This window comes from Micromys minutus (genome assembly GCF_963924665.1).
Source record: "Micromys minutus genome assembly, chromosome: 16".
In the NCBI taxonomy this organism is placed as follows: domain Eukaryota; kingdom Metazoa; phylum Chordata; class Mammalia; order Rodentia; family Muridae; genus Micromys; species Micromys minutus.
In genome coordinates, this window is record NC_137985.1 from 25,869,321 (window position 1) to 25,941,409 (window position 72,089).

The window sequence follows — 72,089 nt, forward strand, 5'->3', positions numbered from 1 at the left end:
GGGAATCAACTCCTCAGCATTGTCTCTGAGCTTCACATATGCACCACAGCACACCCATGCCATGGAAAAAGTATGACCATACTCACTATAATAATTAATAAATTTAAGGAAGAGAAAAATTCTAGAACACTCCAATCCCATCAAAAACCAATAGGACCTGACTGGCCGCTGTGCACCGTTCTGCCCACAGAGGAGAATCAGTGTCCTCCGTGCCTACAGAGCATCAGCCGTAAGATGGGCCCTGTTCTGGGCTGTAAAACAAACCTCAAAACGTTTTCACTGAAATCACACTGGATCCCCAACAACAATGGAATCAAACTAGAAATCAATAGCAGAAAGTTATGAGAAAACAATCAATTTTTTAAAAATACCTTTTCAGGGTTGTGACTCACATTTAACAATTCCAACCCTTGAAAGGCTGAGAAAGGAAAATAAAAAGTTCAAGATGACACCTGGGCTATATAATGAGGTAGTGTGTGTATGTGTGTGTGTGTGTTGTGTGTGTGTGTGTGTGTGTGTGTGTGTGTGTGTGCGTGCGCGTGTGCATATGTGTATTTGAATTGATAGTCTAGGCTCTTACTTTAGAAACCTAAGAGAAAAAAATAATTAAAATTTTAAGAAACAAGAAAATAACCCAAAATGAAAAAGGATATGTGAGTCTGCCTTTTGTATCAAAGGACCTGGAGACAATAACCTTATAAGCAAAAAAAAAAAAAAAAAAAAAAAAAAAAAAAAAAACTTAATTTGGTTCATGGCTTAGAGGTTATGGTGTGGCAAGTAATTGCTTTGAGCCTGGGGTAAGCCAGCCTATGATGTCAGGGAACACTTAGTGAAGCAATCCCTCACACATAGGCAGTGGCAAGGCAGGCAGGCAGGTGTGGGGGAGGGGGAGCATGAAAGAGGAATAGAGAGAGAACAAGAAACTGGTATCCCATGATCCTTTGGAAGTGCACACCCTTCACATGACCTGAAATCTCCAACTGGACCACAGTAAGTCTCACCACTTCCTACAGCACCAAGCTGAAAACTGTTTCAGTGCAAGAGCCACTTGAGGACATCACAGATCCAACTTGTAAGAAGGGAGAAAATAAGGTCAAGAACATAAATCCGTGGAATTGATGAAATTAATGAAGCAAAAAGCCAGTTCTTCAGCAAACCCACAAAGCTGCACATTAAGACTGGCACATTAAAAAGAGTGAAAGCACAAATCACTGACATCAGGAAAGCGACCCAGAGCGCCACAACTGTCTGCCTCACACAACTCCACCTGCACACATCTGGTGATTTAGATGAAGAGGCCCAGTTCCTGGAAAGACCAAAGCTGTCATAATTTACCCAACACAAACATCTAATTTGAATAATTCTATTGCTATTAAGGAATTTGTGGTTTTAATGTTCTGGAAAGACAAATCTTCAGCCCCAGAAGATTTCAGTTGAGAATCCCATAGGACAGTTAAGAAGCGGTCACACTCACGACATCTGTTCTGGTCCAGAAGTAGTAAGACATTAAAACTACTGCTCAGTTCCCCAGCATTGAGGAGGCAGAGACCGAAAAATCAAAGTCGGGTTGGTGGCTTTAGTGAGAAAAACTCTTACCTGCTCTAGCATCTCTGCCACCCTAAAGAGAAAGAGATGTTCAGAGCTATACACTGATGTCGCTCGTGAATATAAATATCAATCCCCAGTGAAATATTAACAAAAAGAATTAAGCAATATAGGCCAAGCATGGTAGCAACTTAGGAAAGGGGTGTCCCAACACTGGGGTGAAGGAAGAAAGATAACAAGTTTGAGGCAAGGCTGGGTTACATACCAAGATCCTTTCTCAAGAAAATAACAAAGCAAAACAAAAACAAACATTATTCAGCAATACTTTAAGAAATGATACATCTGACTAGCAGGGTTTATTCCAAATACAAAAGGATCTGATGCTCTCTTCTTTCCTCCACGGTACCTACACTCACATATGCACAGACATGCACATATACACACATTTAAAAATAAATCTTTTTTAAAAAAAAAACACAAAAGGCAAAAAATGAATAAAGACAAAAATACAATTTAAAAAATTAAGGGCAGTGAATACAAAATAGTAGAAAATATAGTAAATTTAAATCCAACCATACCAAGAATTTCTTTATTCATCAGTGAATGACCTCCATACAATAATTAAAAGACAAAGATTGCCTTTAAAGACCCAACTAAATATTGTCCACAAGAATCCCACTGGAAAGATAGTGAACCATGTCTGTTAAAAAAAAAAATTTTTTTTTAAATGAATGGGCTAAGGGTGTGGCTCCATGGTAAAGCTCTTGGCTAGCATGAATGAGGCTCTGGCTTCAATCCTCAGTACCACCATGAAAAAAAAAATAGTAAAATTTTAAAAATGAAGAAAAATATGTTAGCATCAATCAGTGCCCTAATGTATCGAAGTATGTCAAATATATGATACAAATATCTGTTAGATTTCAGTAATGAAAGATTAGTTGATCTCATTATTGAAGACTTGAACATCCCTACATCAGAAATAGGTAGATTCAGGACACAGAACACAATGGGACATAGTTGACTTCAGTAGCCCAACAGTCAATGGGACCTAACTGTCATCTATGGAATAGTTCACCCAGCAACAGTAAGATACAAATTCTTCAAATACACAGAGCATTCAGTGAAGTAGGTCACCTTCTGAGTCATAAAACAAACCTTTAAAATTTAAAAGAACAGTCTTTACAAATCTAAAGGAACAGACCTTAGAACATGCTTTCAGCCCAGGGTGGAATTAAACAGAAAAGAAGCTGGTAAATCTCACAATACTTAGGGATCAGATAATACACTTCACAATAACACACAGGCCAAAACAAGAAACCTCAAAAGGACATTTGGGATATTTGGAAACCAATTAAAATGAATATGCATCTTACCAAACCGTACAGCAGTTGGCAAAAGCAGCTCTTAGGTGGGACTTGACAGCATTTAACAAAACACTGTAAGAGCCAATGGGGTTGATGACTTGAAAGAAGTACCCTCCCTGACATAGGAGGGCAGATGCACATAAATTCACAGAGACTGGCGGCATGCGCAGACAGGGTCCCAGCACTGAGAGAGGACATGAACACAAGCAACTGACAATTGCTTAGCAAGAGAAAAACTTAGTTATCTCCAGTGGAAGAACACATGGGTAAGCCTGCAGTCAACGGCCAACCAAAATGCACTTAATGGAATTTTGGGACATTGTTTTGGTTTTGGCCTCATTTTGCTTTATTTGGCGATTTTTTTTTAAAACCTTACTCATCTTTTGCTTGTCTGTGTATTTATTTGTAGCTTTGTGTTTTTAATGGGGTTTTGTTTTTGTTTTGTTGTAATTGTTATTGTTCTGGTGTGTGTGTATGTTCATGTGTGTGTCTGTCTGCGTCTGTGTCTGTCTGTGTTTCTTAAGATTTACTTTGTTTTGGTTTATTTTAAGTCTGATTCATGTGTTTTATTGTTTGTTTTAGTTTTTAAATTTTCCTGTTTGTTTTCTGAAGACAGAGAGAAAGAAGGCATAGAGTTGAATGAGTAGGAAGGTGGGGAGAATCTGGGAGCAGATGAGGGAGGAAAAACCACAATCAGAATACATCATATGAAAAAATATATTTTCAATAAATAAATAAGTATAGAAAAAGAAAGTCAATAAGCATAATAAAATACAGTAAACTAAGCTTCTTCCTGGGAGAATTAAAAAAAAATAAGAGCAAAGAGAAATAATAAAAATTAGAGACAAAAATCAATGGAATGGAAAACATAAAATCAGTAGATGGTTTTTTAAAAGGTGGTTATTTGAAAAAGCTAATAAAGTCAATAATTACAGTGAGACATCCTTTAAGAGAGAGGAGGGGAGAGAAGGGGCACACTTTACAGTATCAAGACTGGAAAGAGGGCATCGGTACCGATCCCATGAACATCCAGTGGGTAATAGTCCTGAGCCAGGCATGTGGTGCATATCTGTAATGTCTGCAAGCTCTGCACACACAGCCCTCAGAATGCTGAGGCAGAAGGATCTTCAGTTCAAAGCCAACATGAAGCACTTAAAAAAATTTGGCCTCAAAAGAATGATTTTTTAATATTTATTTTTATTTTATGTGTATGAGTGTTTGTCTGCATGTATGTTTGTGCAACGCTTATGTGCTGGTACCCATAAAGGCCAGAAGAGGGTACTGGGTTCCCTAGATTTGGAGTTACAGATGGTTGTGAACTACCTTGTGGGTACTGAGAATCAAACCTGGGTCATCTGGGAGAATAGCCAATTCTCTTAACCACTGAACTCTGTCTCTAGCATCCTCAAAATAACACATTTTACAAAGTAATACTATACCCAACCCATGAATTTCCTCAGTGAAATGAACTACCTCCTTTAAAGGAGAAATAAAAAATTAATTCTAATATACCCATATTTATTAAATAAATGGAATTAATAGTGAATAGCATTCTAAAACATGTAATAATTCCCCTAAGTTCCCTGATGAACTTTCTCAAACACCCAGTGAAGAAGTGATGCCAATAACAGCATCTTTTCCAGGAGACATAAGCAGGAATATCTTCTAATTTATTTACAATGCCAGACAAGCCCTGAAAGAAAAGAAAATTACAGGCCAATACTTTTAAACACACGTGCAGAAACAATCAACAAAATCCAATCTGACATTGAATTTTAAAAAAAAAAAAAAAAACAAGAAGAAGAATGTACGGTACAACCAAGTGGGAGGTGCCAGAGGGATGCAAGCGAGTCTCAGACGTTCATTATCCATATGCTCTGCTTATGTGTCTATCAGCCATTGAATCCATGGGAGCAGAACTTGCAAATTTGAATGACCACCTGTACTTGCCCCTTCTGAATAAAGGAGTCCAACCTCCAGATGCTGTGGGATCGGTCTCCAACACAGGCGGGGCTGTAACAGGAATAACTTTTAACTGGGTTGTGTGAGAAGCTTCTGAACTGATTGATTGTATCCTCTGTAGAATGAAGAAAGCAGTAGACAAAAGGTTCATATATCCATACCCCCTCCCACCTCTTTTCAGAACGCCTGTCCTGTCACCTCTCAGAAACGGATCTGCGGAAGAGGGGAAGTGAGGGGGATCTCAGTCATGGGGAGGGGAAAACTGTAGCCAGGAGGAGAGAAGAATCCATTTTCAATGAAAATAAAAAAATTTAAAGCAACTTTTAGATGCCAGTCATCTCTTAAAAATCCATTCTCAGACTTTGTTTCTGTTAAGTTCTTCCTCCTCTCAACACAATAAATGTTTTATCAAAAACACTCCCACATTTCTTATCTTACATTATAATCAGATGAACACGTCTGGTATTCAACAGTAAACTATAAATTCTCTACAGATAAATGTTTGTCTACCTTTATTGGTCCACCTACAGCACCTCGTATATAAAGTGGAAGTGAGTGTTATGTTGAAATAATAAATCAAGAACAAATTGAATCAGGATTCAAGGAAGCTCTTTCAAAGGCTTAAATCATACATGATGAAGCATGAATGCTCTGCACACTTGAGAGCTCTGATAATCCTGCTTTTGCCCACTATTAATCTTGGGCTGGTACTTTAGACCCATTGAGTCTCCAGCAAACAACACTCTATATAGAGTCTGCAGGAAAGGCCCTGTCCAATTCTGTTTGCTTTTGTTTTTCCTTTCTACCACTCCTAACTTTAAGAGATGAAAATGAAGTCCTGGAACAATAAAACCTCCATGCCCCAGCATTATAAAGATAAGAGGGAAATCGGAAATCATACAGAGGAAATCTGCTGAGATAAGTTCACTACAATCATAGGTGAAACAGTCACTCTAACGAGCCCTTAGTTCAGAAGAAATCTTCCTGGTAGTCAAGGCAAAAAGCAAAACACAGTGATGTTATTAAAAAAAAAAAAAAAAAAGTCAGTTATCAAGGAAGACAAAGCTTTGCTGGCACTGTCTTCTACTAGGAATTACAACTTCATTCCTTTTCAAAGGCCACTAGGTAACTTCTAGAAAGCATCCTTGATTAAAACCATTGGCAAATTAGCAAGGCTGGGGAAGGGCTCCTAGTATACATGGGGCCCTACTTTAGTGGAGGATTAGAGAAGGCTGGGAGTAAGGAACTGGTCCTTGGCTGGCATCCAACACCTAGCAGCTGCCGAAATTGGCCAATCTCATCATCGTTTACTGTTGTCTTACTGAAAGCAGAAAGAACTCGGCTGGCACAGCTCTTCTCAGCTCATCATCAGGTGGGCCTGTTCATTCTTACCATGACTGGCTACTGGATTCAGATTCTTAGTAAAACAGAGACTGTGGCTCCTGAGTCTAAAACGTGAGCCATCGGAATGCACCACAATAATAGTTAGCGGTGACTTCCTGTCTACTGCGGCAAAAGGGGGACGTGCCAATTTCACCCAAAGAGTCGTGGCAGTTTGAGAGTTAAGAGGACACCATTGCCCAGATCTAAGAAGGAATGGGTAAGAGAGGGAGAGAGGCTGAGACTCTGGATTCTGGTAGTAAGTTCTTAAACTCTCCTTACAGCATCTCTGTTTTTGTGTATTTTTAAATACCCATCACAGAAAAAGAATGTTTTTCAACACTGCATCATACTATGTAGCTCAAGCTGACCTCAAACTCACAAATGTACTGTCTCCACCACCTGGAGCCTAAGAATACAGGATATTCACCATATTCAACAATAAAAGTATTTTATGCAAGTCAAAACTACAGTGAAATACCATCTAACTCCATTTAGAATGGCTATTATCAAAAAAGCAAAGCTCAGCAAATCTAGAAAGATGTGGGGTTAGTGACAAGTCTTAAACTTCATGGCTTGGAAGGTAAATCAGCACAGTCATCATGGACAACAGTAAGGGGTGGTGGGGTTTTGTTTTGTTTTGTTTAGAAAAATGTAAAACAGGTCTACATATCTTTGATCTACTTCGAGGTGAATGACCAAAGGAAATGGGTTTGGTACCCAAGAAGATTACTGTACTTTCAAGTCTACTACCACACTGCTCTCACCAACTAAACACGGAACCAGTCTAGGTAGCAGTCAACAGATGAATGGATAATGAAGGTGTATTGAGTATGCACCAAGAAATGCTATTCATTAGTAAAGAATAAAATCCTGCATCTGCAGAGAAATGGATGAGACTGGAGAACTTCATGTTTAGTGCAATGAGACAGACACCATTGGTCAAAGTATTATGTTCTTCCTCCTATATGTGGAAGGGAAGAAGGGGGGAGGGTTGAATAAGAGAAGAGAAGGGAGGGGAGGGAAGGGCAGGGCATGGGAGGGGAGGGGAGAGGAAAGAACAGGAGGGGAGGGAAGAGAAAGGAGAAGTCAACCAGAAAGTAGAATACAGACTCATAATTACAAGAGATTAGAAGGCACGAAGGTAGAGGAACAAAGGTGGATAATTTGACCAATGTATGCAAGGTATATGCATGTATGGAAATATCACACTGGGTCCAATTGATGAATGCATCTAATACATGAAATGTATTACCTTACTGGAAAGGTAATCCATAAAAATGAATTAAAGTATTTTACACATTTCATAAGCAATGTTCTAGTTATGAAAAGCAATGTGAACACCATAAAGTACTATCCAGGGAATAATATGGTCACAGATGCTCTGAGTCAACAGATCACAACTCAGCACAGATTTTCAGAGTTCACTATTAAGCCTTGCCTTATTTAATTATGGCTGAGGTCACCCAGGGACCTAGTATTAGCTGAGTGCACCTAGAAGCATCTCAGACAATGAACAGATTGCTCCTGGTACTGGCCCCAGGAACGGGAAGAGGGGAAGAGAAGAGAGAAGGTATAAATGGACAGACGTGGAGTGTGGCATTCCAGGAGAGCCAGGAACAGATGGGACTGCAAACACGGTAGAGAAGAAGTGGTCTGAACAATAGCATGGCTTGGGTCCCAGAATGCTGACTGGGGCCATTATGGGAATGAAGAAAGTACAGACACACAGACACACATAAAGGAAAATCTAAGATCAGGTACATTCAGCTACCTCCAGCCACGAACCTCAGGTGTTTACTAAGTAAAGCACAGGAGAGGTAGTTGGCTAGTCTTGGTAGGAGGTCTCCAAAGGCAAGAAGTCTCAGGTTGTAAACATCTGGGAGGAGGAACCTGCAGTAGCCACACTGCACACACTGTCACTCGTTCATAAACACTCATACTGGGACATCCCCCACCTCCAAGGATACCTTTGCCAACCTTCTTGAGCCTACACTGGTGACAGCTTTGCCAGTTTCTCTTTGTCCAAAGATTTAGAGTCCTGGATGTGGTCATGCCCAGGTCAACAAAACACCTTCACTGATGACATCACTCACTTGGGGGCTTCCTCTGTTCCCTGTGCTTCAGGGGTGCTGGAGATGAAAGATGGCAGCTGAGAAGTCAGGGGAGCCATCGAAGTTGTTAAGCTTCTTATCTCACTGGGTCCAACTAATAGATAAAACTAATCCAGGAAATTAAAATATTTTAAACATTTCATAAGCAACGTTCTAGATATGAAAAGCAATGTGAGCCCCATAAACTCTAGGCAATATGCCCGTTCAGAGCCAAACTCAGAGGCCGCACCATTCAGAGCCTTGTCTCTGAAGTTACTAATGCTAGTCTAATAATTCCACAAAGACAGCCTGAGAAAGTGCTAGAACTTGACCAGAAGCAAAGAAGCTGAAACAGAAGCTCTGCTGTGACCACTGCACCCGTAACCCGCAGTCCCCTCTCCTCTTGCAGTGGCCAGCATCATTCTCCCCTTTCCTTTGAAGAGAACAGAAAAAGAACATGCTTTGGTTTTCTTCAAACAAACACTGGGCTGAGTAGAGAGATAAGGCCAGCCTGGGTTCAGGCTTCTCTGAGCAAGGGAAGTCACACTTCATATTTCCAACGTGAATGTCCAAAAAGAGCCAGGATTTGTTCACCAGTGAAAGCTAAAGAGGCTGCAGGCCCTCAGTTCCAGGAAGGAGCCTGCCCAGGGACAGCTCTTACTGTGTCACAGTCCCCTGCTTTCTGTCCCTGCATGTCCACAGCTGAAAAGGATTCACAGGGAACGAGTCAGATCTGGACAGAAGAAACCATGTGGCTGAGGGTCAGGGATGTGTTACCTCCCAAAGTGACCTTAACAGGTCCCTTTGACCTTTTCCATGAAGATTCTTCCCACATAGCACAAGACCTGGAGAGGTTTGGAAGCTACAGAAGGCCTTCTCCATTTTTCCTTTCCACTGGTGCTCATGAGCTCCTGTCTGTTCAACACCCTAGAGCAATAGCAGTCAGCCAGGCACTCAGTGTTCTGAGCACCTTCCCTAGGTTATCTTGCTTAATCGCCTAAGGGCAGACACAATGTTTACAGATAAGGAAGCCAAACACAGGGTGGGGAACACACAAAGTCACCTGAAGTTCATAGCAAGGGAGACTGAATTAAGTCCTACACCTCCACCCTCCCTCTCACTTACAGCTGCCTAGCTTCCCACAGACCCACCACACCCTACATCGTGGGGTGTTCCTGCCTGCAGGCTTCTCACCTGAGTTCTGGGTCACCTCGCTCTGCCCAGTACTATCAGTAAGGTGTCTTTTTTTTTTTTTTTCCATTCTGGGTACAATTCAACCAATTGTTACAGGAGAGGTCCCATAAGATTAAAATGGTGCTGAAAACTCTTAATCACCTAGTAAGGTCACAGCTACCCTAACACCATAGCACCAAGCATTACCCAAGTACAGAAATCCCAGAGGAACAATATGTAGCACCTACAATTCTGAGCAGTACTTAAGACTCAGTGGGTGATAATAGAGAGGTGTGTGACTGACTGATGTGTCCACTATTCAGAGCTATTATTATTTTGGAATGTTCTCTCCATTTGTTACAAATACAAGTTTACTATAAAGCAGTGCTCAGGGCTAACAGAACAGCTTCTGTTCACCCTTCATCTTCCCCCACGCTGTGCTCACACTTATCCGTTCACCTTTGCTTTAGAGAGGACAGGCTCTGCTGTGAACACACATCATAGAGGCCAGGCGTGTAGGATGATAAAGCATGTAGGTTCTCGTAAATGCCCACAGTGAGGTTTGCACAGCTACAGGAATGTTTGACACCCTTCAGAGAAAAGCCACCATCATGCATGTAGAAATATCATTCCTCCTCCCTCATCTCATTCACTTAAAACACCAGTCCCACACAACTTCCCCCAAAGGAAAAATGCAAACACAGACTAAGTATTCCCCTATGTCTGGCCCAAGTCCTCTTCAGTTTTGTCTGGCTGGGCTCGCTAAACCAGTCTCTTAGGAATAAGCTGAGAACTTTGACTCAATCGGCAACACACAGGCCATGAGCAGATATGGTCAAGATGCACTCCAGGCATGTTGTTAAGAACCTGGGGCCAATTCATGAGCCCAGAGCAAAGTCTTGGGAGCAGAACCCCACTATCATCACTCCGGAGGATGGCTATGGCAGAGAGATGGTCAAGGACTGGTTGACTAGAGCCTACAAGTTAAGGTTCTTCAAGACATAGGCATGAGGATCTGTAGTGTGTGGGGAAGGGGAAGAAAAAGAAACCAACAGCTGTGTCTAGACAAGGACCTCAGAGCTGTAACTTGTCTCTCTTCTAATACTGTAGCTAAAGATGCTCTTGGTCATCAGAAAGGAGCAATGAAGAGATATTCTGTCAAATCCCCAGGGATGAAACCAACACCCTGACCTCCACATCACAGCTGCAATCCCTCCACATCTGCACGCTCTGGATCTAAAGAACTAACCAACCATGTATTTTATAAAAATCGGGAAGAAAAATGTTACATATGAATTCAGCATGTTCAGTCTTTTTTTTCCTTTGATTTTCTAAGCAATATAGCATAAACGACTATTTGCGTATTTTTACATTATATTCGGTATAAGCAACCTAGAAATTATTTTTATTTAATTTTTAAGTATGTGTGTGCTCATGCATTGGTGTGTGAGGTTTGCATGAGTGCATCAATGTATGATTTAAAGTACAGAAATTACTGAGAGCTGCACTTAATGAAATCTCAACAATATGGTCGCCTAAACAAGACTTTGACAATTACATCAGTAAACATAGCAGTCTGGGTGGAGGGTGTGATACCTTCAGTGAGAATGGCACCCCAGGCTCTTATCCTTTAGGAAGGATTAGAAGTTGTGGCCTTGGAGGAGGATGGGCTTTGCATTTTCAAAAGGTCCTGACCTGTTCTCTTTCTGCTTCCTGACTGTGGATGGGGATGTAAGCTCTCAGCAACTGTTCTGCAGCCCTGCCTTCCTACCTGCAGTCTGACTTCCTGTCATAATGCTCAGGATCTGTCTCTCTGAAACTATAAGCCCCAATTAAATGCTTCCTGTTATAAGTTGCCTTGGTCATGGAGTCTCTTCAAAACAATAGAACATTAACTAAGACAGAGGAAATCTCCCAAGTCCCCATGCCTAGATGAAGAGCTAGAGCTAATTAATGGCTTCTGAAAGAGGAAGAATCAATCTCCAGGATCAAGCCCATCCCCCACAGGTTATCCAGTCCCAGTGGTTACCCTAAACATATATATATATATATATATATATATATATATATATATATATATATATATATATCCAACATTAGATGGACTCAGTAGAAAGTATCTATATTATATAAATGTATATAAATTAATAAGAGGTCATGATTTTGGGGGTGGGGCATATTGAAGGGAGAGCAAGAGGAGTATAAATAATATAAAGACAGGAGTCTTTTATAAAATTCTCAAAATGTAATAAAATAACTAATGAAAAAAGGTACAAAGGAAGGTATATGCACATTATAGGCAAATACACCATTCTGTACAAGGGACTTGAGCATCTATGGTCTTTGATCACCATTCCTATCTGTTTCTAGAGATAACTGGAATGGCTAGACTCTGAATACTTTGGTGGCATTTTCTGTAATATTCCTAAATCTATATTTCCTGAGCTGCCCTCTACATTTATTTCCCAGATATGTTTTTTTATAAAAGAAAACAAGTAATACTATTTTTTGTCATGTATTGAGTTCTATGTGCCTCATTTCCTCGTTAAACAGCCATGATACTGCTGTGATTATATATGTGTGAATAGATGAACTCAGGCTTCACTCCTCTGTAGATGTTAGCAGGGTGTATCACATGTATGATAGGCTCTCTATTATTTCATCAGTTAATCTGCACAGTATTACATTGACAATTAAAAACATCATGCCTCTTTAAAACCCTAACATTAAGACCTAACCTTGCAAATGAGAATTTTTCTTTTTGACTATTATAGTGATGAAAATAGTTACCACTTGTTAATTTTATTGGGTGCTGCCTTAGGGTTACTATTGCTATGATGAAACACTATGACCCAAGCAACTTGGTGAAGAAAGGATTTATTCAGTTTACGATTCCACAATACTGTTCATCATCAAAGGAAGTTGGGAAAGGAACTCAAGCAGGGCAGGAACCTGGAGGCAGGAGCGAAGCCATGATCATGTGGTAGTTACTGGCTTGATTCCCATAGCTGGCTCAGCATGCTTTCTTATCAAACTCAGGATCACTAACCCGGGAATGATACCACAAGCAATTGGCTGGATAGTCCCCATCAATCAATAGTTAAGGAAATGCCCTACAAGCTTGCCTGCAGCCCAGTCTTATGAAGGCATTTTCTCAGCTGAGGCTCTTTCCTCTGATGACTCTAGTTAGTGTCAAGTTGACATAAAACTGGCTAGTACAGGTACCAAGCATTGAGCCTAATGTATTACTGTTGTTATCTAATTGACTATCACAAGAAGTCTTATTTTTCTAATTGCAAATGTAACTGAATTGTTTAGAGAAGCCATTAGCAAATGGAATTGCATTGTTTGCACATGTGTGTGTCTGTGTGTGTGTGTGTGTGTGTGTGTGTGTTTGCATCCATTCCCTCTGATCTTTCTCCTCTTATAATGGAACTGTGATTCAATAATGTGCTCTGCTATGGACTCTGGTAAAGTTATCTAACCAAATTACTTATCAGGGGCCCCCACCTCTAAACAGCATAGTCAGCTTACATTTCTGAAGAGAGAACTGTGGTCAAGCCATAGCAGCATATCTGTCTACCCAGGAAAAGCAATGCAATGAGAGAGGGAGATGGAAATAAATAAGATACAGGCACACACATAGTGTAGACCAAGTGAAGTGGGGCTCAGAAGTAACCAAGCCTGCTGACACCTTGATCTTGGACTTGTAGCCCCCAGAATTGTAAAAAAACCCTGTCCCTTTGTTTAAGCTTCCAGACAGCTAAATTAAACAAATATACAGCTTTACCAGATTTCGTTTTTTTTAATGAGATACTCTCTGTATTTACATTTTAAATGTTACCCCCGTTCCCCACCCCACTCCCATCCTTCTTCCCCCTCCACTTGTCTTCAGGAAGGTGCACTCCCTCCTAATCACCCTCTCCAACCCAGTGCCTTGGCATTCCCCTACATTGGAAAAAAGTGCCCTCCCTGGACCAAAGGCTTCTTCTCACATTGATGCCAAACACTGCTATCTTCAGGTACATATGCAACTGAATCTATAGGTCTCTCAATGTGTGCACAAAGGTTGGTGTTTTAGTTCATGGGAGTTTTGGAGAGTTTGGTTGGTTGACCAGATTTCTTTTTAACTGTTACATAGGATTCTACTTTATGAAAGAACCACAATTTATTTAAATAACTACCTTTTGTATTAGATGTTTAATCTCTCTCCCTTTTAGATTATAAAAATTACTAAAATAAAAGGGAGGTTGTTTTGCTGAATGTTTCTGTATTTCAGATTTATCATGAAAGGGTTTCATGTTGAATGAGAAGCCTGTCTTATACTTATTTCCCGGAATTTTCAGTTTTCACTTGCACTGTCTGTTAAATAATCCATCAAGGTCTTTCCCAGAAGTTATGTATCTTCTCACCTTACTTTTTAGGTTACCCATTTTATTTCTTAGACTGCATTTGACCTTGTTGGAGGGCAGCTTTCAAAAAAGAAGGTTTAAAAAAAAAGTCATTCACACACTTAGCCCCAGAAAAGGAGGGAACTACCAGCCCGGTGGCCACTGTGATGTGGTCTGGGGTCAGGTTGAGTCTCTAGATTTGGGGCAGGTGCATCATCTCATCAGCTCCCTCAAATTCCTTAAACTTCCAGGGCCCCTTATAAAGGACCTAAGAAGCAATGTGATGCTAGCGGTCAATATGGCTGGCAGTGCTAAATATGTCCCTGCTGTTCCTCTGAATCCCTCCAGGAATAGTTCTGGGTGGAGACAGGCTGTGGCGTGACAGTGTGGGGGCTGTCTCTAAAGCTGGTTTCAAAGAGTTTGACACATTTAATGCAGGCTCATTTCTGGCACAAAGCATAATCCTCTCTCCTCCCCTAATTTCTCTTACTTAAAAAAGTCACTGTCTCATGCTTTCAGAATGCTGTCCCCTTGTTGAGAAACCCAGATCTCCACTGTTATGATGGTTTAGCACCAATTTTGCACATGCCACAATCTAACTCTGCTCTGCTCCCACCCCAACACCTCTCAGGCCCATGGCCTTCCACCAGACACAGTCCTCACCATAGGCCTCAGAAGATGCCCCTCCACGCTTTTGCATATGGTCTCACCATTGGACTGTCTTGGTTTCATACTCTGAATATAGAGCGATAATCACATTGAAAAGGAAGAGGGGAACAGGAACAAATAAGGGCATTGCCCCAGATTCAAGATCACCCTTCTTAGTCTCCCTTTTCCCCAAAACCACTGGCCATCTCCCGTCTTTTTTAAACCTCCAAACTTGACCTATAATTATCTCTCCTTCTTCTTCCACGAAACTACTGGACAACCCTGAACTATTTATTCACTTTCTAATATACATAAGCACAGGTCCCTGATCTGGACCACACACCCTTTAAGGATGAGTGCCATGTTTTGCCTCTGAGCACACACTGCCACATGCAGTTATAAAATGGACTGAAAATACCTCTACCACCGAATCCACATGAGCAGCCAAGTCAGAAACTCAGCTGTTGAGAAATCTCTGTGGGATTCGAAGTCCAGGAGAAACCAGGCCATGGTTCCTAGCCCTAAGCCCTACAGCATGTCTGTCACTTATCAAGTCTTACAAAAGTCCGTTTTCTTATCTGCAAAATGGGGTTAATTATATAATGGACTTTCTTAAATTGTTATGAAGGCAAATCATATGTAGTTTACAGAGCTTACAATCTATAAAACACGTTAAATGTATGTGAGTAGAAAACTCTTGTTAGCAAGGCAACAGCTATATTATAGACTTCCTAAAGGAGCCTGGATGTGGCTCCTAGAGGCTGAAACAGAGAAACCACTAGACCACAACACCGAGTTCAAAGTAGACCCCTTTGTTAAATATGGGAGAGAGAATGATAAATTAGTTAACACAAGTATCATTTTCCTGGTCCTTGACTTCAAAAACTTTTTATATTATTGAGGAAGCTAAGGAAATCCCAGAGGTAGTAGCAACCCTACTGCTGAGATTTCCCAATGATTTGTTCTCCTGCAGAAGGACAGCCCACAGATGGAAAACGGGTAGACATGCCTTAGGCAAGGAACTTCCAAACGGGAGTGGAGAAACATGGAAGTTTCCAAAGTACAAAATCAAATGACACATCTCCTTTTGTTTGAGACACAGGAGACAAGAGCTTCTGAGAAATCCCCTTGGAGATGCTATTTAGAATGCAAGGAATCAACGGGTCTGTGCGGGTCTATGCTTGGGAGGGAGACTGTAAGGACAATGAAAGCCTGTGCCTCATCTAGTAGCTGAGAAAGTGGAACCCTCAAAGAGCAAGTCCTTTCCACAAGGTTTCTGGCTGCCAGAGCTGTGGTTTATACCGAAGATAACTTGCCGAAGAGAACCAATTTAAAGGAGGATGGGTCTGTTTAGACAGGTAGTTTCAAAGATTTCCATCTGGGGTCAGTTGGCTCTTTGTTTCTGGGTCTTGATGAAACAAAACATGGCAGTGGGAGTGTGTGAGATTATTCACCTCATGGCAGCCAGAAAGAGAGAAAGATTATACAGACAGACAGACAGACAAAGGAAACAAAGAGTAGGACTTGCTGCTTTCTGCTTTCCCTTTTACTCTACCCAGGCCCTTGAAGGTATGCACCCACACACACACACACCATCACAGATGCACCCAAGAGTGTGCTTCACTAATTTTTTGGTCACCACTCAATCCAATCTAATCAATAATCAAGATTGACCATCAGAGTAGTCACTCGGGCCACTGGACCCATCTCCAAATAGGTGGGTTATGAAGAAGGAAGAACAAAGCAAACACAGTTCCCCAGACTTATGGGAACCAGGAAAACATTCCATTCAGCAATAAGGTATTTATCTAATAATCTGTAAGGCAATTTGTGGGTCAAGTTTTCTCAAGATGTTAGGAACAAAAGAACAGTGACCTAAACCATTGGGAATCTCCATTTCAGATAGAGGCCGAGCAGCAAGGAGATTCAAACAGGTTTCATAATGAAGGTTTTCTGACCCAAATATTTAGCACTTCTCATTCTGAAGATGTTCATTTTTTCAGCCTGACTCCAATCCACTTGTCAGTCCAGTCCAGACTATATTCCACATTAAAGCCTGGGGTTCCTTATGGGTAACATATGTTACCGAAACATGTAGCCACAATATCTCGTAACTCAGCGATATTGTCCCTAGAGTTAATAGAACTCAGCTAACATATGCTTCTGCTATTCCCATCCTGAGATATGAGCATTGAGATGTATAGCATATGGTTAATTGAAAGATACAGGGGGTATATTAAAAAATAAATATGTTTATATGACCTGTGCTGAAATACATTTGAAATATCATCCTGTTGCCTTTGCAATAAGAATGTTCGTAGACGCTCTCTGACATATTCTCTGATCTCTCTATCCTCCTGTCTTTTGTTTTCCCATGACTCCTAGTACACTTTCCCAGAGCCAAGCTAACCACAAACATACTAAGACCAGAGCTCTGGAAGGTGTGAGAGAGGAAATTAAGACAGTGTGTAGAGAGGTATGGTGGGAAGTCAGGAACAGAGGAGAGTCAGCCATCCCTCTCCCACTAAATTCCAGCAAAGGCTTCATCCCAAGGGCTATTAAGCATGTCTGCTTTTCTCTCCTCACTATGCCATTGTATATTCACATGTTAAGACTCTCAGGGGATAGAGATGCCTCCTCAGGGGCTCTTCCAGAGTCACACAGATACAGCTGAGCATGTTTGCAGCTAACCATAGGACTGAACACGGGGAGAACATTATCAACTAAACCCTCCAAAACTCGCATGCACTAAAACACCAACCATTGAGCACACATGGAGAGACCTATAGCTCCAGTTGCATATGAGGCTGAAGATAGCAGTGTCTGGCACCAATGTGAGAAGAGGCCTTTGGGAGGGCATGTTTTCCCATTGTACAGGAATGCCAAGGCAATAGGGTAGAGAGGGTGATTAGGAGCAAGTGCACCTTCGTGAAAACAAGTGGAGGTGGAGAGAGGATGGGAGCTGGGTAGGGGACGTGTAAAAAAAAAAAACTCTCGGGGACTGGGTACTGCTTTCAAAAAGGAGAGACATTGTTGAAATGTGAAACAATAATTTTTGTTATTTTGTAACAATTTCCTCAAAAATAGAAACTTTCCATACCAAAGGAAGCCCATTAAGCAGCAAGGTAAACAAAGCAAAATAATTTCAGGAAGTACCTGAAAGTAACCAGATTCAGGAGGCTCCTCCCTGCCAAAGTAGAGTCCAAGTTACAAAGAAGACTCTAAGACCAGCCAAGCAGCCTGGAAAATGTAGAAAACATTTGAGATGCTTGAAAGAGGCTTAGACCAACCAAGTCACTTGAAACCTGTTGAGTTGCCTACGGGCTGTGCCGTGTACTCCAGGTTTCTCAGCTTTTGTGAACTGTCACCCATGCTGGGATGGGCTTTGGTGATGCAGCTGTCTTTTGAGTCATTTCTGCTCCTGAAAATAAACCTAATAAAACTCACTGGCTCTCCAAGCTGGACTTTTGTGGTATCTGGACTTTGGTCTGTCACAGGATGCCTATCTGGGGTGAGTAGATGTATGGGTTATGTCTCCCCAGAGGAAGTTTGTTCACACAAAAGTGTTAACTCAGGCTTGCTGCAGGAATCTCTAATAAGGTCTTTCCCTTCCATCTGTTCTTTTCCCATACCAGGCTCACACTAGCTCACCAGAGTTGTTTGCTGATTAAACCCTGATCTGATTTGAAGGACACATGTAAAATGGGTCTCTGCTGCTTAACAAAGCAAAAGCTCCTGCCAGTACACAGGAGTCCTTCCTGGTCAGACTCTAACGAAGCCCTCGAGCCCATCTTTATCTAGCCATTGCACGATTTTGAAAACCAACCTTTCTGTGATATTCAACAATCTAGGAAGCCTCCTTTCCCTCACAACAACGCCCATTCATTCTTTGAGGTCGAGCTTAAGTATGATTTCCTTTCTAAGGCCTTTCCTGATCAATTCAGAGTCCTGCAGTGACTTCTGTTGGACATATGCAACACAGAACCCCCACACTAAACCCCACCATACTGCTTTCTAGTCTGCGCTTGTATCTGCTTCCCATCCATCTGTGTTTGAGGAACTGAACAAGGAGACTCATCGAGCAACTCATTCCATAACTATGGAGCTCAGATTCCTAAAGCCTTTACCTACAAGCCACAGAAACAATATCCCTAACACCTCTGATTGTAAGTTTCTTCATATATAAGGAGGGGCAATGATAAACTATAATTCAAAACCCTGTTATAAACAAACATAAGGTATTTGTCTTGGTTTTATGTCAGCTTTACACAATCAAGTTATTTGAGAAGAAGAAATTACAGTTGAGGAAATCCAACTAATGACCTGTAGTCAAGTCTGTGGGACAGCTTATTAACTGATTAAAATGAGAAAGTCCACTGTGGATGCTGCCACCTCTGGGCCAGTGGTTTTGGAAGTTCAAGAAAGCAGACTGAGAAAGTCTTAGGAAGCAAGTCTTGACACAGCATTCCTCCTTGGTCTCTGCTTCTGTTCCTGCCTCTTCTACCCTGACTCCCCTTTGGTGGAAGTGTAAGTAAGCTAAATAAACTTTCCTCCTCAAGTTGATTTTGGTCATGGTGTTTTATCACAGTAATAGAAGAACTAAAACCACTGTTAATATACTGTTGACATTAGGAGCTGACCCTTGTCATTATTGTCATGGCTGTTCTTGGTTGTCAACGTGACTACATGTAGAATTAACTAAAACCCGAATGACTGGGTACATCTGTGAGGGATGTTACATCATTTGAAGTGAGAAGAGTTATTTGAATTGGTATCTTCTGAGCTAGGACAATTCACTTTTTGTCTGGGCCACCCCTTCTGCTGGCAGTCTATAGAAAGCATATGGAAGAAGGAAGCCTGCTTTCTTTGCCTGCCTGCTTTTACTCTCACTGGCCAGTCCATTCCTTCACTAGCATTAGAGCCAACTTCTTCAGGATTCTTCTAGTGCATACTGAAAACCAGCAGAGGCATCCAGCCTTGTGGACTGAACAAACTACTGGGTTCTTGCACTTTCTGCTGCTTGACAGCCATTTTTGGATTCATGAAACCACCCTGTAAGCCACTCTACTAAATCCCCTTTCTAGATATAAAGATTCATTCTACCATTTCTGTTCTCTAGAAAACCCTGACAAGTACAATTATTGTATTATTACTGTGTGCCAAACACTTAGTGCAAGGACAATTAAATCTCAGCTCCTTAGAGTGCAAGCCGATACAAGCAAAGCATGCAATAGCTGGACCATGGATGGAGAGGGAACCAAGAGAGCTCAGGATGGAACTCCTACTGCTGGGATTGAAATGGGATGGAACTATAAACAAAGGAGGCAAGTCTGACATACTCCAGATGAAGTATGCTGACCTGCATGATGCCATGATGTAAGGTAGCCAGGGGGACCACCATCAGAGCCAGTGAAGGCTATTTCAACCTTCAGTCCCCAAACTAGGAGTCTCTCCAACTCTGTCCTCATAACCTATTTCATCATCCCTTCAACCTCTGTGGCCCAGCCCCCAGCTAACACCATGGGGTGAGACCATGGGAGACTGAAAAGGATAAGTGCTGAGATTTGGAAACCCTTGATATATTGGCTTTCCTAAAGCAATGAGCAAGCACAGGAACCCTCGAGGACAGTGTGTGAAGCATGGAATACTAGCTAGTAAAGGCTAAGAGCAAAAGAAGAGCTCATGAAGAATACGGAACTAAAAGGGTCCACAGAATAAGATAACTCTAGCTCAGAAGCCCCAAGGAAGCAAGAAGAACACTCTTCAAATTCTTTGTGTTTGACACCTAGGATGCACACATGTTATTTATAGGATACATGAAGGGGAAACTATTTTCTTTCTTTGATGCTAGAGTTTAAACTCGGGAGCCTCATGGATGCTAAGCATGTGCTCTACCACTGAGATTCATTTAAAACATCTGGATTGGGGCCAGCAAAATGGCTCAACAGAATTAGGCATAGTGGCTCACACCTTTAATTCCAGGCAGGCAGATTTCTGTGAGCTCAAGGCCAGTCAAGGTTACACAGAGAATCCCTGTCATGAAAAACTAGCAAAAAAAAAAAAAAAAAAAAAAAAAAAAAAAAAAAAAAACTTAAAATGGCTCAACAGGTAAAAGTGTTTGCCCACGAAATACAACAACTTGAGTTTGATCACCGGGACCTGCATAGTAATGGGAGGAGAAACACTCCTGTAACCACTGACCTCCACATACAGTGTAACCTCTCACATATACACACACTTATCCAAGATGGAAAGAAAAGGAAGCACTCTTAAAAATAACTGGATTTAATGCCCACTCAATTTAAAGGCCCTTCATGGGAGCAGAATGGACCTATTATTTTGCCTTGCTTCTCTGTGACTCTTCAACATCGAGGGAAGACAGGCCTTGAGCTTCTGCATCTCAAATTCCCTGTTCTTAGGAAATACAAACTGAAGGACTTAGGACAGCCATCAGCCTGCACCCTGCTGTCTTATCTAAATAAAAGCTCACTATGAAGAGATGAATCAGATATGATAAAATAATAATTAATTACAAGCTGTGAGGGAGAGACATGTGACTGTCCATTTATTCCCTCAAGATTGTTCTTTCAGTTTATGAAATCTGATATCTAATATTTTCCATAGTAAACATCTGAGGAAAGAGTGAGAAATTTAGTCTCCAGAACATTGGAGAGTCACTGCTCCAAATCAAATCATTAATGTCCGGAAGGCAGACTTCCTGTTAAGTCATGGGAGCCTACAACTAGAACCGGGAAAGCCCCAGACATGCTATTTTTGTTGTTGTTTTGTTTTGTTTTGTTGGTTTTTTAATGTTGAGGAAATAGATATAGAAGAAAAACCTTCTTTGATAGGCCTTCCTGATTGGTTGGTTGGTTGGCTGGTTGGTTGGTTGGTTGGTTGGTTGGTTGGTTGGTTGGTTGGTTGGCTGGCTGGCTGGCTGGCTGGCTGGCTGGCTGGCTGGCTGGCTGGCTGGTCGGTTGGTTTTGAAACAGGGCTTCTCTGTGTACTACTGACTCTCCTGGAATTCACTCTATAGTTTGAGGCTGGTCCTCAAACACAGGGATCCATCTGACGCTGCCTTCTGAATGCTGAGAATAAAGGTGTGTGCCACGGTGCTTGGCTTTATCCAGTGATTTAACACAGAACACAAATTGAAATTAGCAACTATGAAAATTCTATCCCCAGTAGTATCTCTCTGTTTAAAGTCGTGTCTAGCTGAGGCAAACTGAATACTTGCTTTATATCAATCTGGCACTAAATCTCTATGCACATCGGAGTCACATAATTGCTGTCTAAGTTTCCCGAAGCTATGTCTCAGCCCAAAGCCTCGATTTCTGCTCCAGCTTAAATATGTTTTTCACAGTCCATGTGCTCTAATGTGGCTACAAGAAAAATGGTGGTCTTTAAGGGGTCGGCCTGATGGGAGGTCCTTGGGGTCACCAACCTCAAAACAAGTCAACATAATTCTCCAAGGGTTCTGGCTAGTTTAGTGGTTCCTCTGTCTTGTCTTGCTGTTTTAATCTTCTCACATGCTCACCACCATGACATCATCTGTCATGGTGTAATGTAGCCAAGGGGACTGTCACCAAAGTCAGTACTGGCTGTTTCAATGCTCAGCAGCCAAAACTACAAACAAAATAAGATTGTTTTCTTCATAACTTGTCCATGCATCAGTATTTTGTTATGAAAGTGCAAAAGAGACTAATACAGCTCCTGTTTGGAAGCCCTTTCAAAGAGACCTCTCTGTGATGGTTTGTATATGCTTGGTCCAGGAAGTGGCACTATTAGGAGGTGTGGCCTTGTTAGAGTAGGTGTGACCTTCTTGGAGTAGGTGTGTCACTGTGGATGTGGCTTTAAAACCCTCATCCTAGCTGCCTGGAAGCAGGTCTTCTCCTAGCAGCCTTCAGATGAATCTGTAGAACTCTCAACTCCTCCTGCACCATGCCTGCCTAAACACTGCCATGTTCCCACCTAGATGATAATAGAGTGAACCTCTGAACCTGTAAGCCAGCCCCAATTAAATGTCGTTCTTATAAGAGTTGTCTTGGTAATGGTGTCTGTTCATAGCAATGAAACCCTAAGACACTTTGTCCTCATAACCATCTATCCCTTCACCTCTAGTTACCAGTCTAGGGTGCTATCATTAATTAGAACTCATGGGTATTCATATCCTCTGCCTGCATTTTTGCTAATTGTTTTCTCTCTTTGTCTGTCTCTGTATGTATGTCTCTCTCTGTATATATGTATGTCAATATATGCTTATGTTGGTGTACATATATGTGGATGTGTATGGAAAAGCCAGAGGTCAACCTCAGGTGTCATTTCTCAGGAGACATCATCCTAAATTTTTGTTGTTGCTGTTATTATTTTTGCTTGCTTGTTTGTTTGTTTTGTGTTCTGTTCTTTTTGTTGTTGTTGTTGTTGTTATGAGACAGTCTCTCAATTTCCAGAAACTCTCTTTTGAGCCTTTGAGCCCCAGGGATCTGCCTATCTCTCCCTCCTCAGCTCCAGGGTTGGTAACAAGCATGTGTTACCAAGCCTATTTTAAAAAATGCAGGTTTTGAAGATTAGAGTCATTTCTTCATGTTTTTGCAGTTTGCATTTTACTGGCTAAGCATGCTATCCACCTGGGCACGATAAAATATTCTTCATTCTACTCTCTCCTCACCCTACTCTTAAATTGAATGTGCTGTATATTTTCTGGAAGCCTGGCTGACAGGAGAATGTGGGTCAGAAGGAGAGGGGGAGGGAGAGAGAAAGAGAGAGAGAGAGAGAGAGAGAGAGAGAGAGAGAGAGAGAGAGAGAGAGAGAGAGATTGACAGACTGGGAAGAGCAATTGGTGAATACTTTGGTGTGGTTTTTAAAAAAATATTTTAGCCTTTTGAAAAATTATTTAGAAATAGCTAGCAATAAAGTTAAAGGTACACTTATTCCAGGGTCTAGAAACACCATCTGTACAAACTCATAGTCCGTACACTGGAGAACATGGAGGTTTACAGCAGAAGAATTATGCAGTGAAATACTGGAGACAACCTACACATCCAGATTCATATCTACACACTGGAAATATATATATCATATCATAAGAGCACTGCACTATAACTACCTGTGCCCATACAAATGTCTCCCACAAACACAGAAAGACAAGAAAGTGATTTGGAAGGAAGAGCATGTAACATGCTACCCTGTCTATCCACAGGCTAGAAGCATGCAAAGCGGGCTATCCACTGCTTAGGAATATATACATGCAGCAAAAGACAGGGAAGGGATAAACACCAAACTGGAGATAACATTTGCCTGTGACAGGAGAAGGGCAGACATGTAGGCATCTGTGGGGGGCCTTTACTTACTGACCTGACTGAGTTGTTGATGATGAACGTTTTATCTCACTATGTAATACTGACTAGCACTGAACTCACAGCCATCCTACCTCAGCCTCCAATTGGTAGGACTGCAAGTGCACACAACACATCCAATAGTGTTTTTATATTTTGTACTGTGTGGTTGGTACCTATGTTTTAGTTTATTATTCTTTTGTACCTTCTGTATATCTCAAATATTTCACAGTTGTTTTAAAGAAAGGAAGGTGGCAACAATTCTAGATGTTTCTGGAGAAATAATGAACTCTGTGTCCAGAGTTTGATTTGCTTACACTTTCCTCATCCTTTGTCACTCAAAGTAGCTCAGACTATCCCAGCTTTCTGAGCTTCTCCGAGTTAAGGTTCATTTGGTGGCACAGTGGTTTCCATGTGCCAAATCCCAACCCTGAAATGGCAGAATCAGTACCAATGGGAATCATGCCAAGAAAGCAATTAAGAGAATAGGTTTCCTAGCAGGAGGTGTTACAGAAATCCTGGGCAAGTTCGGGGTGTGTTGAAGGGCCCTTTGGGGACCATGGAAGGTGATATCAGGAACATACTTCCTACAAGAAATTCTTCAGGGCAAAGCAATGGGTTGAGTAAATGGCTCCCTGCCTCTCTAAGAGACAGATAAGTACTCCTAAGGACACTGATGGGCAGCTAAAAGGAGACCCCTCTGAAGCCACAACCCACCCCTGCCCAGCTGGCATACCTCACCAAAACAGACCACTCTAAGAGGTTAGCATTCTAACCACACTTCCTTGGGACACCCAAGGGCTGTTCTTTCAACAGCGAACCTGCCATGTTTGATGACTCTCTTCCTGTGAGAGAGGTCTTCCTGTGGAGACATCAGCACCCTGGTTCATCAAAACAGTTGGTCAGGACTAAGGGTTCAAGGCCCTATCTTTTGTATGAGTCTGTAGCAAGGTGGGAAGGAGACAAGGAAGCAAAAACAGAATTTGAGATGTAACTCTGACACCAGGTTCTCACCATTCACCAAGACTATTTTTCTCCATTTTTCCCAAAATATAATGTTGGGGGCTTTTTTGTTTGTTGTTTGCTTTTTGTTTTGTTTTGTTTTGTCTGATATTTTCAGATTCCCATATCTGGCCATCTCCCAGTTTTATCCTTTCCTTCCTAAAAGCTTTTTAGGATAGAAGCAAACTGTTCTAGTTCTTCCTTTGGAAATACCTCCTATCTTATTTCCTAGCCACATTTCTGCCCATACTTGGAACTTGATTTGCATTTCTGACAGTAGACCAGAACAAGACAATGGAAAGGCTCTAGGGGCAGATCCTGTTGGTGGAACAAATCGACCAGGCCTGGGGTGGGTAGACAAAGGTAAGAAATGAGTTTGCTCTATGCAGAGCTCTGCTTAGCAGCCTCTCTTGCTTGGGATCTGTGAACACTTCAGTACAACCTTCTCAGAGCTGTGTGGCTTGGGAGGTGACACGGTGGCATCTGAAGGGCCTGAAGGGAGACTCATTCTTCTGGGATTTGTTGCCAGGGTTGCAACTTGAAGGCTGACTCACCCAGGGAGGGCTGGGTGCAAGCCAAGGATCAATGGAAAAACTCTAGGGTCATACACGATGCCCTTGGCTCTGCCAGCTCAGCCTGCTGGGTGCCTGCCAGGACTCACTAGGCAGGCAGAGCTTAGCTTGGGGAGTTAACACTATTCTACAAAAACTACCCAGGCTTTTACACACACACACACACACACACACACACACACACACACACACACACACTAGGAAAAGAATTCATTTTCTTCCTACAGATGCATCACAAAGCAAACTGTTTTTATTCCTCATCAAAATCCAGAAGTTAGGAAACTGCCCCTCCCCCCCCCACTAGAAAACTCAGAAACACATGTAGCAGGTTTGTCTGCCCTGGAAGGCAGTTTTCATGGTCACTCACCTCAGTGCTACCTTAAGCACTCTCCTGAGACTCCAAGGTTGGTTGCACAGCAGAACCAAACCTCTTCTGTTTCCTCCATTGCTGACATCCCACCCCACCCCCAAAACCAGTTCACATGAACTTTATCTTAGATAAGTCCTACTAGCAATTGCTGCAATGGAAACCAGAGGGCAAACAAAAATTACCCCCAAGAAGATAACCATGTTATGGGCAATATTACAAAGTTATTACAGTATGAAGTTATTACAGGAATCAATTAAACTTAGGCACTGACCCAAACTTCTCAATGTCCTTCCTAGGCCCCAGGTAACCCATAGAGTCTTGTAGGTTCTTCTGCCCTTTCCCAGAACCCCTAAGAGATGAAGCTTTGAGCAAACCTCCTGTCTGTCCTTCTCATCAGAAAACATGAAGGGGCTGTCCAGCTCATAGAGAAATTAGGTCTCATGACCTTGCTCAGCCAGAAAGTCAAAAAGACAAAGCTATCTTTATTAGTCGGAGTGCTCTAGAGTCATAGAACATGTGGAATGCCTTTATATATTAAGGGAACTTGTTGTGATGACTTCCAGTCTATAGTTGTAGTCCAACTAACTCAACTAAGGACAGCTGTGAATTGGAAGTCCAAGAATCTAGTAGTTTCTCAGTCCCATGTTGTTTCAGTTGGTCTTCTGAATAAACTGAAATCCTAAAGAGGTGGGTTCTAACAGATGTGCTGGCAAGTAAGTGCAAGCAGGCAAAGAAAATTGAGATCCTTCCTTCTTCCATTGTCCTTATGTAGGCCTCCAGAAGAAGAGATGGTCCAGATTAAAGATATATACCACCACTCCTTGTACTTGGAACTTTCTTTGTCCCAGGCTGGTCTTGAACTCAGATCTTCTTGCCTCAGTCTCCTGGGACTAAAGGTGTGTACTACCTTGGCTGAGCCTAAGCTTTTTGTGGCCACCATGCCTCATGATCTGGATCAAAAGTGTGTGTCATCCCATGTCAATATCCGGATCAGAAGTCTGTATCTTCCAGCCTCAAGATCTGGATCAGAGGTGTGCCCTCCACTTCTGGATTGTAGTTCATTCCAGATGTAGTCAGCTTGATGACCATTAAGAGCCATCACACCATCTATTTCTCATTGCAGACTAACATAAGATAGTCACCAACATCTCAACCACAGCTGTGCCTAAAGGCCAAAAGATCAAAGTGCGGGAAATCATAAAGAATGGTTTAAAGTATGCTTCTCACTTTATACACTGGAAATGAGATTCTAAGAGAGCACCCCAGATTCTGGGCCAACTCAAGTTTCTGAATGTTTTGAGGTGTTTGTTTGTTGTTTGAGACCTATCTCAGGCCTGCATATTTGCTGAAACTGTCAGCAAATATGGAACTAGAAAAATGTACATAATCTCCCAAGACAATAAATCTTTTCTTTAGGAAACAAGGTTTCTCCTAAGGTGAGTAGCTGAAAGTCCTGTATAGTGGACAATATTGACCTGTCCTCGAGGTTCATCCCCCTCACCAAATACAGACTGAGAAATCCTCTCAAAGCCCCAAGCCTGGACTTGTACGCCTCTTCTGTAAAACTCATGACCAGTTATTCTGTTCACTACTCAAAAACATTGAGTCTCTTTCTTAGTGTTGGTTGTCTTTCTTCTTCACACTTACTGCAGATTCTCATGGCACTGCCCCTTTGCCTTTTTGGCCTAGGCTCTACCTCCTGCTCCTCTGAGACTTCACACATTGACACCACTGTCTCCGTCAGCCCACCACAGCATAAAGAGTATGCAGCAACAGACACAAGATGCAAGTTTTAAATACATCCAACTTTATTGGGAGTAGGTCGCTGTCACCTCAGCAGCCAGCTCCCATGTATACACAGTATACACGCTCAGCCAGTCCCCAGACCCTCTCCTCCTTCTGCAGTACACAAATGCAAAAGAAACCAACCCAAAGGGGAAGAGGCTCTAGCAACACTGTCTAGAGTCTCCAGGACCCAACTTCCAATCTAGGCTCCTTCCAGCCCCCTCCCCAACATGATAAAGTCCATAAGAGGAGAATATTTGGGTCTAAATCTTCCAATCAGTGCACACAATAGGCAGAAGAGACTGGGGGATCCCTAACCCAAAGTCTTACTGGTCCAACACCCAATAAAGATGTTCCTGGAGCCCCCAGACTGACCTTCTCCATAGATGTGAGACATCACTTTGAGTTTTTTTTTTTTTTTCCATCATTAGAACCCTGTGCCTTCGCCCCACCTCTGCTCAGCACGGGTTGACAGATGTTCAAAGGCAAGACAAACTTTCCAAGCTGTCTTTGTCATACTTCTTTTAAAAAGAAGAAATTTAAAAAATAAAAACTATTGTGACAGAAAAAGAGTGTGGGCACCTGGCATGTGTCAGAAACGACAGTGGCCATCCCTCCTTGGAATAACTTGTAAAACAGCTGACAATGCACTGCAGTAAGAACCTCACTGCCCACCTTTCTACCCAGCCCAGCTCCACCTCTCCTCACAGGGACAGAACGCACCAAGCACAGGGCACCATGCTCTCATTAGCTAGCAAGGCTCCCCTTCAGCCTCAGGCTCAGGGGACCTTTTGTCACTTCAGCTCTCTCTGACATACTCATTCTTTCCCCAACCCCCACACTGTCCTTCGATGGTGACTGCAACCCAGCCTCAAAGGGTCCCATGTCCTTCACCAACTGTAGGAACTCTGTCCTAGGTCTCCAGCCCAGAGACAGATCAGGGTTAGAATAACAGTCTAGAATAGCAGTTCTCAACCTGTGGGTCATGGCCCCTTTGAAGGACAATCAACCCTTTCACAGGGTTTGCCTAAGACCATCAGAAAGCACAGAAATTTACATTAAGATTCATAACGGTAGCAGAATTATGTATGAAGTAACGATGAAAATACCTTTATGGTTGGGGAACTGTATTAAAGGTTGCACCATTAGGAGGTTGAGAACACTGCTCTAGAGGCTAAACGAGCCTACTGGCTGATCTGTGGATTTTTACTACCTGGGAACATGTAAAAGGATTGACAAAGACCCCCATCCTCCCCAGTGAAGACAAGGGTTTTGGTCTTGTCTCCTCCATCTACTGAGGTCCTGGATGCACTGCTGATTCTTTGAAGATGCCCCATATACACTGGAGCTTCCAGGTCTTCAAGAAATATCCTGCTATATGAAACGCCTGGATTTCTATTTCACTGTCATGTCTACAAAGATGACAGATGGGTTTCTAGTAGTCCCAACTGGTGGCTTCTGAGTGTACCGACGTCAGGATATTGATTCTTAGTGTTTCCTAAAACCTGATCCTAAGGAACCTGAGGGAAAAAGCACTCTACCCTGACTCTGTCTCCATATTTAGAACCCCAGCTGATAGCCAGGCTGTGGGTAGCAGGAAAGCCATGCACAAGTCATCTCTATGGCTGGGCACATCCAGCCGAGACTGGTAGAAGCACCAGGTTACTTTTGTCCTAGAGAGCATGATCTGAGGTAGCAAGCCATGAACCCCATTGACCTACCGTAGAGGTGAAGGCTGGGAGATGTAATGTAGCATGCCCACAGGAGACAGCAGAAGCTGACAGAGGAGAAGGCTGACCTGCCAGCACGTGAGTGCTCAGCACCTTATCCTCCCAGGCACCACCACTCCCCCTCAGTGGGTACAGGGCTACAGTCACTTTGGAAGGTCCCTAGGGCAGTGCACGGTCTCCAACATCAGCCTCTTTTACATGTTCCTCTCTAGATGACAAAAGTGTCAGAACTCCTTTTCACTATCCCAGGATGATATTCTTCAAGGTCAGACCCCATAGCTGAACACCTCCTCACTCTAACCCTACTGAGAGCAGAATCCTCTAGAACATCTGTGTTCCCTGCCTCAGCCACCAAATCATCTCCACTTTGACGTGGCAAGTACCTGTTTGCCATGGTTACCCTCTCTTGACCAACAAGTGGTCCCTGTAGTTTCTCAGGCTGCCTTCAAAGCATCAGGGGCCACATCAAGGCTTCCCTGGCTGGTCTAATTCCCTGGCCATCCAGGTTACAAAGTGCTGGTCTTTCAAAGGGAACCAAGATGGAAGATGAGCAAACAGGGAAATTGAGCCCAAATGAACCCAATCTCATTGTCCCTTTGGCTTCTAGTAACCCCTGAACAGTTTTACTGTTAGGTCCACATCAGTCAAAAAGAAAGAAGGCAGAAAGCACCATCAGACCCCTGCCTTGTTCAGAGACAGCTCAGAGCTCCTGGGATCACCTGAGGGTGCCAAGCTGCAGGCCATGGCTCTTCCAGCAGCCTGTGACCTCCATTATGGGGGCCAAGGTCCCTGAAGTTCCTTGGAAGCTGGCCTTCAGCACCTTCTGCCCAGCACCCATCTGTTGAAGCCTCTCCCCACAACTGGGCCCGAGGGGCAGGGCATGAGGTAGACTGTGCATTAGTTAGCTTCCCCCTGCCCAGTCCAGGTTGGAAGGAACCTCTCGCCCAGACCCATGGTCCTTGTTCTGGATGTGAGTGCACTGTGACACAGACCACTGGCCGCTGTCCTCTGTTCCAGCTGACCACAGCACCAGCACAACAGCGGGTAGAGAATAAAGGAATAGAAGAGACAGTACCCCTCAGCAGGGTCTCAAGACACAGAAGTCTAATTCCTGGGGCTTGCGGCGTAAGTCACACTGGTCCCGAGCCAGCAGCCTGCCTCCGTGGCCCACACACTTGAGCGGACGCCTCTTAAACCCACGACCACAGCTCTTAGAACAGGGCGACCAGTCGCCGAGCTCCCAGGTTGGACAGGGTTCCCCACAGGCTCTCTTCTCCACTGGCCGATGGTCTACATCACAAGCAGGGGCTCCTTGCTGCCCTGGTGAGTCCCTGCAGTCCACTGCTCGCTTCTGTAGGCCACTGCCACAGCTCACGGAGCAAGGCCCCCAGCTGCCTGCCACCCAGCGTGCAGGAGGCCTGTTGTCTGGCTGTTCTACTTGGTTGGAAAGGCTGAGGACGCTGTTGCGCAACACTGGAGGGGGCCGAGGGTCCTTAGGACGAGAGGATTTGTCTTCCCGAGGCTCTTTGGGAAGATAGAAGGAATAGCGCACACGGGGCGGTGTCATCTTCCCCACGGACAGGACCTCCACAGTTAGTGGCTCCAGGATGGGTCGAGAAGCCTGCAGGCTCTCCACCGCGGTACCAGTGCCGCTGTAGCGTAGCACACTGCCCTTTACCACCAGGTCTCGCTCTACCGCGGAGACCACGAAGTGCCCATTGAGCAGGTATTTGCCTTGGCTGTTCTTCAGGGCCAGGTAGTTGTCATCCCCAATGAGCCCCTTATAACCACGCTGGCGGATGTCAATGCTGGAGGCACCTGCAGGGATGGCCACTACAAAATTGTAGCCGTGCCTGGAGGAAGGAGATTGTAGGTTATACAGATGCCTGAGCTGATGCCCTTTATGTCCTTCAAAGTAACAACTGATTGTGGGTTTGGGATACGTCGGTGGCAGAGCACGAAGCTGATTATCCAACACCACCCAAGGGCCAAGGAAGCTAAAAGCTGGGCCTGAGTAAGCCAAGCTGAATGACTAGGCTGTGGGGCCTTGTGATCTGTTTGTCTTCCTGTAAATTTGTCTTTTGGGGGGAATCGAAAATACAGTTTAAAACACACACACACAAATTTGAGGCTACCGTTCCCCCTTGCTTCCCTGTTGGTCTTCAATAAGTCTCAGCACCTCCAAGTCTGTTTCCTTGAACCCTAAGATTCTCCAACTACACTGTGCTGGCTAGTTTTATGTCAACTTGACTCAAGTTAGAGTTAGAGAGAAGGGAGCCTCTAAATAAATACCTCTATAAGGTCAGGCGGTAGGCAAATCTGTGGGGCATTTTCTTAATTAGCAATTGATGGAGGAGGGCCCAGCTAAAAATAAAGCCCATAAGCACACACCACAAAACTGTTGGGGACAGGGGGTATAAAGAAGCCCATAGAACATAAATCACAGTGAGTAGCACCTGACACAGAGAAGTCGATAGGCGTCAGCTATCGGGCAAGGACCAAGAGGATTTAAGTGTATAGTGCTCAAGTCTAAGATTGGTTATATAGATGCGTTCAGAGTAATGACCACAAACTCAGGGTCAGGGGTCTTGACTCAGATACCAATTCCCTTTAAGTAAGTCAACTAGTTGCTATGGGTTTCTGCATCCTCATCTACACAGGGTGTTAAGGCTCCATCAAGTTCCTTTAACTCCTCATGTATCCACCCCTTTGCATGGCCTTCAGAACAATGGCTTAAAAAAAAACAAAACAAAACAAAAAACAAAAACAAAAGCAAAAAAAAAAAGAAAAGAAAAAAGAAACCCTGTGTCTAAAACTGAGCTCTGAGCAAAAGACTGGGGGAAGTCCCTGTGCATCCCCCTAGGGGCTCAGTAAAGGATCTCATGTCCAGAGGGAACAGTTCCACTCCAGAAAGATCATCTGGCCTTTCTAACTTCAGCACTTGGACCCAAGAAAGTCAGGACAGGAACTCAAGCAGGACAGGAACCTGGAGGCAGGAGCTGATTCAGAGGCCATGGAGGGGTGCTGCTTACTAGTTTGCTCAACCTGCTTTCATAGAATCCAGGACAACCATCCCAAGTGGCTGGGCTCTCCCCCACCAATTGCTAATTAAGAAAGTGTCCTACAGACTTGCCTACCGCCTGATCTTATGGGGCTATTCATTCGGCTGAGGCTCCCTCCTCTCTAAATTGAGTCAAGTGGGCATAAAATGAGCCAGCACAGTATAGCTCGAGAATGCTACACAGATGCTAACATTTCCATCTCCCTGAATCTCATCTCCTGTTGAGGCATGTCTTCATGCATTTATCTTGGTATTCATCTTTGTTTGCTGGCTGGCTGCCTGCATGTATGGATGGATGGATAGATGGATGGATGGATGGATGGATGGATGGATAAATGGATACATAAACACATGGCTGGATTATCCTCTCGTAAAGAGTATGAGTGGCCAACAGTAATAGTATGCACATTCTTACATTCACTCTGCTTTAACCCAAGCTTTCAATGCCTGGGAGTGATTCTACTTCCACCACCCCCACCCATTCCCCTTGCCTGTACCCTCCAGGGCCCAGAGCTTACATGGGCTTGGTGAAGAGTCCTGTCACCCTCTTACAGCTCTTATTGTCTCCACCACACACGCCGCATTTGTCAAATTTCTTCTTGGAGCCCAGGTTCCCATCACAGCCAGCCTTGATGCACTTGCCTTGGACACAGACGGAGGTGGAGTCGGGAGAACACAGGGTACCATCCACCACCTACAGCATCCCCAAAGAAGATGAGAGAGGCATCTCAGTGAGATGCTCCTCTGGAAGCTAGACCCCACCCAGTCTCCTGTCCCTGCACACTCACCTTAGGTGCTAGCACATAGAAGTAGCCAGTACCATTGGCACGACAGATGAGCTTACACTTGTCACGTGGTGACACGCCTGAGTACTTGGGTACCCATGCCACAGCTAAAGTGAGCCTGTTGGTGCTGTGGTTGTAGCCATTGAAAGCCTCACATTGCTCTTCCCGGAAGCTCTTGCCAGAGGCTGGACAGGGAGGAAACACATAAAGACAGCTGAAAAGAGGAGCCAAGGAAGTTACAAAGGACAGCATCCCTCCCAAGGATGCCCAGCTCTAAAAGCCCCTCTGCCTCCATGACAGTATGGTGGTCATCCTCCACCTCCCAGCCTGGAACCAAAAAGCACAGTATACAATACGACACCCCACAGGCAACGTGTCACCTTCCCCAGTAATCTAGTCTCAAATCCCCTTGCTTACAGGTGTCTTGAACTTTTTTTTGGGGGGGGGGAATGATGAAACCCTTCAGCAACCTATTAAATCTTTTGTTACATTGTTAAATGCCTAACACAAATTACATCATTAACAAAAATTATATTAATTAAACAACTATTGATATACTCTGAAACATACTTCTGATGGATGTATACTTTGTAATGCATTTTTAAAAGAAAAATATTCAATGACGATGCAAATTATTTCTATGATTTTGACAAGGAAGAACATAATGGTATTTTGAGAATTCCTCAACAATTGAAGTACCATATAAAAAATATCCATAGTTCCAACTGATGACAAAGTCACAGATATTTCTACTTCCATTGTCCTTTGTTGCCTAAGTGAAGAAAATATTGGACTTCAAATAAAAAACTTAATTTAAAAATGCTGAGCCGCTTATGGTAGTACATGCCTTTAATCTCAGATCTCTATGGGCAGATCTTTGTGAGTTCAAGGCCAGCCAGGGATACAACAGTGAAACCCTGTTTCAAAAAAAAAAAAAAAAAAAAAAAGGTGCTAAATCTCTAATTCGAGGGGAAACTATGTTTTAGGCAGAAACGTCATTTCAAATTAAAATGTAAAAATTCCCCACCAAGTTCATGGATTCTTGCTTAAAAGGTGGTCTTGTCAGTAATGTAAAAACTATGAAGATTTCTAAAGGCCCATTCCTCCAGTATCCCAGTCTAAACACCAAAAAAAAAAAAAAAAAAAAAAAAAAAAAAAACCACCGAGGGGAGTCTGCACTTTTCTCATTCCAGCTCTTTGCTGAGAGTTAGGATCTTGACTGCGATATTTGTGACCAAAAGTGATCTCCAGGCCCACGACCCAGAGGCCCAGGCTCCTGCTGCCCTGTGTCTCACCTGAGCTGGGGCAGGGCTCCAAGTTGCAAGATCGGTACTTCACTCTTACTCCCTCGCAGTACTTTCCGCCATTGGCCGGGGTAGGGTTGCTGCACTGCCTCCGGGCCAGCTGCACGCCCCCGCCGCAGGTGCGGGAGCAGGGACCATAAGGCTCCCACTTGGCCCAAGAGCCATCCACCTGTGTGGAAGAGCAGGTTACACTCTGGCAGGCCTGGGTGCCACACCCAGCCCCTCCCCTAGGGAAGCTCCCAGGAAAGCCTATCCATTCTTAGAACCTTATCAGAATGAAGTCCACTTTGTACCATGAGATAAGAAAAGAAAGAAGGAAGGAAGAAGGGGGAGAGGGAAGGAGGGAGGGAGGAAGGGAGGGAAAAAGGGGGGGAAGGAGAGAGAAAAGGAAGGAAGAGAGAGAGAGAGAGAGAGAGAGAGAGAGAAGCAAGCAATCTGTATGCTCAAGACCCACCCAACACTTAAACTGATTTGTCAACAAACACTAACTGTTCCCAGTTACAAATGAGAGTTCTGAGAACAGGCATCTTAGGCTGAGCCCAGAGGACTGAGTTTCACACCTGCCTCTGCCTGTTCCACAAGAGTGGGCTTAAGTGACGGCCAAACCACCTTAGGTCTCACACTTCACCTGCACAAAACGAGACCCGAAATACTTAGATCTGAGGTTGGATGGCAGACTGAGATTGACTGAGAGCCTCTGGCCTGCCTCCTTGAAGGATTTCCAAGTCTTTCCTGTGTGCTAATGCTGGCGCTGTGAGAACGTGTTAGAAACAATGCAGCACAACCCCATGCCACTGTCCAGCTTTGGGATAAATTACGCGGTGGGTTTGTGGTCATTGTCATTTGTTCGGAAGAGGAGAGAAGGTTTATAATCTTTAGGATGCCGTAGGCTTCTCACACCCTGAACACCAGTCAGCTGGGCACAGAGAAGCAGCTGAGCTGTACAGCCGGGCAATGCCGAGGTCACTCACAGCATCTAAGGAGTGGCTAAACTGCATGCACCTGTGCAGGAACTACTTTTGTGACGTGTAAACACTCCCCCCATCGTGCTCCGAGAGTCATCTCTGTGTCCGTCCTTTCCCGATCTCAGCTCCTCTGAAGCCTGCATCTGAGTAACCACCAACTAAACTCTCTCTGAAGTCATCAGCTACCATTGGAAAAACAAGTGGCCATGCCCAGGCCTTCTTACCTCCCTTTCTCTTCAGTGTACAGCCCTGTGCCTGCAGCTTCTAAGACAAAATCTATTTGATACAATTTTTCCATCCATTTGGGCAAAAACTTGCACTGTGAACCCTCCATCTATTCATTCACTCACTCATTCATTCATTCACTAAATATTTGCTGACTTCCTACTATATACCTGATACTAGGTGCAGCAAATCCCTGCCCTAAAAGCCACTACAGCCCAGTGAGGGGGAGACATAAAAAACGAGCTGAAGTTTGTGTGTATCTGAGGGATCTTCCGGAGTTAAAACTAGGTGGTGGTAGTGGTAACAGAAGTCTCTGTGTAAGAGGTTTCTGGGTTCCCAGACACATACCTGCCTCAAAAAATAATGGGTATAAGCCAGGTAAGTATTATGGAAAGAGCATTCCAAGCAGAGGGAACAGGGAATTTGTCTAAGAAAAGATGCGCCCTACATGGAAGGTCTGGGGTCATCACAGCAGAGCAAGCACAGGCCAGAAGCAGCCCATGGAGGCAAAAACTAAGCTGTCTCCTGCCAGGCTGAGTACAAAGGCCCTGTACGGAGTAAGCAGGAAAGTGGGAGAGTCTAACTCCCATTTTAAAAGGATCCCACTGGCTGCTCTGTTCATGACAGTCTGTAAGATCAGAAATGCAGAGAACCGGTGCAGAAAGACTGCCAAATTCCAGGAGAGAGGGAATGCGGCCTGGAACGGTTTGACAGCAAGGAGGCAGTGGGAAATGAGGTTCCGAGTCAATTTTGAACACAGGGTCAATGGGAATTGCTGAGATATCAGATGTTAAGTGTATGAGAAAATGGATTTTGGCATAAACAAGTGGAAGGTACAGCTGCCAAACCAGGTTTAGGGGATGTGGTGAGGAGGCCATTTTTATAGCTGCCATGTTTAAAATGTTTATCAGGTGTTCAGATGGACTTGCCAAGATTCATTTAAACATAGAAGTAGTTTGGGGCTGAAGTTGTGGCACACAGCTTATCTGTGTGCACAAGGCATGACACCCAAGGTTAACCTCTGTCCTCCACACATGTTACCACCCTTGGGAGTCTCCAGGGTTTTTGTTTAAACGGAGACCAGTGAGTACAATTATACATTTGACTCCAGCCACATTCACCTATGTAGGCACACATGGGGAGAGAGAGCTGGATTGAGCCAAGGTGGTGACTGATCTAAGAGGCTATGACACAGAGAGATGGGGGGGGTCAAAGGTGATCTTGACAATGAACTGCAGTCTCTCCGCACAACAGGAAAGAAGTGAGGGTCACGAGAAGAAAACTGAGACAGTTATGTGAGCGACTGTAGGTCCAGACTGAAGAATTGCTGGAATCTAAAACACTTCATGGAAACAAGAGGGACAATATGACACCAGGACAGACAGATGCTATGAATGAGGATGCTGAAGGGGTCCCTGAAGGTTGCAGTCACCTAGCGGAAAATCCATCAGGCTTTGGCTGATCAAGGTAATATCCCCTATGACGGGGGACTAGACTGCAGTCTCTCTAACAGCCTGAGTTATATTTTGTTTTCTCATTATGAAAATTTCTTAAAGCCCCAAACTTGGATTTGGCCTAATAAGTTGGTGCAGGTTTGGTTAACTATACATTCTCAGGTCCCAGAAGAGGATTTTGAGAAAATAATTCTGCACCACACTCCTTCCCAGACAATGGATGGATCGGGTACTTGGGAAACACTTATTTGTAATGTTGTCACTTTGTACTGTGTCTTCTCCATCCATGGGCAAGGGTGGGAGAGGGACACTCATCCCCAGGGTCAAGGACGGTCTTGTTCCTGCTGGAAAAGTACAGATGCCTTCGCTTCCCTAACTCAAGGCCTAAAGAACATAAATCCTGAATTGTGTTCAAAGAAGACTCGTAGTGCTCTTGCTCCAGATTAATTGCTAGTCTTGTTTATCTGGAGGAAAACTTTTGTTCAATTATATGTTCTCTAAAGAAAAGAAGCACAGCTGTATCTGAGCTCAGGAGGTGTCAGGAGCGGGTGCTCAGGATTTGCTCCTCTCATCCCTACACCTGGCTCATCTGTGTAACCCCGCCTCCCTGGGAATGGGAGGGGTTGATGAAGGAAGAGAAGACATAGCTGGAGAGGGAGCTACTCACAATAAGACCTTCAGCTCTATGCCAGATCTCCTCCCCGCTCAAGAAAGCCCAGGGCTCAGAACTGAGTACCCCAGTCCTACCCAAAGCTTCATCTCACTTTTGCAAAGCCTCGTGACCTTCTCTGGCCCGCTACCGTGTTTCTCCAGTCTTGGTGTCAAAAAAGAAAATAGAGGACTGGGGGTGGTATGGGGATGCAGTGGATAAAGCATTTGCTATGCAAGTACAGGGCCTAGATCCAGACCTCCAGCACCCACATAAAAGTTTGGTGTGGTAGGTGACTGTGACCACAGAGCTACAGAATAGAGATAGGTGTAACCCGTGGGCTCATTAGAAAGTGCTAGATTCAGTGGGAGACCCTGTCTCAAAAAAAATAAATAAATAAAGTGAAAACTCAGTTGAGGAAAATAACTGATTATCAATCTTCTGGCAAATGCACTTGGACAGGCACCCACAAGCATAAATTACACACATACATGTATCATACACACATGCATCTCACACACATACATGTATACATCACACACATGAATATACCACACATACTCATACACACATGAATATTACACACATACGCATTAATGTATCACACATAAGCATACAGTACACATGTACATCTCACACATACACACAAGAGAGACAGAGACAGAGAGAGACAGAGAAACAGAGACAGAGAGAGAAGTGTCCACAAACAGAAATGGAGGAACTGTAATGCAATCTGGCACAGTCATAGTGTGACCAGCAACTTCTATCAAAACCAAGGCAGTGGCAGCCCAGGCTCATCCCTCTCCCAGCATTCCCTGGCACAAGAGCTCACCCGGTACTTGTTTGGGTTGTGTCTCTCCACACAGGCTCCCTTGAGGCAGAACTTGCCCTCACCACAGCTGGTGCCATCTGCCCAGGGGAAGTGGCGAGTCTGGCACACCATCTGCCCCTTGGCCTTACCAGTGCACCACAGCTTTGTACAGTACTGCATATATGGGCAGGGCTTAGAGCCCACCCCAAAGGCCAGCTCACACTGCTGGCTCAGACTGTAGCTCGTGCCTGGCAGGTCCTCAGGCAGGGTGATGGGCTTGCTGGGCTGGTCCAGGAGGCAGTCACCTGCATAGATCCAAGGACATTTGTTGGGACAAGCTGGAAAAGGTGAGGCCCGGCTGCCTTATAATGTTAATGGTAGGGAGAGGGTGAATCAAGAGGTAACTAAAATAGATGTGAGTCAGAACCCAATTCCTTGTCACCTTTCAGGTACAGAGGACATCTAAAGGGATGGCAAACATTGCCGCCGAGCCTTTCCCACTCAGCCCTGCTCCTCTCTCCCACCCAGCTTACCATGCCCGCTGTCCAGGAAGTCGGTGATGATGGCAGCGCTGCAGGCTGACCAGGGGTTAGCACGGTCAATCTGGATGAGTGTCGGAGACATCATGTGGTTGGCTCTGAGCTTCCCAAAAACCTCCTCGCACACCTTCACGTTGTCGTGAGGCATGTTGAACACATGGCCTGTGGGGTGAAGCCAAACAACTCATGAGGCAAGAGCAACAATCTGAGGACAAGCAGGAGGGGCTGCAGGAGGCAGTGGAAAAAGCCAGAAAACCCTGAGATGGTTTCCAACTACCGCTAAGCTGTGAGCTGGGGAAGCCACGTGTCACCTTGTCTTTAACATATTCTCCCCGAAGTGCCCAAGTGTCAACTGGGCTAGAGCAATTAGAAAAGAATAAAAACCAAGGCAGCTGCTGGCCCCAAGAAAGGATTCCTACATCTCCAGAAGGTGAGAAAGCAGAGGTGAATATGCGCTCTTTCACCAAAGCACCCAGCACACATCCAGGTCAACCCCAGAGCAAAGCTTTTCTCCCTTCTTCCGGCCTTACCCAGCTCATGCGCAGTGGTGAAGGCTGACGGAAGCCCATCGTCCTCGATGACAGAGCAGCTTCTCTTGGGATCACACATGGTGCCCACATCAGCCATGCCCAAGGTGTCGCAGGTGGTAGCCCCACATAGGTCCTGTCAGATGGAGGAGATGAAACACCAAACTAAAGTTAGCAATAGTAACAGAAGGGGCCTGGGGAAAGATGTAGGGCATCCTGGGGGGTATTTGCTGTTGCCAGCCAGAGATTTCTGGCTAAAGACTTGTAGAACTATTCATGGAATCCACCCAGACCAAAGGAGGTGGCCCCAAGAAGAAAGCTGTGTGGCTCACAAAGAAGAGTGTACCCTACCCAGGGTAGTCCTGTGGGAGGAAATTAAGTGGTACAAAATTAAACTACAAGGGCCACAGCTTTATATAGAGAAGGTCAGAAAAACAGTGACTCCCACAATAGGGTTCTGATCATGGCTCTCTGAGGCATGTTGGGGTAAAAAGTAACCACATTCCCCATCCACAGGCAGCTCTGAGCAGTCTCTTTTTTTGTAGAGTGACTGATTTTTTGGACAACTATGAATTAAGTTCAGATTCCCAGCCACAGGTTGGCCAGCCAAAGATCTACCCCCGCCAGAGACTTGGCTTCCTTGAGCTGACAGGAAGCAGAAAGAGGTGGACCTGAGCCACTGTGTACACACAATTTAATGAGCCACCAAAGCTTAAGGGGAACATGGCCTCAAGTGTTGCTAGGGATAAAAGATAGAGATCGTCACCTAAGCAGAAAGGTTTCTTCTTTTTATCTAGAAGCCTGATGCTGCAGAAGCCCCCCAGCAACACAATGCATTAGGGAGTGTTTCCAGGGGGTACTGAAGCAAAAAATAGGGCTCCACAGACAGAATCTCAAAGACCTATTATGGGCCATGGATGCATCTAGTAACCTTGAGAAGTAAGAAGTTGGAAATAAAACACTCGCGCACAATTTATTCCCCTGAGAAGACGGATGTTCAATCAGTCACATCAACAAACCCTTCTGTATGTCATTGTCTTTAAACTTGCGGAGATTCGGTCCTCACCAGTCTTAGGAGGCAAATGTATTGCCTTATCTATTTGCAAATGGTGGAAACTAATTAATCAGGGCCGCAGTTCACTAAGTGCCGACGCCACCCACGCTTTTCACGTGCATGACTCTAGCTAGTCTTCACTGCAGTCTGCTAAAGCAACGGCTAGTTATCCCCTTGCACACACAAAGAAGCTCACATCACACTGAAGAGTTGTGACCTAAGGGTCTGTATGACTGGGGATTTGGATGTCATAGCCAGTGGCTCAGCAATACTGGAGAATAAGATGTCATGTTCTCCTGTGAAATCTAGGAGGTCAAGGTGAGCATGCATGCAGAACTCTACTCAATTTTGTTCTGTGTGTGTGTGTGTGTGTGTGTGTGTGTATTTGTGTGTGTCTAAGTGTCTGTGTGACTGTGTATGTGTTTGTGCATGTCTGTGTGTGTCTGAGTGTGTGTGTGTTTGTGTGTGTCTGTGTGAGTCTGAGAGTGGGTGTGTGTTTGTGTGTCTATGTGTATATGTGTGTCTGTGTATATGTGTTTGTGTGTGTGTGTGTGAGTGTGGGGTGTGCTTGTGTGTCTCTATGTGTTTGTATATGTGTGTCTGTGTGTGTCTCTCTCTATGTGTATATGTGTGTGTGTGTGTGTGTGTGTGTGTGTGTGTGTGTACGTGCATATACTGTGCTGAAAGGAGGTGGGAAGCAACTGGGTTAGTGGAGCCAGAAGGCATGGGTCATAGTACAGAAAGAATCAGCAAAGTTTAATCCAAAGCACTCAGAAGTTTACCACCCGAGCAGTCAAACTTGGCTTCCCACAGGCAGGTGATAGTCACACCTCCTAATGACTTAACAGTTTTTCTGGTCAGAGAAAACCATGAGGGTGACCAGCCTGAATCCAAGGGGTCAGAGTCAGTGACAGGCACTATGAATGCCTAACCTTTGTTTTACTGCCTGTGTAAGTGATGTCCACTTCCAGGAACTTCACTAGAGACTTCAAATTCCCTTCCTTCCCTTTCCTTTCCTTCGCTTTCCTTTTCTTTCCTGGCACCTTTCCCTTTTCAATGGCTCCATGTTCTAGAAAGCCTCTCCCCCTTCCTCCAGAGCTCTGAAAATCTAAGAAACAACCACTGTAAAAATATCATAGGCGAGCTTAGGACAGGAGAGAAAATGGAAGATATGAAAGAAATACACAGTAATAGAACAGGGGCTAGGCCAAAGCACTGTGTCCCTGGACACCAAATCCCAGGATCCCAGTTGGTGGAGGTACTGATCTAAAGTTGTTAGCCCTGTGAGTGAAGCCCGGAGCTTATAGGACAAGCACACTCTGTGGCTCCCAAACCACACATACACTCAGACAGGTCCCAGCAAGAGAAGGGGGAAGACACAGGAATAAGAACCTAGAGAAGTGGGTCCCAGTGTTAAGGGACTGTGTGTCTCTGGCCAAGTCCCTCCTTCCCTCGATGCCTGTTTGCTGCTCTGGGGGAGAGCCAGTTCTCAACTAGAACTGAAAGTACCCAATGACTTCAGCCTCTCCTTCCTTCTCCAGTGTAAGTGCTCAGCACCTCTGGCACTGTTGGTTATGACAAGAACACAGAGCATGGCCTACTTTTAGAACCATAAGGAGCCACTATGGAACCCATTGGAACATGCTGAGCGAGATAACTCACAGGGAAACACTGGCCCCTCTGTTTCAACTTTACCACACTGCCTGTCCCCACCCTGCCCCTCAGAAGTGACCAGAGCAGAACCATCACTGACATGAGACCCAAACTCCCCTGTAGCAGCCTCTGCAGCTGGGAGGTCTCTGCAGCAAGACACCTTTCCTTTATAGAGAGTGAATCCTCCCTCTTACACACAAACAACTGTAGGTCCCTCCTGGCCAGGAGCAACCTGTTCATTCTGCCCAGAAGCCTCAGCCTCACGGATTAAACAAAAGGAACTAGGAAAGCTAGCAGAGTCCGAGGGGGAAGGGTGTAGCAGGGGGCAGAGGTCCCCCAATCACCAGAATCTTTGAGGTGGGAAGACATGCTGCTAGGGCAGAGGTTCTGCCCCCCTTCACCCAGTAAAGGAAGCAAACGACCAATCTGAGATGTGCAGCTTTGAACGCCCACAAGCATTTGCTCAGGGCCCAGTTGTACCTCATTTATGGCACGGAATGTCTCCACCCTTCTTGAATGAACTCAGAGCCACTTGAATTGCTTGAACCTCCTTAGCTCAGGGACCGACTCTAATACAGAAACTGTCCTGTTTCTTTCTGCCCAGAAGGCGAAGGCATCTTTCAGCCCAATCCCTACCTGACTCACTGTGTCTGGAAATTTGCCCGTTTTCTCTTACAGTCTCAGTTGCTTTGCCCAGAGGATCCAAGAATTAGCTTAGCCAAGAACTTAACCCTCCTGTGCCTCTTTCCTGACTTTTCCTAGTTAGGTTTGCTGCTGTAAGTAAATAAGGCTGGCACTTTGTGGTGGCCAGACCCTCTTTACCAAAGTTGCTCCCCACACACGATTGCTGCCAAAATTCCCAACTCATCACCCTCCTTACACCCTTCCTCACCTCCTCTGTTGTGCCATGCACATAACTGAGATGCTGTTTTCCAGCAACAGGGGGTGGGAGGTGACCACAAAAATCGAGCACGTTTTGTTGTTGTTGTTTTTAATTTGGCAGGAAAAAAAATTTTATGTGTTCTTATGTAACCAGATTTGTGAGCCAGGGCATCATGAGAACCATATTCCAGCATCCAGGATGGTCATAGAAGTTCACAACTAGCCTCTCACTTTGCTGATGAGCTGAGGAAACACACCTAAGGCCAGTTAGGATCATGAATTCATAGCTTTTGACACTGGGGTCAACACAGCAGTGTTCTTTGCTCTGAGTTGTATCTTACTAGGAAGGAGACCATGATCACCAGTGGAAAGCATGAACAGGACCCCTGACTCATTTTCCACCCCAATCTGTGCCATGTGACACCATTGTTTGGTTTGCCTTTTTTTTTTTTTTTTTTTTTTTTTTTTTGGTTCATCACAAAATCTATTTGTTTATGATTTCTAATTATGGATTTGCTTTTTCAGAAGTGCAATCTAGCAGTTCAGAGCTTATGCAATTAACTTAAAAGGGGTATAGAGCAAAGCCCGGAAGGTGTGCTGCTACCACTAACAAATGTGGTATGATCACCCATGTAAATCTCCCAAGATGTAGAAAATGGTATTACTGCAAGAGACTAGAATAGTCCAAAGGACAATAATTGCCTCACTGAGAAAAAACAGAAACCAACATTTGCAGGAAAGCTGGACCTCTCTAGAAACTAGGACTTTAAGAGAGGATACCTGTCACCCCTATGATGACAGCTAGTCTTTATTGAGATGCTGCTGTGGCATGAGATCTACCTGGACTGCTCACTGAATCCCCCTTTGGAAAGAGATGCCGTTTCTAAGCCCTGTTTTACCAGAAGGGATCCACAGTAAGTAAGTAATTCTCCCAGGATTGCAAAGATCCCCTGGTTAAGCTAAGTAGAACGGAAAGGTAGCCAGGATTCCTTATTGCTTCTGGACTATATCTACTCCAAGATGACAATGCAGAAGATCCTCAAGAAGGAATGATCACCCACCCTAGACCACAGGTCAAGACAGTGCTGGTGACCATAGGTCGGGAGAACTCCAGGGAGAGAGAACTGGCTAGGCTGAATGCTAACGGCAGCATCTGGGATAGGCCACGCTGGCTGAGCAAGCTGCTGGCTCCTTGCCTCACACCTGCATAGACACACTGACCCCGTCCCGGCTGTGCACCCTGTCTACTGACTCCAGGGCAGATGAACATGCTCCTTGATGGGGCCCTACCTTCTGCTAGGGCAAAACGTAGTGGTAGAGAGCCAAGAAGAAATCAACTCTGAAGCCTGACAGTCTGAAAGTTGGATTAATGGTCCCCAGGCAGAGGCACGGTACCCAAGTGCTCGATAGAGTCAAACAGCTCACACTTTGCCTTAAACCCTCCATGCACTTGATGAACTACCAAATACATGGGCCTCTGTGGGGTTACAAAGATGTGATGTGATGCCTGCCTTAAAGGGATTGGCACGTACTGGCACCCGTAATCTCCACACAAATACAAGAGTATTAATCAGGCAGGTCTGATATACTTGCATGGGCAATGAGACAGAACGCTTTAAATCAAGACTATCCTAAATTTGCATTTTGGCAAGAGAATCTGTATGTACTTATTGAAGACAATGCACAAAACAATGCACATAAAATAAATAGTGTTTTTAATAAAAGCAGTGGGTGAAAGGAAGCCATCACTCTAGTGGATGAGGCAGGAGGATGAGAAATTTGAGGCCAACCTGTGCTGTATAGTAGTATATAAAGAAAGACTATGAAAGGGGTAGGAGAGGGAGAAAGTAAAGAAGGGACCCTCTCTCCTAATAGTTTCCAATGTCTGACTTCAGAACCGAGCTTGATGCAGTAACAGCTCCTTCTTACCATGTTGGGAAGTGGATATAAAACACGAATCGTCAGTTAACAACTCATGTCTTTTATTCTGAACACTGAATGCACTTCCTGCTGAAAGTACTTGACTCATACCAAACATCGGGCTCTGTTTCCTTAAAGACCCTGCTCTGAAGAGTATAGAAAACATCCCACTCCATGCCCAACACACAGGGTCTGGAAAAAATAGCTTAACAGTTAAGCCATACTTACTGCTCTTGTGGAGGATCTGAGTTCAGGTCCCAGCTCCCAAGTAAAGCAGCTCAAAACCACCCATGACTCCAGCCCTAGGGGGATCTTAAGACGTCTAACCTCCAAGTGCAGAGACACTCATTTGCACATGCGCGCACACAAAGCCCAGAAAATACGGTACCGCTCAAAACCAAAACCACAAAATCAGTGCCAGGCTTCGGGGTGGTGAATAGGAAACATTCAGAGTGTGAATGAAGATTATAAGACAGTTGAGTCCACCTCGAAAACCCTCAAAGGAGGAAGAAAGAGAAAGGTTAGAGAAAGGAAGGAGAATGCCATGAAATGACACCAAGCAGAGAGATAAAATGAATGAAACCAGAAGGAAGACATAAAGTATAAGTCATAAAATGGGAAATGAAGTCATGTCAAAAGAGGAAACATCACACATAGTGAAGCAGATAGAACATTTATAACACAGAAACAAGCTTCTCTCTCACTCACTCCACTGCTCCCCGGGCCACGGACCCTTTCTGAACCCAATCTCTAAGAAAGCAGCCTTAGGTCCTGGGAAGAGAACACACACACACACACACACACACACACACACACCTCACACACACCACACATACACACTACACACACACTACACATACCACACACACCCCCCACACACACTACACACACCACACACACACACCCCACACACACCTCACACACACACTACACACACACACCACACACACACCCCACACACACACTACACACACCATACACACATATCACACACACACCTCACACACACCCCACACACACACTACACACACCACACACACACATTACACACACACACACCACACACACACCCCACACACACTACACACACCACACACACATCACACACACACACCACACACACACCCCACACACATACACATCACACACACACCACACACACATACACACACACCATACACACCATACACACACTACACACACACACATACACACCACACACACACACACACACACACACACACACACAGAGCTCCCCACAGGGAAGCATTTAACATACTATGCTGTGATTGACAGCTTTTTGCCACACCTTATTAGTAAGAACAGCTCCAGCCAGAACAGTACCTAGAAGTCAAAGATGCTCAAGAGATTCAATGAGTGAGTGGACAAAAGCCATTTGTACCACAAAGAGTTACCAAAGCAGCAGAGGCACTGGGCCTAAGAGCAGGGAGGACTCAGCAAACCAGGGCCTAAGGCATCACAGCAGTAAGTACCTGGCATCTGCAGCCCCGTGCAACGAAAAGCCAGAGAACTCGCAGTCTTCATAGAAATAAATGAGAAGGACTCTGGCTTTGATTCTCGGCAGCGCCTCAATCTGTTCCTGCGCTGACCTCACCCTGCTGTAACGAGCCTAAGGCTGGCTGCTTTGCAAAATCAGATGTGCTCTCTTTGTCCACAAGCTTGTTCTGAATCCTTTCGGAAACTCTTCCAATTGTCAAAACACTCGCTGTATGATCAATGTATTCTCTCTTCCGGACAGCTAAGGTTCCTGGAGGCCACATTTGTCTTGGTCTAGAGAGAACAGCTGTTTGCCCATGTTCTCATCCAGCACTGTACCTTCCCCGGGGAGATTTGGGGGAGGAGGGGTTGTGCCTCAGGAATGAGATGTTCCTAGGACTCTCAGAGTACAGCAGGCCCCAAATTCTGTGCTGGTGAAGAGGTGGGGGAGGAAATGTTTATCCAAGCTTGACACTCGAACCTTCATGACAGGCCTGCCAAGACAGACTCCCTGCTCTCTAGCTCTACCCACTAAATACCTAAGTGAAAAAGGCCTCTCACACTCACATCTGCACATCACCGCTCCTGAACCCAGTGGTCACACAGCTTTTACCCATTATGCACAGATGACATGGCCCACCGGGGGCCACCCCTCAGAAACAGAAGCTGCCATGCTGTTTGATTGCTTCTTCTAAAAGGCCACCTCTTCTGATGGCCTACTTTTCGCAGCGGGGGGCGAGGGAGGTTCTTCTTCTCAGGGTGGGTTCCAAAAGTCAGCCTTCACTGGACTGAGCCCTGGTAGTCTAGAGCCAGGGAGTGACCTCCACAGGGGCATCTCAGGTGGCGGATGGGACAGCAGCTGCTTTGCTCGTTAAGATATCCTGTTCTTGGCCTTTGCTTTCTCTCCCACCATTCTGGGTGCAGAAGCTGGAGCGTCTTTTGCAGTTTCCCCGTGACTCAAGCAGGGCTTCTAGGGCTGGGGCTGCAGCGGCTCAGCAGACCTCAGTTGGAAGAATGACACAAGGAAACAAGGCTCAGGCCAAAGACCTCCCTAGAGAAACCAGGTGGTGGGAGGAGAAGAGGCTGGGAAAGGAGGAAGTTCCAGCGCAGGAAAGGGCCGGCCGTGCCAAATGGGTTACTGTGGAAGACTGCAGCTCCAGCTTGTGGGCGCCAGACCAACTCTAAATGGCCATTTAGGAACAAGAAGAGTAAGAGCCACGGAGGTAACAAAGAACCCTGTGCTGTGGCCAGAATGGCGTGGTTATAATAATAATAATAATGATAATAATAATAATAATAATAATAATAATAATAATAATAATAATGACAGTGCAGGGATCCAAATCACTGGCCCTAAAAATCAGAGAAAGCAGGGTATTCGGATGACTCTTCTTCTCCAGTGTCTAAAGAATTTCAGGAATCCAGATCTTCACAGCATCCAACTTTTAGGTCAACACGTAAGGATCTAAATGTTCACAGATTAATAGCTTCTTGAGATAAAAGATGTGATAAAGATGCAAGGAAGGCAGGGCTCTCTTCCCACATCTGGGCCCATCTCTCTAGTCCCATCTTAGTATCTTTCCAACCCTGCAGCTGGAATGTCCAAATACTCTTGACTAAGCTCATGACACCTCACAGTACCTTGCACATCAAGGGCAGAGCAGGAGTCCTGCCCTCGAGGGAGGGTCTTCGGACTAGAACATAAGCACTCTCCTGCTTAGAATACAGCTACGCGAACAGGTCGCTATCTACTAACAAGGCTCGGAGAAAAGAAAGGCAGTTTTCTCAAATCAATACTAAGTGAAGTTCCAAGCGAAATGGTTCCAGTTCCAAACAGACGGCCTTCCTAGACGGCACACTAGGAACCCTATGGACAGGGCCCAACAGAAAAGGATGGAGGGAGAAGCGGCGGCGATGGAGCGTGTACCTAAGCCTGGCCTTTCACAGCAACTCACAAACTATCGCAATGATCTCCTCCATCTCAGTCCAGGATTCCCAGACCCAAGACAGAGAAAGGATGACAAGTTGCCCACTAGAAACGTAGCAGGCACTGACCTTGAATCACCTTCCATGACTCCATCCAGCAAAAGTTAGCCTCCTAGGAGATTGTCAGAGAAACTTAGCCACCCACAGAGGGGAAGGAGTTCCCATTCCCACCATCTACAACACCATCCTCATAGCGCCTCCTATCGGCCTTGAAAACAAACTGCAGCTCAGGGGCGGCAATTTCCCGAGTTCCAGCCCCTTGGTGCCTGGTCCAGAGGGCGCTGATTGGCCCCATCAAGACAACACCTTCGGAAAAAGCAACATCTCCTCCAACCTCCCCAGAAGCACATGAGGTGGAGCTCGGCTGAATCTAGGGGAGGACTCTATTTAGAACTTCCAACGCTAGAATTCGAAAGAACCCAATTTAAAGGGGGCATTGGGTGGCACAAAGTGGCTTTGGAGATCTAAACTCAATGACCCTAAGAAAATGGAGTTGAATCCAAAGTGACAGATCAACTCACCTGTCTGGTGAAGAGGATGGCTGTGTCCCAGTACTCAGGGTGCTTGTCGCTCACTTTGTTCAGCTTTTTCTGCCAGGCACAGAAGTTGCGCAGAGTCAGGGCCGCGTTGCCTGTGACCTTGGGCCCAGTGTCACGATCTCCTAAGAGTAACACCTTGACCACAACGATGTTGATAGGGTTGAGGATGCTGGGGTGGCGGTAGAGTCGCGCCGCTGTGGCCAGCAGCGTCAGCAGATAATGTTCCAGATCCGTGCCGTGAAACTTGACCATTGACTCGTCCGCCACCACCAGTGTCTCCACGTAGCGTGGTATAGACACGAAGCGCTTGGCGCGCCCAGACCTGCGCCGGTGGTGACTCTCCCCCACGCCCGTCCGCCGTGGCTTATAAGGGTCCAAGGCCCTCAGAATGGCGGGGTTCCAGCCCGAGGCCACCCCGCAGCGAGAGGTGGGGTCTCCCGAAGGCCCTAGGGGAGCACCCCGGCGGTGGAGAAGGTGTGCGCCCTGGCTGTGGCGCTGCGCCTCTGGCGCGCTGGTGTTGGGCAGAGGGCTAATGACATACTCCGCACCTCGGTAGCCGAAGGCTCCGCGGAGACCCCCGCATAGGCTCACAGCAGCAAAGGAGTCTGGCTCCGCGTTCACATACCCGGAATAGAAGCAGCGTCGCAGGTCTAGAGAGCTGCCACTGAGCCTCTGCAGGGGGACACCTAGATATTCAGTAGCAAAGGCGGGAGCCAGGAACTGGGCATCTGGCGTCAGGTGTAGATAGAAGTCCTGCTGAAAAGCTGTGATCTGAAAAATGAGACCCTGATCCCCGGAGTCCTCCGTACCCCTCCTGTAGTAGTGGCGGCCATTGATGTCTGGGTCCCGTCGGATTGGAACGACCACCTCCCACTCTGGCTCGGAGCTGGTAGCAGGTCGCCAGGCAAGAGCCAGGATTGAGATGCCCAGTAGAAGCATGGCGCCGGGCCGCGCACAGACGCGCTCTGGGATGGGACTTAGCCCGGCTCCCAGGGCAAGTACTGTCCCCTTGTAGCCCACACACCAACGCCTGGGACAATGGGCAGCTCCCAGAAAGGACAGCCAACCAAGTCCGGGAGACTCCTCCCAGAGCAGCGAGCGTGCACAGGGCAGCCCGCGCCTCCTACCTGTTCCTCCCTGAGCAAAGCGCGCTCTGGGAGCTTTAGTACGATCGCTGTCAAGTGCACAGGCGAAAATTTGCGGTGGAGAAGTGACGCGAGGTGGCGGGCTGCTTCGCGAACTGCAGACGCTCGCGGTGCAGCAAACTAGGCGCTGGGCGAGCCTATTAAAGGCCCCCTCCTCTTTGCACTGCCCAGTCAGCGTCCCTCCCCTTAATCCCCTCCCAGCCTCCCAGAGCTCGCGGCCTGGAGCCTCCAGGGGCCACTGGAGAACTCGGGCCCGCCTCCTAAGCAAGAGCCATTTGGAGGGGAGGGAGTGGCGTTATGCTGAGCAGGAGGCGTGGGCTGACCTAAGAAACAAACGCTGGAGCCTATTCACGTTTTTTGCCCTAGGTGCCCCAGTGCAGAGATGCATCAGTTACTACTGCCTTGGTGAACATCTGTGAGCGCCCTGTGTCTTAGCCTTCCCAGAGCATCTGGGCCGGGGAGTGAGGAACCAAACAGGCGCTGACCTCCTTTTCCAGACCCACCTCTTTCCTCAAGTTGCAACAGTCACCCCACCCACCCCCACAGCTCCCCCCACCCCCCACTCCCCCCACTGCCGCCCCCACCCCCGCTTCTTAACCATCAACCATCGAGTCTCCAAAGGGACCTCAAACAGGAGGGCCCTTTAAAAGTACTAGTGTTGGGAGAACAACCTCCAAGAAACAGTCAGCCCTTCTTGAACCCAGAGCCACCCAGGCCCACACGGGCTGCCCTGTGGGGTCACTGTGCTGGATGGGCTCAGACAGACTACCAGGTTTTCAGGAATTCTGCGGGGCAGATGTTAAATGCAGCCATTATTTAAAACTATATTATATAAGCCTATAACTAAATAAATTGTATTTTTAAAACAAAGATGATTAGCTCTCAAAATCCCATCACTTCCTAATTGTCTGGTTGTTGTCTCTGATCTTGAGCCACTAAGACAGACCTTCAACCCCAGCCCAAGGCTCCCAGAGAAAAGCAGAAGAAGGTGGGAATACAAATGGCCTTCCACTTAGCATCTCCATTTCCCATACAACCACATAGCGATTGGCTTTCAAACTAGGAGGCAAGCCCTTAATAAACATTTATTCGTATCCTGGTTCCTAAAGAGAATAGACAAGCAAATACTGGTTGTCTTCTAGCAGGGAGAGCCAAGGGACTGATGGGCAATTTAAAAAGTAGACCAGACATCCTCTGTATGTATCTGGATCTTTACCCAAGTATAGGGCAAGGCACTAGAGTGGGAGACTGAGTGTGGCCTGGCTGGAGAAAGCACAGTCATTCTGTAAAGTTCCCATTCAGCTTGGAGAGAAGGCCGGGCACCTGTATGTGGCACTAGACCTCAGGATGCTTGTATCTTTGCAGACTCCGGAACTGGAGATATAGTTCAGTAGTTAAGAGCCTGTGCTTGTTCTTGCAGAGAGAGCCCAGGTTCAGTTCCCAGCACCCACAGTGGCTCACAGCAACCACAACTCCAGCACAAGGGAATCTGACGAGCCTTCTAACCTCTTTAGGCACAGGCATGCCCAGACACACATGCAGACAAAGCAGCCGTGTACATAAAATAAAATAAATAAATCTGTTCAGAATTTTCTCTTTTCCCTCCCCCCTCTAACAAAAAAGAAACCCAGTAGAGGAAGGAGACTTTCCTGCAGTCTTTCTCAATAACTAGAAAAATGATTGAAGAAACCAATTGTCCTGGCTTGCATTGGAAAGAGAACACTTGAAGGGAATGTGACCGTTTTAAGGATAAAGAAGGTGCTGGGAAGTTGTACTGAGGCGTGGCTGCTCAAGGAAACAGGTTCTATTGTCAAAGGAAAGAGAAAGCTCTGTCGTGTCCACCAGTGAAGAACCTACTGTTTTCTCCCCAGAAAGAACTTTAGACAAACCCTCCAGGACCTTATAACAGGAAGACTGACAGATGCCCATAATGCCCTCCCTAACTGAGACAAAGAATCTGAAATTCATTATGGTAAACGAGTAAGAGATGGGTGTTTATGTGCTATAAATGAAAGGGAAAGTAGCCTTATGGGAGGAATTGTGTAAAAGGGAGTTACACTCCACAAAGGCCTTGTGTCTGAGTGTTCAAAGAAAGTCTATAATTAAAGAGAAACTCAGCAATGAAAAGTCTTTTTTTTTTTTTTTTTTTTTTTTGGAGTGAGCAGTTCCTTTCCTACACCCGACAGGTTTGATGGTGGATTACAAGATTTCCAACCACATCTTACTTTCACTATGATGGATTTGAGCAAAGTCTTGCTGCCTGTCAATCAACATGGCAAGCCTAGGGAGAGGAAAACTCCTCCCCTCCAAAGAACTTCAAATCACTGTTCCCTAGTCACAGCCCAAAGAGCTCATCATATCTGAGCATGGAACCTGACCATATGGAATGAAAGACTGACATGTGCGCACACTTACTACATGCTAAGGAGTGCACCAGAAGCTTTATGTGTGTTATCTTCTTTAGTGTTGGGAAGACAATTCCTTTTTATAATTTTGTTTATTTGTTTGTTTATTTGTTTGTTTGTTTATTGTAAGTACACTGTATCTGTCTTTACACACACCAGAAGATGGCACTAGATCTCATTACAGATGGCTGTGAGCCACCATGTTGTTGCTGGGATTTGAACTCAGGACCTTTGGAAGATACGTCAGTGCTCTTAACCCTGAGCCATCTCTCCAGCCCTGGGAAGACAATTCTATTCAGTCACCTCTGCCAGGGGTGTCTAGTGAGGAAGTCAAGGCAGAGGGGTATGGGGTGGAAAGCACAGACAAGTCGAAGTTAGGAGAACTCTGAACTCACAGTGCTTTGATTATTGATCTATTCTCAGAGTCCAGATTTCTTTGTCTGTCAAATGGGCAGGTATCAATTTAGGTAAGGAGGCTTCTGCCAGAGGACCTCACTGAAAAAAAGCTCTGACCTCGAAAGACACATTCATATCAGATATTTATGACTATTTGACTGAGGCCTACAGACAACAGTTTTGCACAGGTAAAACCACAGAAATGGCATAGTGAAACATGGGTAGATAGATAGATAGATAGATAGATAGATAGATAGATAGATAACGAAGGAGAGAGAGAGAGAGGATCACAAAGCTTTCACCAGATACCAGCAGCATATTCTTGGATATTTTCCCATGCTTCAGTTTCTCCTTTGCTAATATGGGAAAGAGGGCAAGGATAATAATGCCTTAGCTCTAATAGTTGTGAAGATTAAATAGCTAATAGTTCCAAAGGGTACAACAGTGTTTAGAATATGTTAAAAAAAAATGGTCTCTTAAGATTTTATCTACTAGAACTAGAGATGTTGCCTGCAATCATCAGCATCACCATCATCAGCATCATCATCATCACCATCACCACTGCTACCAAGCTTTACTAAGTCCTCCAGTTGGCATCCTTCCAAAAATACCAAGATGAACTAACGAGCATACCCTGGAGACCAGGGGAGCAAACTCTGTGCCAGTTCAATGACATTTTTGGAAAATGATTGGAAGCATTTTGATTTCTCAGATTGGAGACTCTAAGTCATTGGCTTGCCAAGTTGGGATTTAGACCATGCTTTATACCACGGCGTGAAAATGTATTTGTGAACTCATCGATTCGTTCGTTGTATCTTTATGTCTTTATCATTCTTTGTCAAAGATTCCTAAAAGTCGTCGGGCAGTCATCTGCTCATCAAGAATCTACACCAAAGGGTGGGGGGGGGGGCAAATTAAACAGGATGCAGATTGGTCCAGCCTTTTTGCAAGCACCTTGGAGGACCAAGGGAATGTTAAACCACGGAGCTGAGACCTCCTCCTGGCTTCTACTACTGCTTGGGCCCTCCACAAGTCTCCTTCCAGATGTGAAGATTCATCTTAGTCCCTATGAATTATAGCTCTGGGCTGGGTCCATTCTTCATTGCTCAAGAAAATGTTTAACTCTATTTTCCCTCCTAGCCACCCACTCTTGTTCTTTTCTCTGGGTTTAAGAGCTTAAGTAGAAGTTCATCTGGCACCTCCAGTCCTGGTTCCTTTGAATGCAAGTTCAGAACAAAGGGGCTTGCTTTGGCTTACGCAAACTCAGCAAGTAATTCCAGACTGTGTCCTTCTTCTGACCTAAATTCCACTCATATAGTCTTAAATACCATCCACCACTCTAGTAGCTCAAGCTCCCCAACTCAGTCACTTATTTTATAAGTGCATGCACACACCCCAATGTCAACTACTTCGGATTTCTTGTCTGTTCGATACATAACCACCCATGGCTTTCAGCTGGCTGGATGACTTCAGTGAAGATGATCTGAAATGTGAGTTCTAAACTCCTGCCTAGAGACTTCAGAAGCAATCCAAGTGTCCTGCCAAACAAGCTCCTGTCTCTGTCCATCCACTATACTCCTTTCTCCAACCTCTGTCTGCGATAAAACCTTTGAGATTGGACTTAACCCAGAGCCTCAGGCCCCATCTGGATAGTAATGAGGGACAACCTCTAGACATTGGAAAAAGCTCCAAAATGAAGTCCACCATTCCGGAGGACAAGAAGGTAGGAGAGGGACATACTGGGGAGTGGGAGGGGGAAATTAGAATGGATATAACCAAGCTACACTTGTATACATAGATGAAACTGTTAAAAATAAAAGAAAATCTTTAAATTTTCATCATTCTCCAGAAGTAAATTAGTTTCCTCCACCAACCCATTTTTCTTTCTAGTAAAACAGTAGGAAAATACAAAGTTCTATGTAATTTAGAGTTCATACATATTTTCTCACTTTACCCTTATGACTTATAGGAGTCATTAATACCTCTCCTTTGGGTAAGATAAACTTAGTCTTCGGCTAGTCTTGGGCTATTGAGATGGCCCAGTAGATAAGGAAATTTCTAGTAAGTCATATGACCTAAGTTCCATCCCAGAACCATAGTAGAAGGAGAAAACCATTCCTGGAAGTTGTTCTCAGACCCCCACAGGAGGCATACTACAGCCCTATCTCTCTCTCTCTCTCTCTCTCTCTCTCTCTCTCTCTCTCTCTCAGACACACATCATATCACATGTACACATCACACTTGAACACATTCATTACTAATAGACAACAATACTAAATGTTTTAAATAGCAAAGGATTTAAGCAAAAAGTGAGTAAGACTCATAGAATTTGAGTGAGTGACACAAATCTCCTCGTTAAGGAGTAGCAGAATCAGGACCTACATAGCCTGAGGGACTCCTCAGCTTCTTGTTTCCATGTTCACTGCCTTCAGTATCCATCCACAGACAGTTCTACACCTTCCTTCCAGTCGCACACTCCTTAAACACATACAAGTTGGCTTAAATGGAATTCCTAAAAATCCAGTGAGTTGCCTGGGTCAACAATAAACACAGAAGTCTAAAGTGGCTTTGTCTACCATCTTTGGAGCTTCTACAAAAATCTATAGTAAACTCTCAGAATAGAATGGCGCTGTTCAAGTGGAGGTCCAAGAGAGTATTTCCCACGGTGTCTATTTCAATTTCCCTCTCTGAACCGCACCACAGAGAGGACCCAGCTTGCCGGAAATCAGTATGAATCACCAGGGTTCCAGCACAAAGATTCTTAATGATTTGGGAACCTCAGAAAGCATCATAAACAGTGAGGAGCCTCCCCTTGAAAGGACACCCAGCACACACACATAGATGTTCCCCCAAAGCTTTGGGTCCGCGTAGCCCCTCAAAGCTCATTCTTTGACTTCTAGAAGGATAGCCAACCCTGTCCGTAGCCAAAAATGTAGGGGGAGGGGGAATCTTTTATCCAACAGAAGATAAATTGATTAGACGATTGAAAACTTATAAAGGTTTGTGCAAAGCACAAGTGTCGTGAACCAGCCCTCCCACGGTGGAGAAGGAGCACAGAGCAGACCGACCCCAGTTCAACCGAAGGTCTATAAGCTGGGACCCAGGCAGCCCTGTCTGACGCTGCTTCATTTGGAGGTACTCGCTACATGCTCTGGTCTCCGGGAGTATTGAGCTTCTTATTCTGTTCCTTAGAGACCGTATTCTTATTATCACAAGCAGAGACACTTTGGACCGGCAGTAGCACCGTTTGGAACTCACGATTAGAAAGCACGATCCAGTTCTCACTTCAGGAGTTGGAAGTTTGTTTGTTCTGCCAGGAAGAACTGGGATGAGTTGTGGATTCCTGCTCACTCCATCTAGGTAAACTTGGAGAGTAGACCCTGTGCAGAGACAGACCCAGAGACAGCAGACACTTCCCTGTCCCCTCCCCATTTCCCCTCCTGTCTCCTCAGAGCCTGCCTATGCACACTTTCACTGGCTGCCCCTCCCCCCCCACCACCACCAAGGTGCTCTCTGTGGCTCTCTCACCCCGCCCACGCATCTTCCCTCCCTTTCCTCAAAGCTGTGTTGCCAGCATTTCATTCACACTGATGTGAAAGTCATAACAACTCGAAATCGGCTCCCACGGGTATGTCTTTATTTACACCTTAAAAGAATCAAATCGTTTCTCAAAGCCAAGTTCTGATAGTAGAACCTCAGATAGTACCCAGAAAGGGCAGTCTTTAGGAAGGGAGGAGAAAGAAAGGCCCTCCCAGGCAGAGTTGCTGTCAGCACACAGGCTGCACACAGGCAGTACACAACTCTGAGACCCGTGATTGTCACTGATTGTCACCGATGAAAACCAGCAGAAGCAGAGGGGCAGCTGAGCCCACCTGTTCACAATGCCCCGCCCCTCCAGCATTTTCCTGACACCAGTAGGCTTTTGATGGGAAGGCTTGCAGTAAGTCAGTTTCTGCCCTCAAGCCTTTTGTCTGGCGGCTCATTTTGACCTTTAAGGTAGAATGCTCTTAAATCAGGCATTCTCTCCTTTGTACTAATCCAATGGATACATGTTGCCTTCCTCCCGACTTCATGTCTCTCCGTTTCACTCCGTTTCAGAAGCAAGTAAACCATGGGAACAAGCCTCATGCGGGGCCGAAGTGAAAGCAAAAGCCCAACATGGAGATAAAATTTACTACTGAGTACCCACAACCCCCTTATGGATGAGTTTTATAGGAATGAATTCTCTCATCTTCAAAGACACTGGAAATCAAGGGGCTGAAACCCAGAACTGAGGAAATGGGGTCAGTCGTTAAGAGCATAGGCTGCTCTTCCAGAGGTCCCAGGTTTGATTTCCAGCGCTTTAACAGCTCAACAACCACCTGTAACTCCAGTTACCAGAAACGGCCTAGTCTCCACCGGCACCAGGCACACATACTGTGTACAGACGTACATGCAGGCAAAACACCGGTGTCAATCTCCCTCTTCTTGCTGGGATTCGTTCTGGCTTGAGTTTTCGTGGGGTTTGTATATATTGTCATAATTGCAGTAGGTTCATATGTGCAGCTGGTTGTCCGAAGGACACTTTTCTTTTAGTATTTCTACCCATTCTTTCACAAGGATCATTGGGCCTTGGAAGGAGGGTAACGATACAGGTGCCTCGTTTAGGGCTGAGAATTCAGCAGTCTATTCTCTGAACCTTAGCCAGCTGAGGATCTTTGTGATAATCACCAACTACTGCAATGCAGCCGTGTCGTTTTCCTGCTTAAAAGCCCTTGGTGCGTCTACATTGCCACCCAGAAGAGAGTCCACAGTACGCAGACCCAGGAACGCATCTTTGCACATGCCGCCCCACCCACACCCCAACTTCTCCAGCAATGTTCCTCAGCAGTCTCTTGCACTGGGAGCCTGTGAAGCTGCTTTCTGTGTGTGACTTGGGCATGATGGGCAAGTACTCTGCCACAGAGCTGCATTCCAGCCCTTGGTTTGTTAATCAGGATCTTCCCACATAGTACAGCCTAACTTCAAACTTGCCTCTGCCTCCACCTCCCTAATGCTAGGATTATAGGCTTGTTACAATATATCCAGATGACCCCCCCTTATCAGACCCATCTGATACTTTAATGTATGGGAGAACTTGTACATGCATGCAGCTGTGCATTTCTAAAAGAGTTTTCTCCTTCTGGTGCCTAATAAACTATTCATTCGTTGAAGTTAAAAAGAAAAGAGAAAACATGCCGATGGACTCTTTCACAACCTGTTCTCTTCCCATCATAACACAGCTCTTTCCCAGCTCAAATAACTTGATGGTTCAGTTCTCGGTGTTCACTCCACTCATTCTCTGCAACAGGCTTTTTCATGCAGCTCTACTGGTGCACCTGTGATGTCATATGACAGTTTCATACAGCTCTACTGGTGCACCTGTGATGTCATATGACAGTTTCATACAGCTCTACTGGTGCACCTGTGATGTCATATGACAGTTTCATACAGCTCTACTGGTGCACCTGTGATGTCATATGACAGTTTAATACAGCTCTACTGGTGCACCTGTGATGTCATATGACAGTTTCATACAGCTCTACTGGTGCACCTGTGATGTCATATGACAGTTTAATACAGCTCTACTGGTGCACCTGTGATGTCATATGACAGTTTAATACAGCTCTACTGGTGCACCTGTGATGTCATATGACAGTTTAATACAGCTCTACTGGTGCACCTGTGATGTCATATGACAGTTTAATACAGCTCTACTGGTGCACCTGTGATGTCATATGACAGTTTCATACAGCTCTACTGGTGCACCTGTGATGTCATATGACAGTTTCATACAGCTCTACTGGTGCACCTGTGATGTCATATGACAGTTTAATACAGCTCTACTGGTGCACATGTGATATCATATGACAGTTTAATACAGCTTTACTGGTGCACCTGTGATGTCATATGACAGTTTCATACAGCTCTACTGGTGCACATGTGATGTCATATGACAGTTTCATACAGCTCTACTGGTGCACCTGTGATGTCATATGACAGTTTCATACAGCTTTACTCATGCACATGTGATATCATATGACAGTTTCATACAGCTCTACTGGTGCACCTGTGATGTCATATGACAGTTACTTGACTGTTTCAAGAAAGACCAGGGGCCATCTTGATGAGACAGACAATCAGGACATCAGGACTACTGACCACATTTCTTCATCCCACTGTCTAGAAGCAGTTCTGTCACACCGTCTATTTAGGAGATGATTGAGAGTGAGAATAAGGTGTGCAGCTGGGGAGGGAAGACAGAGAGTGACAAAATGCAGAAAGAAGAAAAAAGTAAATAAAGTCAAGGAGAGGAGAGGAGAACAAATTAGAAGCCAGGGGTCTCTTGCTATTGCTTGAATATGTCCATCCGTTTATTAAACTTACAGAGTTCTGCCTAGAAACAAGCAGCTGCTAAGGACACAGCTTGTGGCCCTGGACTCCCCCAGGCTGCAGTGACAGTACCCAAAACCCTTTCATTGTTGATTTTTCCTGGGTCTCTCTCCTTAGCTCTCTTACAACTTGGACATTCCTAGTGGTTGTCCCTGTCAAGCCTAAGTGTTCTTGGCTGACTGATTCTCTGCTGGTCCTCAAAGCAAAGGTCAGATGAGAGTTCCAGACAGCTCTGGAGTTGAGAGTTGGGTGGAAAGGTGGTGAGATTTATTCCAGATGTTTACATCTTCTCCCAGGCTACATGAGAGAACACATGATGACCGTGGTGGTACTGCTGCTGGTGGTAATGGTGGTGGTGGTGGTGGTGGTGGTGGTGGTGGTGGTGGTGATGGTGGTGGTGGTGGTGGTGGTGGTGATGGTGGTGGTGGTGGTGGTGGTGATGGTGGTGGTGATGGTGGTGGTGATGGTGGTGGTGGTGGTGATGGTGGTGATGGTGGTGGTGGTGGTGATGGTGGTGGTGATGGTGGTGGTGATGGTGATGGTGGTGGTGGTGGTGGTGGTGGTAGGGACAGTGGTGGTGATTTATATACTTATGCCATGGCACTTCACATTCTAACTTATAGTAAATATATTCATAAATAACTCAGTAGCTTTTACCTCAGTTCCCTTGATAATCTTGAGTAAGCACATTTCCATGTCTGAAAAATCAGTCTCTATCCTGAAGTGCCTAGCTCCTTTCACTCATCTACCCTCTCCTTTCAAAACAAGATTGAATGGGTACAAAGTCAGGAGTGTGTGTGTGTGTGTGTGTGTGTGTGTGTGTGTGTGTGTGTGTGTGGTGTGTGCATGCTTGGGAAATGGTTATATGGAGATGAGACTATTGTTTATAAGGAGGTTTCAGACCGTCTTACAAAAGGTAAATGAAACAAGACTCCCATCTGGTGGTTGTAATAAATAGTGACAATTTAGGGAAATGTCTTGCTTTCATTAGTCACTAATTGGGCGTATGGGAGCCAAGGCATTCTTGAGACCGAGGTGGTCTCAGACACTGGAAACACTGCAGCTTTTTCTGCTTCCCTTGAGTTGAGAGGCGCTGGTCTCAATGAAGACCATAGATGGGGGTGAAGAAAGCTTAGCAGGGACAAAAGCACACAGTTTCCATTAAATAAGATGGACAGTTTACCTCCTTCAATGAATGGCTGCCAGGAATCTGGCGAACATTCATTCAGCTTTCTGATCTGTAAAATCAGGACGGACTGCTCTTTTCTAATCTTTCCTGACATGATAGCTACTTCTAGGAGTTCTGAGTTCCAATAGTGCCACCTTCTGGTCACATACAGCCACATGACTATTCTCATTGTGGCCATGGTTTTTGCCAAGTAACTCTTACAAGTCAATTCCATAGTAATCACAGATTGTAATCATGGAGCATTCTATCTGGAACTCTGGACAGCCTTTTGTGGGCATGACTTGGAAGGCAGGGGCCATCTCTTAAGCAACTTTGAGAACACATTAGCATACACAGAAAACACAAGCACAGTTATTGGTGCCTTTGTTTCTCTAAATCAATTAAACTCGTGATAGGAAGAAAAAGTCAGAATCACCACAAGGTCGTTTGTGGACATAGAGCAGACCACAGAAGTAGGAGTAGGGATTGATCCGAGTAACTGGTTCTTTGCTAGGGTGGCCTTAAGAACATGAACAAAAGGGTCTGGAAATACTGAATTCTATTCCAGAGGTTTCACTTGGGACTGAGAAGATGGCAGCACACACTCTCTTGCACGTGGCTCACAAACACTGAAGCCTGTGTGCAGAAGGAAACAGAAGGTGTGAGTCAATGCAAAAATGATGCTGGAAATGAATTGTGGCATGCCGGGTGTGTGGTCAATGGCAGGACAGAGAAGGACTGTGATGTCCTTTCTCCAGTGGAGTTGTGGCCACCTCATGATAGTTTAAATAACAGAAAATGAACATATTTGCATCAAGTAAAGGTTTAGAAAGAATGAGCTTTGCTTACTTATGTTTAGGAGCTATGACTGGACTTTGAGAGAAGCCATTTTCTTTCTTTCTTTGAAACCTTGGCAGAAGGGCCAGGCTCCAGAAGAGAGAGAGAGAGAGAGAGAGAGAGAGAGAGAGAGAGAGAGAGAGAGAGAGACTTTTAAACATCCTCCCAAAGACAAACATTGGTTCATTATATCTCAACATTCCTTTCTAGTTCTGTTGTATGATAGGTTAACTCTGTGTGAGATGTTCTTCCCCCCAAAATGTTCTGTTTTATTAGCAGTCTGCACATATGACTCTGGTGAAGAATCCTGTGTTTACCAGCCGTTATCCAAGGAACCCTAAGCACTTTGCATAAGCTCTCCAAGCCTACACAGCACCTGTGCAATTCCCCCATCAAGTGTTTAGCAGCAGCAAGCACTCAAAAGATAGCAGCTATCACTACTAAGGAGCACATGAGACCAAGTCAATGAAAATGAGCATTCAAGACAAAGCCTCACCCTCGGTTGAAACTCAATGTTAATGGAGAAACCAAACCTACAAAGGGATCTTTGGGGCCATGCAGGCTCTATCTTCCTGTAGGAAGTACCATCGAATTTATGGCAGGAAAGTCACCACCATGTACCCTACTCTGGGTCAAACACTGAAACCTACATTTTCCCTCTTCTTCAAAATGCAAATGGAAGTGTATTGGCTGACCACCCAGTTTTGAAAGAATACGGAAGTCTAGAAACTACCAGAACTTAGTGCACTCTACAAATGTACGGGGCAAGCACCTTAGTAGTGATAAACAGAAATAGTATGAATTAATTAAGAACGTAAAGTTCAGAGCTGCTAAGCAGGTGCACCGGTTGAGAGAGCTTGATGCATATTCATGAGCACTCAAGCAAGCCCCATGACCCTCCCAGTTCCAAGGAAAATGGAGACAGGAAAAGCTCTGGGGTTTGCTGGCTTCCAGCCTAGCCAAGAAAAAGCAAATCTTGGGCTCAAGGAGAGACTCTGCCTCAAAAGGATAGACAGAGAATGGTAAGGCAGGGTGCCCAGTGCCTTCTTCTGGCCCCCATGCATGTGTAGAAGATGTACAGATACACAAATACTCACACAAACACACACATAAATAATGAATATTTTAAGAAAAATGAAGAGGCTAGAGAGAAAGATTATCGGTTAAAAGCACTGGCTGCTCTTCCAGAGGACTTCGGTTTGATTCCCAGCACCCACATAGCAGCTCACGACTGTCGGTAACTCCAGTTCCAGGGCAGCCCATGCTTTCTTCTGACCTCCATGGGTACACATGAGGTCCATATACATACATGTGGATACAACACACACACACACACACACACACACACACTCACACCTATACAAAAAGTGTACAATAAGACTACAATATAAGCCGATACAAAATCAGCTAATCATTTAAATGCTAATTAAATATAGATTCAAAGACATCTTAACTTTTTAAATAATTTTCCATTTATAGCAAAACATTTATTTTGAGCTTCTTACTTCCTAAAAATCCTATTTCTGGCATTCCATACCCCAAATTTAAGAAATTCAAACTAACGCTGTTTTACATCCAGCCAACAACCTTTTTGTAGAAAAAGCCAGATAGTAAACACACTAAGCCCATTCAGCCGTATCCTTCACAGCCCAAATGCAACCAAAGGATCCGTGAATGTCGGTTGCCAGTAAACCTTCTTACCAACACTAAAGTTTAAATTTCGTGGCGTTTTCAAGGTTGTGGGGTGATAATTGTTTACTTTTTTATATTTACCACTGAAATATGTTAAAAATTTTTATTCAACATGTGGAATATTTGAAAGCAGCCTTAGCCCATGCACCGCAGTTTGCCAAGCCCTTTATCTATTATATTCTTTGAGGCTCAAGATGGTGATGTAGGATCTCCATAATCAGCCCATTTGGGATTTTCTGTGGTGGGCTGGGATCGTGTTTGTTTTGCTGTACAGACTACACACACCAAGTTTCTCAGGGTCTTCTCAGCAAGTCCCCCCCCCACCCCCCCCCACCCCCCCCCCCCGCCATCCCTGCATGGCCTCGGTTAAGCATAACTAAGGTACAGGTGACACCTTCTGGTTGAATTGTGAACTGCAGGCACTTCCCTGAAAGTTATAGTTTGCCAGACAGCGATGGTTGTGTGATTGTGGTTGTAGTTGATGAAATGGGGCAAAGATGAAATCCACTGTTCAGTGTCTGTCTCCAAAGGCAGTTCTCTCTGTTTTACAACAGTAGCAGCTGCTGTTTCCAGAGCTTTCCAAAATGACATTTCGTTTTCCCCAGCCTGGTTATAGCTACTAACATCTAAGGAGAACTGGGCACTCAGATAGGATAGTCACAAAGCAGAAAGAAGGCACAAGTGAATGACCTAACTACTGTTGAAACCCAGAAGTTGAAAGCCAGGCATGAGGTGACAGCGCATACCTGTGACCTCGGCACTCAGGAGGCTATAAGGTGAGAGACCAAGAAGTTTGCGGCCAGCCTGGGCTATGCAGTGAGACTCTGTATCAAGAAAGAAAAGAACAGCAACCAGGAAAATCAACAAAGGAGCTCCACACTGGAAAATAAGGAACGAACTTAACGGCAAAGACCAGTAATTGAAATGTCACCACAGCCCTGAGGCAAATGGGATTGCCCATTTAAGCGTACAGGTCACACTGTCCCGGGGAATTATACTGGCGAGGGATGAGCATCTTGTTCATTTTTGGTAAAAACGGAGATGCTTTCCATTCCCCTGCCTCTTGGAGTGTTTCACCCAAACTTCCAATTCTCTGCACAGGAAAAGGAGAGTCTGCCCCTTGACGGCTCTCAGACACTCTTCTGCGCTGCTATAAAACTGGAGAGAATTTGAGGTGTTGAGGGGGTTTCACTAGGTTTTGTGGTGTCATAAGTCACTTTAAGAGCCTCCTCTTTGTTGGTAACAAGCCCCAGACTAGGAGTCTTTTGTGCAGATTAATCCTTCACGGATGCAGAAATGGATTGGGCCGGCTAGGTGTGACACCCTCTGAATACGGAAAAAGCTGCATAGTTGGGCGGGGGTTAGGTGAGCTGCCAAATGCCAAGTCCTCCATGATTGCCACCTCAGAAAGGACACATGGCAGGGGGCCAAGATTTATACTAGTACTTAGAGAACATAATTCTGAACCCAGTCTAGACCTGCACCCTTAATACTGGAGTGGATACAAATGTTGCGTCTTGCGATCTTAAGGCCGCCATCACTCTTCCTGGATCCCATTCTCTTCTGCAGGAAGGTGCGGTGTACAGCAGACTGAGTTACCTTCCCACACATTTATATATCTTTGGAGCTGTGGGCAATGCCATAAAAGGTACTTAGCTACCTTCCCCCCCTCCCCATGTCACCAAGGCGACTGGAATAACTGTATGTCAGAAGACAAGACTGGCGAAGTGCTTCCTCCCATAGGAAATGGGAATTTAGTGGTATTGTATCTATTTTGCCCTCCTGGTGGTAGCCTCCCACTACCCTGCTAATGCTCAGAAGCAAGCAATTAAGCGTCCTTGCTAGCCTTGACCGGTGGCATTCTTAAAGTGCTGCGGAGTTCTTAATGGACAGCGTGATCTCAGTACGACTTTCCTACCTCTCACTTTGTATTTGGCCATTAAAGGCTTTGGAACCTTCCTCACAAACCTCTTTTAACACTGCTAGGTTTGTACAGGAGTCTGAGTACTGTCGCTGAGACCAGTGCAGGCTGTGTCTGTCCCCAGCACCTGGCTCTAGCACAAGCAGAGTGTCTTTTTAGTGTCTCTCCCATGTAGGACTCGCCTTCAGGGGCTGTCCAGCATGACAGGAGTTGGCATGGGTCTTCGCGTGGTCATGTAGGAAAGGAAAAAAAGCTGTAGTTGACACTTAGCTACTTAACTATCGGGAGGGGCTCACTGACTCCTGATTGGTTTTACATTTCATCCCTTTTTTCCCCTCCTCTCCTTCTTTTCTGTTTCTGTCTCTGACCCCAGGGGAGGGGAAACGGGAATAGTGAGCGATCAAAAATAAACCTCTTATGTCAAAGCCGGGAAGGAAGTATAAATACGAAGGGCTAGGCAGCCCACTCGGTGCTTCCCGAGGAAGAAGGCAACTGCACGGGACGCGCCGGGGAGGACGCGCGCTCGCGGCCCAAGGCGCCAGCTGCTTCAGTTCTGCTAGGTTGGCTGGCGGGCGCAGGAGGAGCGGGCTGCGCGATCCAGAGGGGCCGCCAGGGGACCGCCGCGTCTGCTGCCGCTGGCCGAGTCGGCCTCCCCATCCGATTGATCATTTTTCCTGGACAGAGCAGCCCGGCCGCCTCAGGCCACCAGCACCTGCCCGTGCGCAGCGGTCTTCTTCCCTCTCCCGCACTCAGCAGCCCTCTGCCCCCATGCTCCGCGACCTCACCGCCACCCGGTGGCCGCCCCTCCTGCTGCTGCTATTGCAGCTGCCGCCGCTGCCACTCGTCTGCGGCGCCCCGGCGGGGCCGGGAACCGGGACGCAGGCCTCGGAGCTAGTGGTGCCCACGCGGTTGCCCGGCAGCGCGAGCGAGCTCGCCTTCCACCTGTCCGCCTTCGGCCAGGGCTTCGTGCTGCGCCTGGCGCCGGACGCCAGCTTCCTGGCGCCGGAGTTCAAGATCGAGCGCCTCGGGGGCTCGAGCGCGGCGGCTGGGGGCGAGCCGGGGCTGCGTGGATGCTTCTTCTCCGGCACAGTGAATGGAGAGCGGGAGTCGCTGGCGGCGATGAGCCTGTGTCGCGGGCTGAGCGGCTCGTTCTTGCTGGCAGGCGAGGAGTTCACTATCCAGCCACAGGGCGCTGGGGACTCCCTGGACCAGCCGCATCGTCTGCAGCGCTGGGGGCCCGGACAGCGCCGGGAGGACCCCGGGCTCGCTGCCGCCGAAGTCTTCCCCCTCCCTCAAGGACTGGAGTGGGAGATGGAGATGGGTGATGGGCAAGGACAGGAGAGAAGTGACAACGAAGAGGACAGGGAGCAGGACAAAGAGGGGTTGCGCAAAGAGACAGCAGACTCCCATAAAGTGCCACCACCCTTCGGATCCAAAACTAGGAGCAAGAGGTTTGTGTCCGAGGCTCGCTTCGTGGAAACACTTCTGGTGGCTGATGCGTCCATGGCTACCTTCTATGGAACCGACCTGCAGGTAGGACTCTCCAGAGCCTTCCTCAGACCCTGTCTTAACATTCTATTGCTTCCCGAAGGTTTTCAATTCTTCTCTTCTCATGGGGGGCGGGGGGGGGAAATCCCTCGCGCTTCCAAGCCCAACCCCAAAGGGGACTTTCTTCTTTCTGAGAAACAGCAGTAACTCCATTAACTTCTGCCATCCCGGCTTCCTACTTCCCAATCCCCAAATCCCTTCCAATTTACAGTAGAGGCGCTGGCTCTGTCTCTTCTGAGCGGCATCTCAATCTCTCACAGTTTCCGGGCACCTGCTTCTCCCAAAACGAGATAAAAGCTGCGTTTTGAAAGAGCCCTGTCCTTCCTGGTTCCCCTTCCCGAAACTCTCTACTATCTGGGGCTCTCTGAGACTCCCTAGGAGAGGAAGCTGGGCTGGGACAAGGTGGCTGGGACTGTCTTTTGGTACAGAACCGGGGTTCCTGTAAGTAAACGTTGTTAGTGGGAACTGGACCTGGGAAGAAGCTGTCCAACTTCTGTACGCCCAGCTGGTTCTGATCAAGGGGCATGGGCTACCTTGCCAACCTGGCGCTCAGCCCTGGCAGAACTTGGCAATGCCAGCATCTAGCTCGAGAAGGAAGAACAGAATTTCTTCTCCCGGGGGCTCAGCCAGAAAACTGAAGTTTCAGAGAGAAAGGGGAGGGAGCAGGGCTGAAAGATGAACTTTTCAGTTACTGTATTTAAAGGAACCAGGGCTGAGGTGGGCCCACCCAGCCACCCTCTGCCCAGAATCAGCTTTCAACTGACCTAGGCAGAAAAATTAAATCCAAGGCATAATTAATAGTAGCTGAGCATTCCTTACTACATGCAGATGATGCTGACTCAGCAAGAAGTGCTCCCAATACCTTTCTCCCAAGATAGGACAAAGATCTTACCAGAAGCAGAAGGGGTCAGGGTCCCATGTTCTGGAATATATGGAACCATAAATGTGAGCTCAGCTAGAGGAAACTGACCTGTCCAGAGATCATAGTTCCCCCAGTTAGGGATCCCGGCACTACAACCAATGCTTTGGCAGCAATGGTGTCCTTGATCAGGGTCCCTATCCTAGCTAGATTCAGCCTGTGCCTGAATCCGTTTTGGATGCCAAGGGCATGGGCGTTCCCTTTGCAGAATGGCCAGACAAACAGACAGCACACCTTCCGCTTGTCATCTTGTCTTTTCCACCTCCTGTGGTGAAGAGGTGCTTAATGAGAAAGTTTCGGAGCAAACCACGTGGGGAAGGAAGAAGGACTGTGGGTGAGCCATCCACACGATTGCTGTTCTATCTACTGCACAGACCAATTAAACCTGGGACAGGCTCTCTGCAGTCTTGTGGTATTGGCTCTGCTCAGAACACTGCAAGACAGCTCTGGGCCCCTTGAGGTTTGATCTGTGCTGATGTCATATTTGATTCGCTGCCTGCCCTAAGAGGAGGTACCAACCACTTCTTCTGACTCTTTCCCCCCAGTATGTATTAGAGAAGTAGAGAAGGGTCTTCCTAATCCACAAAGACCACTACATCTGGCTCTAGGCTGCTCCAGGAACAAACCCAAAACTAAAAATTATATCTAGCCCTAAATTAGAATAATCCCTGACATCTGCTTGAAATCGAAAATGTAAAAAGACCAACAGGAACACAGAGAAATTTCAAGACAAGTCAGTTTTTCAGACTGAAGAGCTAACATGTCCTCCCTAGTAGGTCTCTCAACTCCTCATTTAAACAGTGAGTTGTTAAACATTTTCTTCAAGCAGGTACTTGGCATCTTCAAAATTCACAGCTGCCCAGACTCCAGTAGTTACTGAAACAGGACATCTGGATCAGACGCAGGCTATGCTGACTTCTGCTTGAGGTCCAGGTGTGTTGCTCATGTCTCTGTGAAAACCACCAAGTCCTGGTGCTTTAAGACCCAGCTTATGCAAAGCCACCTTCTCCATTCAGAAGCCAGTCCTTAACACATATCCTGCAAGGAGGTTCTGAGAATCTATTCAGACAGATAGAGGTCACTTTGGGGTGTCTTTGGGTAATGGGGGATTGATGGTGATAAAAGCCCCTGACTAAGGAACAAGGTGCTTGGACAAAATAGTACCCTCGGGTTTGAGCATCTGTGAGACTGTTTCACGATGAGCCCAGTTTCTGGAAGGTTCAGCTGCTCTCTTGAGTACTCTCCACTTACAGAATGCTTTTATGGGCATGACCCCAGCAAAAATGCTTGTAAGAGAAGCAGAGGAAGAATACACAGCTCAAAAAGAACTTGGAAGTTGCCTAAGGTCACACATCCCAGGTTTCCTGATCCTAAGTCTAGCACTCTTGGTCTCTACCATACTGTGTCTTCTCATGAGGAAGATCTGTGGTTCTATTCTCCCTCTCCCAACTGTCCACATCCTGATATGGTTCCTTAGATTCAGTAGTCTCGAGATGCCCCGACCGTGTGCCCAGCTCCGTTCTGAAATCACCTTTGCCTTCAAAGCTTCAAGGAAGAATTGGCTATGATCCAGATTGGTGTCATTGCTAAGTGACAATGACATTTACCAGAATTCTGGAAGTGAGTTCACTTAACCCCTTCACAACAGAAGCCCCTGCCTCCCACCTTCTTATCTGGTTTCAGAGTTAAGGGCTCATCATAACAGTTTCGCAGATGGTTAGACTAGAACACATTGGCTTGTCCAGGTTCCTTAAAGGACCAAGGGCTCTTATCATCACCATCAACAACCCCCATTACCCAAAGATACCCCAAAGTGACATCTATCTGTCTGAACAGATTGCAGGTTACATGTTAAGGACTGGCTTCTGTGTGGAGGAGGTGGCTTTGAATAAGCTATGTCTTAAGGCACCAGGACTTGGTGGTTTTCACAAAGTCACCTGTGTGAGCAACACATCTAGACCTCAAGCAAAAGTCAGCATAACCTGAGTAGAACCAGATTTCCTGTTTTAGTAGCTCTGTAATACTGGAGCCTGGTCAGCTGTGATTTCTGTCAGAGTTAAAGAAAGGGGAGCTTTCTGGAAAGACGGACCATCTCAGGAGAGTCCACTAGCTTTGTCTACATCTCAGATACTACTAAGTGTCCCCTGGTTGGACTTGGAGCAGAACAGAGTTCCAAACAGACCTTCTAAACCTATTTCTCAGCAGGGGGACTCTGAATGGTCCTTCATCCTCAAAGCAGACCAGAGCATTCCCAGACGCAAGGTCCTGGGAGTTGATTCTAGGGAGAGGCTGTCAGGATCATCTCATGTCCCTCTACCTTCTGCAGTGAATGTTCCTCAGAAGCCTTCGTTCTATAATTATCCTATACCCTAGTTTGCCCAGAGGAATCTTTGCCTGGTAGCATAAAAACAAATAGTGTCATCTTTTGATGTCAATAGTGTGCTGGTTTTGGTGACACACAGATAGATCTAGGCTTCATCAGCTCTGTATTTATGCCAGTTTTTGTGGGAGAAAGACATGTTACATTGATGATGTTCAGCCCACATTCCAAACAATGAGTCCTTGCCATCCCTTGCTACAGTGAAAATGACCAAAGATACTATTTTCCCCCACCCCCCAAAAAGTTCAAATATCCAAATGTTTGGGTATGTGTAATTCATGGCAGGGCTTGCTTATTTGCTTGCAAACATTGGGTTTGGTTCTCCTTGTAGAAACCAAGATTGATGGTAGTGTAGTAGCCGGGAACATAGCCTTAGAAGGAAAACAGATGTAACTGAGACTTCCAAGGCAAGTATCCATCTCTCTGTACCTCAATTTCTTCACCAGGAAAATGGGAGTAGTCATACCCAAGTCCTAAAACTGTCCTGAGAATGTAACAAAACATGAAACACATCCAAGCCAGGGCCTGGTAGACAGTTGGTGCTTGGCAAGGCATAGTTCTATTCCTAGAGTTGCCGTTGGTGACTGAAGGCATTTGACAGAGGGGTATAATGGTGTGGCTACACATTACAGGAATGCTAGCTACTGCTTTTCAGCTTTGCTGTCTCACATGGCAGAGAGACCATCTTTGCAGATTGCCCCAGCTCTGAGTTGCTTATGGTTGGCTTCTTGCAGCTTTAAAGAATGGTAGTTTTTGCAACGCCTTTTGCTGTTTGGTGAACAAGGTGTGATAAAGAATGGCTACGTGAGTCTCACTCTTTCCTCTCCCTTTGCTTCTCCCTTCCCTCCTTACAGAGCTATCCTAGGCCTTAGAGTCATATCAGGAGGAGGACTAAGGATACCACATGTGGACATACATTGTCACTCTTCTGATGTCCCCGGGCACACCACACAGGACTCAGTTCCCACTGTGTGGAAGCAAATAAGCAAAGTACTACCAAGTACAGGTGACACTGTAGCTAGGATGAGGAACTGCTGCTAATGCACTTCGCCAAAGCTCAGCTTCCACAAGAATCCCGACAGTAGGCTTCAACCACCCTAGGAGCATCCAGGATCCTAGGGAGGGAAGTTTTTACTTGTAGCTCAAAGAATTCTGGGTGTACTGAGAAGGTCCCCAGAAAAATACTGCCTTTACCTGAGAAAACGTAAGCTGCTTGACTCATCTTGACTGCGGGGACCATGGGCTCTACCACTCTGGCATCGTTCTGGAGGTTTCTGCCAAACAACAGGGGTCTTCATCAGTAGGGGAAGAGTCTCATTTCCACTCTTTATCTTTAGCTCAGTTTGTACTTGTGTGGTAAACAGAGAGGTATAAATAGACACCAGGTGGTGGGTCAAGCAAGCCATTTGACTTTTTCCTTGACTGGCACCTGGGCCTGCTCCCTGTATCAGTAAGTCAGGTCCATCCTTCAGGACCTAGAGAATAAATGAAGAATCCAAAAGCATAGAGACTTCAGGTGACATACTTATCCCAAGCTTAGCAATCCTTGTTCCTGGAGAGCTATGAAATGAACCATGATGCAAAACTCCTGCCACTGTATCTAGATGATAGAGCTGGCCATGGGAGATCATGGGAATGGCCTGCTTCTCAGTGAGACAGGGACTAGAACTTCTAAAAGGAACATTGAATTGCAGAATCTCTGTGGTCCTCCCCTAGGCAGATTATCTTTGGAGATAGCAGTCAGTGACAGGGAAGAACTTAGGCTGTCTTCATGACTCCCTGGCCTTCTCAGCCTTCCTGCAGCTCAGTATCTGGAAAAAAGGATCTCCTGAGTTCCCTATGCTGTCCTCTCTCCATATAGCCCATTGCCTGGGGGATTAGGCAAGTTATCTGTCACTCTGCCTTAGTCAGGTCTCGCCTGCTCAGCTTGAGTATACAGACCATTCTCAGTCCCCCAAATCTTCAACTCCTCATTTTAAACCACCTTCTTGAACACCTAGAAGCCAGCATCTTGGCTCCAGACTGTTCTGAAAAGACCTCAACCCTCCCTAGTTTTCATACCACAG

At 45.5% G+C, this 72,089-nt stretch overlaps 2 protein-coding genes across 2 annotated transcripts in view; one reads left to right on the forward strand and one right to left on the reverse strand.

The window, feature by feature from the left end:
- Positions 1–30,428: 30,428 nt before the first annotated feature.
- On the reverse strand, positions 30,429–50,155 carry ADAMTS15 (ADAM metallopeptidase with thrombospondin type 1 motif 15; the record flags this gene model as incomplete). Its single annotated transcript, XM_080929760.1, has 8 exons — positions 49,184–50,155; positions 39,674–39,806; positions 39,138–39,305; positions 38,626–38,909; positions 34,492–34,669; positions 33,200–33,381; positions 32,930–33,105; positions 30,429–31,203 (listed from the first exon to the last, which is right to left on the reverse strand). The coding sequence occupies exons 1-8, from the start codon at positions 50,138–50,140 to the stop codon at positions 30,429–30,431; spliced, it is 2,853 nt and encodes a 950-aa protein (XP_080785886.1). The 5' UTR covers positions 50,141–50,155.
- A 15,789-nt stretch (positions 50,156–65,944) lies between these two features.
- The window catches only part of ADAMTS8 (ADAM metallopeptidase with thrombospondin type 1 motif 8), a gene marked incomplete at its 5' end in the record, with an annotated part of 18,948 nt that continues 12,803 nt past the window's right edge, over positions 65,945–72,089 (forward strand). The window contains one exon of the mRNA XM_080930029.1: positions 65,945–66,709. Coding sequence (XP_080786155.1) covers positions 65,945–66,709 — 765 coding nt within the window. The remainder of the gene's footprint in view (positions 66,710–72,089) is intronic.